General features: G+C 33.9%; 2 protein-coding genes, 1 non-coding gene and 1 pseudogene across 3 annotated transcripts; 3 read left to right on the top strand and 1 right to left on the bottom strand.

Annotated features, from left to right (window-relative positions):
- Window positions 1-18,001: 18,001 nt before the first annotated feature.
- LOC131143654 (small nucleolar RNA R71) lies at window positions 18,002-18,108 on the bottom strand. The gene has a single exon (XR_009133636.1). It is a non-coding gene; the product is annotated as a small nucleolar RNA R71 (small nucleolar RNA).
- Window positions 18,109-26,933: 8,825 nt separating this feature from the next.
- LOC131167510 (beta-glucosidase 13-like) lies at window positions 26,934-32,704 on the top strand. Its single transcript, XM_058126313.1, has 12 exons — window positions 26,934-27,272; window positions 28,458-28,568; window positions 29,407-29,482; window positions 29,639-29,716; window positions 30,099-30,186; window positions 30,358-30,580; window positions 30,873-30,988; window positions 31,260-31,480; window positions 31,624-31,655; window positions 31,835-31,940; window positions 32,191-32,299; window positions 32,508-32,704. The coding sequence occupies exons 1-12, from the start codon at window positions 26,934-26,936 to the stop codon at window positions 32,683-32,685; spliced, it is 1,677 nt and encodes a 558-aa protein (XP_057982296.1). The 3' UTR covers window positions 32,686-32,704.
- A 4,174-nt stretch (window positions 32,705-36,878) lies between these two features.
- On the top strand, window positions 36,879-41,323 carry LOC131167508 (furostanol glycoside 26-O-beta-glucosidase-like; annotated as a pseudogene).
- Window positions 41,324-57,898: 16,575 nt separating this feature from the next.
- Window positions 57,899-71,574, top strand: LOC131167507 (beta-glucosidase 10-like). The gene is made up of 14 exons (XM_058126312.1): window positions 57,899-57,982; window positions 59,843-60,333; window positions 65,781-66,048; window positions 67,228-67,338; window positions 68,339-68,414; window positions 68,589-68,674; window positions 69,061-69,140; window positions 69,297-69,435; window positions 69,766-69,809; window positions 70,151-70,368; window positions 70,513-70,544; window positions 70,724-70,829; window positions 71,080-71,188; window positions 71,397-71,574. Exons 1-14 carry the CDS (start codon window positions 57,899-57,901, stop codon window positions 71,572-71,574), a joined length of 2,022 nt encoding a protein of 673 aa, XP_057982295.1.
- Window positions 71,575-72,089: the final 515 nt, after the last annotated feature.

The following is a 72,089-nucleotide window of genomic DNA, read 5'->3' as shown; positions in this document are numbered from 1 at the left end:
TATAAATCTTTAGAGATTGAGGATTCTTTGGCAATTAAGGAGGTATCAGTTCAACTTCTAGACCAGAAAGTTCAGAAGCTGTGTGCTAAAGAGACACTATTAGTGAAAGTGCTGTGGCGGAATCACGCGGTTGAGGAGGCTTCTTGGGAATTGGAGACGAAAATACACCAAAAATATCAACATTTGTACTAAGGAGTAATGTTTACTTGTACGGTTTAGGTAAGTTTTTGATGTATCTGTTGTTTAGTGTGTTTGTGGTTAGCCTCTCAGAGGGTTTTGTGATAAATGTGAACTCCCAAGACCCAATGTATGTAACTATGGTATTCCTCCACCATAAGTGAGGGTATGTTATATATTTGGGACGGGGCTACTATGTGGGTGGCCGCCTACTCTTTCTAGAGTCGGGTATATTTTTAGGTATTGGCGAGTTAACGAGCGAGAGAATGGAAATTTTAAGGACGAAATTTTTGTTAGGAGGGGAGGTTGTAAGAACCCGACTCGAGAATTTTGAATTAAATAAATAAGAAATGGGAAGAAAATTTTTAAAAAAGGAAAATCAGTAGGATTTGTCGACGAGGCTCCTTCTCTCGTCGATGAAGTCCCTTCTGCAACTCGGTGACGGGGTTCAACGGTTCGTCGATGAGTGAATTCCAAGATATTTTGGGAAATATGACATCTCAAGCTTGTCAACGAGGCAACTCTGTCGTCAATAAACTCCCTTCTTATGCTCATCGACGAGGACGCTGCCTCGTCGACGAGGCTGGCCAGGTTAACTAAGTTATAAATATCTATTTCATTGCTTAATGGAGGAGAAACCCAAATCCTCTCTCTCTCTCTCTCTCTCTCTCTCTCTCTCTCTCTCTCTCTCTCTCTCTCTCTCTCTCTCTATTATTAGGGTTATCTGTTACTCGAATTGACGACCTGACATTACTAAGAGGATCAGGGGAGGAATCTCTACGATTATAGCGGCTCGGATCTTCGTTTTGAGGATTCTCAGGTTTTGTCCTGAAATCAAGGTAAGGGTCCATTTTTGTTTTTGGTTTGGTAGATATGTAGTATATAGGATTATATTGAAGGTGTGTTCTTCGATTCTTAGGTTTTGGGAACTCGGTTCGCTGTTTTGGAGTCGTTTAGTTTGTGTTTTGGTTTTTGGGGAAAAGAAAGGGGTTTCTGTTTATATTAGTTATTTTATAAATTGAATCGATAAAACTGTGGGTTACGATTATATGAATGTTTTGGCTACTTATTCGAGAAAATCTATCGGGTGAAATTACGGGATTTTTGGGTTTACAGTTTTTGGAAAAATTGGGGGTTCGAGTATCATCTCCGTTTCTGTTGGAAAACTATATATTTGGTTAAACTGTACTATAGAGATGACCGTACCTTTGATTATTTTAAATTATATTTTCAAAACATCTTATATGAGATTGTTTGTCTACCCAAATAAGTGTGGAATGAGCTGATATATATTGAATGATGTGTTTTGTGAAAAAGCGTGTCGGTTAACTACCATAGGCTGTGAATGATGTATTTTTTGAAAAAGCATGTCGGTTAACTACCGTAGGCTGTGTGTAATTGAAATGAGATATAGGAACATGAGTTCCAAATTGTTCCAGGTTTTTTGAAAATGCCAAGTGGGGATAAAATCGAAGTGCTAGGACAATCGAAGCGTGTTGGTTAACAATCGAAGGCTGAGATATGAGGCGTGCCAGAATAATACCGTAAGCAGCTGAGTCGGTTAACTACTGTAGGCTCAGATATCGAGCTTGAGGCCGAGGGTGTGAAATACCACCTATGATTCTGTTTGGTCACCGAAGTGTATGAGTTTGTACCATGTTTGCATCGGTTGAACGTTGTGGGGCTTAGGCTACACCAGGTTACTGGGGGCGCCGTGTCGTGTGGCCGGCTTAGGCCGAAGAGTGTGACAACACTAGACCGAGGTGTTTTGGTGAGATGTATATTGGAACCGTATTTTGAAAATACTGGAATTGTGAAATGTTTATGTTTTACTGTTGAAATAACACTCATGTATCCACGCACTGATATAACCTGTTTCTCCCTAACTGAGAGGTGTCTCACCCCTATCATACAAATGTTTTTCAGGTCCTTCGAGTAGCCAACCCTAGTGTTCTAGAGTTTCAAGAGCGTGGGTGTTGGTTAGCACTGTCTAGGTACTTGTGTAAGTACTAAACCGTGGCCGGGGTGTCATTTTGAGTTATGTGGATACTCGAGGATTTTGTTTTGTATTATGGGACTAGATCCTAATGTTGTATAGACTCTGGTATGGTTTTTGAATGTATTAGGTTGAATTTTCCGCTGCGTATATATATATTGTGTATGTGATGATTGATAGGGTATACATGAACCCTACGGGGTCGGACCCTTATATTGTATAGTATCATGGATGTTTTATGATATAGGGACAGGTTAGGTTACTAAATCACACCCTGGGTCCAATTTCTGGGTTTGGGGTGTGACAAAAATCCTTTATATAGGCTGCTGGGCTAGAGGAAATTGTCGACGATTTTCCTGAAATCGTCGATGGTTTCCCCTTTAACCAAACCATTTTACTGCATTCTTACCCTTAACATCCCTTGGTAAAGACAGTTTTCCAAAGCTTACTAAAATCATTGATGGTTTGGCTTCTCCAAGCCATGCTCACACAAAATCGTTGAAGGTTTTCCTAAGATTTCTCAAACTGTCAACGGTTTGGTCCTGCACCAAACCAAAATTTTTTTTTATTACTATTTTTATTATTACTATTTTCAGAGTCTCTACACTGTGACTCCATTTTAATTTTGTGAACAGATCAATGGCTCTCATAAATGTTGCTCTAGTAAGTAGCAAAACCCCATCAATGGTTATTCATCACCATCACCATCATGTGGGTTCTTTTTTAGAGAGGAAGGGCCTTAGCTATTAATTAGTGTGGTGAGGAAGAGCTTTAACCATAGTAGTGTTTACTAGAAGAAGACTTACAACAATAACAATAATAATAGCATACGGTGTAATTTGAAAGGAGAAGTCATAGAGAAGGTTATCAATGGAGGATGTAGTCCTATTATTAATCAACCTGCTTTAGTTGTCATCACCCAACCCAAGTCTCTAGTAACTAGAGTGGACTTCCAGAAAGCATAATTTCATAAACTACAAACAAACAATTGTTTACAAGCAGAAGAGAACAATGAGCTGACCTCTAGCCATAACTTGTGACAACCCAAATAAAAATGGTATTTAAATAATAAAGAGGAAGGGAAATGAAAACAGTAATAGAAGGAGGAAGTCAACTTCATTGACTACATTGCACTTTGGAAAGAATAACCGATGGGGGGGATCATCAGGGCTTCGTCGACGAATACAAGGGATTCGTCGACGAGGGCTTAAGAGAATTCGTTGACGAAGACTGAATTTCATCGACGAAGAAATACAGAGAGAGGTTTTGAGCCAACTAAATTAGTTGACGAGGACTGAATTTCATCGACGAAATTATTAAAGGATTCGTCGACGAATGACGTGGCTCGTCGACGAACCCTGTTCTATAAATATCAAAAATCCGATTTTTAACTTCATTATTAAGCAACCTCTCTCCTCCCTTCGGCCCTCTCTCTCTCTCTCTCTCTCTCTCTCTCTCTCTCTCTCTCTCTCTCTCATTGATTTTGGGTCATATTTACGTCGGATTGACAATTTGAAGTCACCACGACACTCCTGGGGAAGTTCTCTCCAAATCTGCCAGAGCGGATCGTTGGTGAAAATAAGTTGAAAATCATCCCTAAGTTGAGGTAAGGCTTTTTGAACCAAATTTGGTCTTACGGCAGTTATAAGAAATGATACACACATGGAAATACTGAAGTTTAATACTAGAAGTTTTCAATTTCAAAGTATTGATCAGGAAATCCTACGGGGGTTAGATTAGGATATTTTAGGGGCTTTCTCAGTATCCAGGTAAGGGAATAAACTAAAGCAGTTACTTTCTTACAAATTATTGTTAATTATGAGAAAAGTTATTTTCAGGAAAAACATATATTATATCTGTATATTACGAAGGAAATGTATGTTTGAGAAAATACTGGTATATGTTGGAATGCGCATATATATGTATGAGATGATAGACAGTATGATTTTAAAATGCAATGTATGGTTTTATACACCAAATGTGTGGCATAATATTATTTTACGTGGAAAAATATTATGATATGATGATGATATGAACGCAGTATGATTTGAGAAGTTATGAAAGTATACAGTACATTATGATTATGACAAATATATGATTAAATGATTATTTTCAGAATGACGTACGTAATTATGATATGTGTCGCGACGTCCCGGAAGCGCGTGTGCCCCGGGCGGCGAAATTAAAATTAATTTTAATTTTCAGGGAAAAATATTGGAATGTCGGAGTCGCCACTAACCTTTAGTATGGTTAGAACACGTGATGACTACCCCGTTAGGGGTAAAATAGGTCTACATTACCAGAGTTAGGCTCGGGAGTTCGGTTACACGAGGGGAAGGTACAAGCACCCCCTAAGCGTCCGTTCTTACGAACGGTACCTAATTAATTTGAAATTATCCCTAAGTAAATCTAATAAGTCTTTAAATTATTCCTTTTTATGAATTTATAAATACATATGAAAAATAAATAAATGAATAAATAAATACAGAATCTACATATATATTCCCTCAGAGCTTAGGGTACGTGATGCCCAAAGGCTCATACCCTCGCATTAAAATCATAGGGATTGAAAATCAAGAAAATATATTTATAAATACACTCTTAGGATTTTTTTTTTGAAATTTATAAGATTTTTCTAAGTATGAACAATAATACTCCAGGAGGTTTTGGATAATAAACATAATAATTTAAACATATAATAAAGATAAAAAAAAACAATAAACTAAAATATTAGAATACCACAATTCATACTAGTCAATGTACATAACACAAACTAAAATGTTAATATTAAAATACTACATGCGCGTTATGAACTAAAATGCTCAAACATACCTTTATACATATAATAATAATAATAATAATAATAATAATAATAATAATAATAATAATAATAACAACAACAATAATAATAATAATTAATATCTACAAATACTATAATAAATAACAAATTACCATAATACTATATATACTAAATATATTATATAGTAGCATGATACCAAAACACCAAATATACATTATTAACTAAAATGCCAAACTTACCATAATAAATAATACCTTGTATATTAACATACTAAAAATATAATAATAATATATAATATTACCTAAAATGCTATATTACTAAATGTACACGGTCACCTAAAATACTAAATTAAATTTATAATGTTACTTAAAATACTAAGTTGCTAAATATAAATATCACTTATTCAAATAAATATTATAGCATTAAAAATTCCACAACAATATTATGAACACGACAAAATAACAATACAATTGTATACAAGAAATAAATAAATAATAAACAATAATGAACATAAATATATACGCAATAACGATATAAAGTAAATTAAATAAAACACTACTCAAAACCCTAATAACATGAAATAGCCAAAACCCTAAAATAAAACAATAACCCAAAACCCTAAATGGTCGTATTATGAAAATAATGTAAATAATCAAGAATCCTGGATGTGCATAAATATTACAATCCTAAATAATAAACAAAATCCCTAAATATCGTATGAAAAATAAACATGATAAATATCCTAAATACACCAAAAACCTAAATAATATCTACACGACAACATGATATACGAACCCCTTAGATATATATAACAATAATAAAAAATCCTATGATAATATACCCACCATAATATATAATATACCACAAATATGTAACAATGACAAAACTATATATCATAAATACATAATAACAATAAGTAACTAAAATGATAAACTATATACATGATAGGACAACAATAATGAGAGCAAACCGGGTAATATTTATAATAATTATCAAAAAAAAATTTAAACAAACATCACCGCGATTAAATAAGATCGTGAACACAATATTTAAAAATTTATCATATATATAATAGAAAGCCTAAATGCGAATATTTACATACTACGATAAATAACATATTAATATAAACACCTATACAATGAAGTCTTAAGTTTTAAGTATTAAAACAAGTCAAAATAAGAAAAGAAACGGAGAAATAAATAAATTCATTAATTAATAAATAAACAAATGAATATTAAATATATATAAAACCTGCATAAATATTATTACATAAGATGAAAAATAAAATAAAAAAAAATCCTGCGAAAAATAAATTAAAGTTAGTATATATATATATATATATATAACATGAATTAAATGTATAAAAAAAATAAATAAAAAAATAAAAAAAAAACTTCACATATATACATGCGCGAGTGTGGCTTGCATGAAAACACTCACCGAGGTGGGCTGGGAGGCTTACCGGAGGAATGGGTGCTCGGGTCTTTTGCGAAGAGCCAAGAGGAGCAGCAGGTGGTGCCTTGGCTTGCTGAATGAGGGTGGCTGAGGCTGTGGTTTGCTGTGCTGGAGACTGGCGGAGAGGCCTGCTGTGCTGGGCTGGAGTCCTGGAACAGAGCCGATGCTTGGATGCCGTGGAGCAGCTGAAACAGGGGAACAACCGGCTGGTCTGATGTTGGTGGTGCTGTCTGCCAGTGATGATGACTGGAGAGGTTTGCAACAGGGGGCTTGTGGGAACACGGCTGTGGTGGTCGTGACAGGCAGAGAAGGAGTAGGGGAGCTTTGGGTGGAGGTTATGGGAGAAGAAGAGATGGAAAAAGTTGGAATCTTTCTGCTGCCGGGGGTTTGATGATGCGCAGAGTTGCAGAGGTTGAGAGCTGAGGGACTCCGGGAGAGAAAAGAAAAGAGAAATTAGAGAGGGAGCAAAAAGATTAGTTAGGTTTTTTCTTTTTGTGTCTTTCTGGCCGTCTATGCGCTGCCCCTATGCTGTGCGCCCCCTCCTTTTATAAAAAAAAAAAAAATTTGTGAAAACCCTACAAAAACTTCCTTTTTGATTTTATTTTTCTTTTTTCTTTTTTTTTATACTTTTATTCTTATGGTAATAATGAAAATAGAAATAATAATAATAATAATTATCATATAAGTATCAACAAGGTAATAATAATAATAATACTACTACTAATAGTAAATAATAATAAATAATTATAGCAAAAATAAAAATTAAGATACTTATTGGTAAAATAATAATAATAATAATAATAATATTCAAAAATAAAGTAATAATACTAATATTAAAAGTAATAAATAATAATAATAATAATGATAACATTACTAAAAATAATAATAGCCAAAATAAGATACTAATGCTAATAATAATAATAATAATAATAATAATAATAATATATCAAAAACAATAAAATAAATGAAAAATAAAAATAATTATAGTAAAGTAAAAATAAAATAAAGAAAATAATAATAATAAAAATGAAAAATAATAATAATAATGATAATAAAAATACTAGCAAAATAATAGTAAAGTGCTAATAATGTAGGAAAATAGCACTAATAAAATAATAATAATAATAATAATAATAATAATTAATAAAAATAAGAAAATAATAAGAGTGGAGCTCTTGTTCTATTTGGCTAGGGCAAAAATAGGGTGTCTACAATATGTTCAGCACGAGGCTGTAATTATGATATGTTCGACACGTGGCCGTAATTATGAAATATTCGACGTAAGGCCGTAATTATGAAATATTCGGCACAAGGCCGTAATCATGAAATTATGAAAGATGTTATAATATTATGTATTATATGTTATCAGAACCCGGATGTTAGTTTGGTTCAGTTTCAGGAGCTCGATATCGTAGTTATATAGATAAGATATCTATGTTTAGACTTGTGTTAACCACCCCACGAGGGGGTGGGAGATGGATAGTCGATGTGCTTTCAGTGTAGAGTTGTAGATGTCCATATGACAGTTAGGACCAGGGTGTGACGGGCCCATCGTACTTACAGACATATTTGATTCGGCAGTGGTCGGCCAGCCATTGTCGGATCCCGCCTTTGGGTTGCACAACCCGTCATGGGGAGTAATACATGACATTAGCTAGCTATTCATCCTGGGTATGTTTTAAGTATAATCAGTTATAAAAAATGCTTTATGTACGTTATGGTTTATTAATAAATATGAAAGTATATGAGAATTTAGTTTATTATGATGAATATTTACCGATATATGAAATGTATTGTATATATGTATATTTGCATTAAATGTTAATGTTGTCATACAACTGTATTTAGTTTATTTTCCTTTACTAAGAAGTGTCTCACCCCCGAATATTAAATGATTTTTAGGAAACCCAAAGGGTCCGGCGAGTCAAGGCCGTTGTTGAGTGGGTTTAGCTTCTCTACTAGAAGGATAAGCGTTGAACTAGGATTAAGAGATTTTCATTATATGATCCGAGTGTTATTTGACTTTTTGGAGATGTAAATATGTACAGTATTTTGATGATGTAGTAAACTCTGGTATTATGTTCTATGGTTGAATGATTGAGATTTTATTTTCACTACTGCTTAGGTTTTCGTTGTTTATTTGAGGCTATCCCCGCTACCCATGGGTTTGGGTTGAGATTGTTATTATTTATGTTTCATTTATGTTAAATTAAGCAGGTCGTTACATAACTGCTCAAGTCTTCAAGAAAGGGATCTAAAATAAGAAAGAGAACTATGAGAAATAGATAAAAAGATTTGGGAATTCTCTTTACTTTCACTGTGTTTCAGAAGAGTGGAAGGAATAGGGTTTTTGGCCAGTTCTATATCACCGAAAGTCAATGTGTGACTTAATAGTTAATCATAGATCCTGTTTATAGACTGGTCAAGACCCCATCCATTGAGAAATTTCCTCTCACATTTCCTACCATCAAGGGATTGTGAGTTTTCAAAATCTCTAATTTTAATTTCAAATCAGATTCAAAATCTTCCATCTGAATTTCAATCCAACGACTTAGTCTTAGGAGACTTAGTCTTAGTATATTAAGTAGTTATTGTAAAATCTCATCACCCACATTTGATTTTTGAATAAAATAATAATTATAATAATTTAGATAATAATGTTTTCAAATAAAACAAGATGTGTTATGTGTGGCACTTAAAAAGGAGACATGTAACGTCCCCCTTTCAGGCGTTGTCACTTTCCTTATGGGCCTTGCGCCCGTGGCAACAACGGGTACCTATCAGAACACTTACTGAGATTGAGGCAATACGTATCGTCGTCCCTTAATTCAGTAAGCCCCCAGGTGGAGTGTCTTACTTCGCCACAATCATTCATAAGCTAGAGTTCCCAGGGATCGAGGTAACTAGCCATTTGCTCAAATATCAAATTGTAACGACCTCCTATTTAACTGGGTTTATATATACTATAAAAGTTATAATGCTCTGATACCTACTAAATTAAACCAAACCATCAACCTAAGCAGCGAGAAGCGGAATCCATATAAACACCATCAAGAAAATATACAATACTAGAGTGCTAAAATGTGTCCCCAAAATATACATATATGATTGTTTCTAAAAATACCCTCAACTAAGCTAGGACTATACATAAATATTCTAAAAAATACTCACTCTACTGATAGGGCAGTACTGAGGCCCCTTTATCTGCGAGCCTGATCTGCTCGCCAACCTAGATCACCTGAAAAATGTTAAAGTAATGGGATGAGCCAACGCTCAGTAAGACGAAATATGTTATTACTAGTGTGTGGCAAATGAGTTACAATACTGAAAAGATCTGTTTCTATATAATCACATTTAATTGAATCTGAAAATACAGTACTAATAATATAACAACCACCTTCCCATGTTGCTTAACATATCTGTATTTTAGGTTTCTATACATAATACTTTTAATATATATAAACATATATTCCCTATTTCAGTGAAACTGTACATACATAATAATAACTAAAAACTTCTTGGATGGTTGTATGTCATGATTTAACCCCTCATGACAGGGTTGTGCGGCCCGAAGGTGGGATCTACCCTAGCTAGCCAACTAGGAATAAACCATTATACTTCATCAGTCTGATCAGCCCTCCTCAACCCATATCTGATGGGAAGCATATCCGCTCCTGGGCATTTGATCGACCTACTTACCACATATTATCTGAATAGGTGGTTGCACTCTATACTGAATATCTGTATATAGTAACGGTATCGTGCTCTGCTAAATCTGATCCATCAGGGTCTGATACTAAATAATACATTAATAAATACAATCTATCTGTTTTACAATTATTCTGTAATATTTGTATTAACCATGACGCTGTGATAAACTATATCTGTATCAATTGTATTTCTGAAATAAACTGTAAAAATGTATGTCATTGTACTGAAAACTGTATAATCTTGGTATTCTGAAAATACTATAAAACATATCTACTGTCTGTATATTCCGTAAAACAAAATCCTGAAAATACTGTAAAAACATGTTTCTGTACTATATTCATATTCTCATGTCACACAGTAATTTAAAACATTTTAAACATATTTGATACATTGTATAAATTCCTACTGTGAAATAATTATCTGATAAAAACATATAATTCATATTGAAATCATACTAGTATTACCTAGCATAGCATGTTTCTCTTACCTGATTTCTGCTAAAATCCCCCTACTATAGCGGGTCCTAAACCTATAGGGTTCTCCACTTAATACCCTGAAAACCATAAATCCTATAACAAAAAATCATTATTTTTACGTCTTTTACACTTCCTACAATTGCCAAAAAGCCTAATTTCGAATAAAAGACCTTACCGTAAATCTGGGATGAAATCCAACCTCGTCCACCGACGATCCGCTCTGGCAAACTTAGGGAGAAATTTCCCAGGAGCATCGTGGTGGCCTCAGATCATTGATCCGGGCAACAATGGGGCCAAAATCGAAGAGAGATGGAGGTGGAGCCGTAGGAGAGAGAGAGAGAGAGAGGGAGTGAATTTCTGTAAATTTTTACGTAAAAAATCCAACTTTCGGATATTTATAGAATTAGATTCGTCGACGAGACATGTCACCTCGTCGACTAGACCTGTAGAAAGTTCGTCAACGAACCTGCACCCTCGTCGACGAAATTCAGACTTCCAAAAATCTTCTGTCGGTATCTTCTCGTCGACGAAACTTGCCTTTGTCGACGAGGCCCTCTTGTACGCTCATCGACGAATCCCCCTGTGTTCGTCGACCAGGCCATTAGAAAATCCCTTGGGTTATTATATCCAAAAATGCAATATCGTCGACGAACGCGAGTCTGCTGCCTCTGTTTCTGTTCCGATTTCTATCCCTCTTTATTATTTAAATACCCTTATTCTTCGGGTCCTTACAAAATATGTGCGCTAACATTCACCCACTTGGCTCACATGATACATCTTGAAGACTTTATGGGATGAGAAGTTCAAAACTGAATATGGCCACAAAACTACTTTAACTTTTATAGAAAGATAATACATGAATCATGGCGGTTTTGTTTTTAATGTAGTAAACAATTCCTTCCATGTATCATAATGTACAACCTTTCTTAATAAAACTTTATGTAGTAACTCTTTATGCATAACTTCCTATAAGTCATTGTGGGTCCAATGTCCTAATGGACAATTTTAGGAACATATACTATATGTGCACAAATTGATGTTATAGACAATTAAATAAGAGATCAAGAACAAAGTTTACTAACCAATCTCATGCTTTCCATATGTTTTGTAAACACTTTAATTGAGAGCCCTTTCGTCAAAGGGTCTACCACCATTAAATTAGTACTCATATGTTCAATGGTCACTTCTTGTTCTTTAATTCTTTCTCTGACAGCAAGGTACTTTATGTCGATGTGTTTACTTGTGCTCCCACTCTTGTTGTTCTTTGAAAAGAACAATGCTTTCAAGTTATTATAGTAAATCCTTAATGGCTTTGATATTGAATCCACAATTTGAAACTTTGTGATAAAATTATTTAACCATTTGGCCTATGAAGTTGCTTCAAAGCATGCTATAAACTCTACCTCCATAGTAGACAATGCAACTATTGTCTTTTTGGTGCACTTCCAAGATATAGCACCACCTACTAGCATAAAGACATATCTAGAAGTGGATTTCTTTGAATCTTGACGTCTGGAAAAAGTCTGAATCTGCATATCCAACCACTTCTAGATTGTCTACATGCTTATAAGTAAGCATGTAATCCTTGATTGTAACGACCCGAATTTTTAAATGAAATTTAAATAATAAAGAAAGGAAAATTTGAAAAAGGGAAAAGAGGGCAGCTGCCAAGGTTCGTCGACGAACACAGGGTTTCATTGATGAAGGCTTTAAAGATTTCATCAACGAACACAGTGCTTCGTCTACGAGAAAATACCGAGAGGGGTTCTGAGGCAGCCTGAATTTCGTCGACGAATACGGGGTCTCGTCGACGAAATTTGTGAAGGACTCGTTGACGAAGGTCGGGCTCGTCGACAAATCTCGCTGCTTTATAAATATGGAAACTCGGGAAATATCTCATTTTTTAAGAAGCCTCTCTCTCTCCTCTTTCTCCTCTTCGGCTCTCTCACTCTCTCTCTTTGATTTTGGGTTGGTTTTACGCCGAATCGAAGATCTGAGGCTACCACGACGCCCTGGCGAAGTTCTCTACAAGTTTGCCGGTGCGAATTGTCGAGAAAACGAAGTTAGAAATCATCCCAAAGTTGAGGTAAGACTTTTTAAGTCAAATAAGACTTTATGGTAGTTATAGAAATTGACGTATGCATGAAAATACTGATGATTAATACTGGGAGTTTTGAGTTTCAGGATATTGAGTAGGAAATCCTACTGGGTCAGGCTAAGATTTTAGGGGGCTTTCTCAGTAGCCAAGTAGGGGAGTAAATTAAAGCAATTATTTTCCATGCAAATTATTATTGATTATGAGTAAATTTATTTTCAAAAAAGCATATGATATACCTGTATATTATAGATGAAATGTACGTTTGGGAAATACTGCTATTATGATGAAACGTATATGTATATATGAGACAATAGAAAAGCATGATTTTAAAATATGAAGTATGACTTTTAACAGAGCATGTGTGGCATGAATATTATTTTACGTGAAATGAGATATGATATGTATGCTTTTACGTGTAAAATACATTTTCAGGTATTTTGGAAAGACGAGTTATGCTATATTGAGTTTGACGAATATATGATAAAAGAGTTATTTTTTTTAGAATGTAAATATCTGAAACGATTCGGCACGAGGCCGTATTGATGTTATCGGCGCGAGGCCGTATTTACTATGCTATCGGCACGAGGCCGTATTTATTATGTTATCGGCACGAGGCCGTATTTATGCTATTGGCGTGAAGCCATATATATATATATATATATATATATATATATATATATATATATATATTTACTATGATTTTGGCATGAGGTCATACGTATGATTTCGACGTGAGGTCGTATCTATGTTTTCGGCATGAGGCTGTGTTGATGTTACGTATGTTCATGTATTATATGTTATTGCAACCAGGATGTTAGTTTAGTTCAGACCAGTAGCTCGGTATCGTAGCTATGAGTAGATCAGATTTGGCACGAGGCCGTATTAGTGCTAACCATTCCACAAGGGGATGGGAGATGGATAGTCGATGTGGTTTTCAGTAGAGTGTGGACGTCCACCTGGTAGTCCGGACCAGGGTGTTGCGGGCCCATCGTACTTACAGACATATTTGATTCGGCAGTGGTCGGCCAGCCATTGTCGGGTCCCGCCTTCGGGCTGCACAACCCATCATGGGGGGTAATACATGACATTAGCTAACTATTCATCCTGGGTATCTTTTCAATATTACGAGTTATAACAGATGTTTATGTATGTTATGATTTATTAACGAATATGAAAATATATGATTATCTAGCATGATATTATGATTATTTCCAGAGTTATGAAATGTACTGTATATGTATAAGCACTTTAAATATTCATGTTACCACACAACTGTATTTAGTTTACTTTCCCTTACTGAGAAGTGTCTCACCCCCAACATTAATATATTTTTCAGGAAACCCAGAGAGACTGGTGGGTCAGGGCCGCCGTTGAGTGATTGGTGCTTCCCTACTAGAAGGGTAAGCCCTGAGATAGGATTAGGAAATTTTTGTTGCATAGTCCTAGTGTTATTTTGACTTTTTGGAGATTGTACATATGAATAGTATATTGATGTTATAAAAGCTCTGGTATTATGTTTTATAGATGGATGTATGAATTTTTTTATGTTTACTGCTGCTAGGTTTTCCGCTGTATATGACAGGTGTCCCCGTTACCCACGGGTTCGGGTTGACCATTTATTTATTATGTTGCATTTTATTGAGAGACATTACATTTGGTATCAGAGTCTAGGATACTAGGTTCTATAGACTCTAGAGTGCAGCAGTAATAATACTAGAGTATAGGATAAGAGGATTTGATGTCTGGTTTTGTAGTCTAGATGCAGGGCTTCCGTGGTGGTTTGTATGATTTTCCTAGGGTGACGATTTCAGGAAATTTATTGTAAACTATCGTCGGGCTGGGTATCTAGGTTGCAAGATTGAACGTTGAATTGAGATTAAGAGAGATAAGTTAATTTGGAGAATCTACTATATGAGTTGGGAGATACACGTAGGAAAAGAGGTTTTGAGATTAAGTTATTTCTTCTTTCAAGATGGACCTCGGTGGAAATAGTGCCCACACCAGTGCGAGTGAGGGTGTTGGACCCTCAAGCGTTACGGGTAGTGATTCAGATGCAGTCTTACGCAGTGTAGCACAGCAGGTTATGGCAGAAATTGCCAGGAGTTCGAGAGAACAGGGTGGTCCATCTGTAGGCCACGGTAGCACGATTGAGAAATTTATTTGGATGAGTCCTCCAACTTTCTCAGGAGGAAAAGATCCTGCAATTGCTGAGAACTGGGTGCAGGAGATGGAGAAGATATACGTGGTACTGCAGTGTTCAAAGGAGCAGAAGGTGTTGTTTGCCACCTATAGACTGATTGGGGAGGCCGAGAGATGGTGGTCGGCAGTAAGACTTTTAGAGCAGTAGAGGACTATATCTGTAGAAATGACGTGGGAGCGGTTCAAGCATATTTTCTTTTATAGATATTTTCCAGCCTCTTCTAGGGAGGCTAAGATTTCAGAGTTCCTAAATCTGAAGCAGGGACAACTGTCAGTACAGTAGTACGCGGCGAGGTTCATCGAGCTATCTCGCTTCGCCCCGTACATTATTCCAGATGAGGCGAAGAAGGTACGATAGTTTGAAAGAGGCCTGAGGAGAGAAATATACAAACAGGTATCGATTCTAAAGTTGCAAGTTGCTGAGCTAGTGGATCGAGCCACTATAGCAGAGATTGGTGATCGGTTGGAGGCTGAGGAGTAGAGACAGAAAAAGAGGTCCACACCTTCTGGCTCTCAGCAGGGGGTTGGATGTGGTACATGGAAAAGAGGTGGCTATTATAGAGACAGGAGACCGGGCATCGCGGTTTTTAGGGTGCACAGCCATCTCCAGCTTGCCCATCTTGTGGGAAGAGACACCTGGGGGAGTGTCGTGCTGGGCAAGGTGTCTGCTATAGGTGTGGGGAGCCAGGACATATGATGAGAGAGTGTCCGACACAGACTGGTACTGTTCCTGCTCCTGGACTTACACGAGGAGGTCACCAGGCACAATGAGGAGGCCAGCAAAGGAATACGGCCCCAGCCAGAGTTTTCGCTTTGACACCGGGTGATGCAGAGGCGGCTGGCAACGTGGTGACAGGTACTGTTAGTATGTTTTCATTTAAAATTATTGCACTTTTTGATTCTGGTGCCACACATTCTTTTGTGTCCTGGGAGTGTGTTAAGTTATGTGGGGCGGAAACGTAATCATTAGATGTCGAGCTGTTAGTGGCTACACCAACCGAGTCAGCAGTGAAACAATTTATAGTTTATGTTTGTTTTTTATTTTTATTTTGCACAAACTATTTACATTGGTCTGTAATATAATATTATGAACTTTGTACTCTTGAACTCAAATCCAAGTAGACACTATAGACCTTTAAATTTCATGTTTGATCTGTGATTATATTTTTTTAGGAAGATTTTCTAGATCGTTTTGGTATGCAGATGATTTTATTTTTACATTTATTAGATTTTATGTAAACAGGGTTCTATACTTCTATTTTTACATTGATTATATTTTATCTAAACAAGGATAAGACACCTAACTAACTAGTTGTGAGCCTCTGATGGTGTCATTATAGATTTTTTTTTTCTTCAAAATTAAGAGTTTCTTAATTCAGCTGACGGTGGGTAACCCTACCCCCAATTCACTCCACCCCACTTTTTTTTTTTTCTATTGAATTCTGGGATTGTCTTGCTTAATTTGCCTTTAGTAGAAACTAAACTTGTGCAAAATACAAATTATTTGTTTCCATTATTCATATCACTATTTCACCAGTTCCGTGAAGAGCGTATTTTTACTTTCCCAGGTCCTTTGAAGCTTCATCTAGCCATACCTGGTTATCACCTTTGGTCATTTAAAAGAGGTAGAGATGCAGGAGCTGCAAAAGAAGAGATTTTACCAGTAAACCAAACAACCATTATGGTACAAAGAGGAATTTGCACAAATGGTGAAAAATCCAAGTTTCAATACATGGGCAGATGATAAAAGCCAGTATCAATAATAATAGTAGCAGTAGAAGTAGTAGTAGTAGTAGTAAGTGCCAGAGATGTCTTGAAGGAGTGAAGAGGTTATGTGCCAGGGCTTCCATTGGGAGCGTGAAATTTGGCATCATACCCCACTAGTCAAACAGTTAATAATTTTTATTAAAAGAAAAGTGCATAAGATTGCCTTGATCTGGTCAAATGGACAATCCTAGGAGCAGTCCACAATAAAGCTCTGCAAACATGCAAGTTTTACAGACTAGGAATTAGATCATCTTCCAAAGAGTGACATTATATTCTATACCCTTTTCTCTCTTCAATCAATTGGTGGATATAGTTTTCAGTGTATCTTTTGAACTCTATATAATCCAGCCAAAAAATTGCCAGCCTCTTGAAAGAAATTTCTAAGGCTTCATTTGCAATTGTCAGCCTCTTGAAATATATATATATATATATATATATATATATATATATATATATATATATATATATATATAAATCCTTTTCCGCAAATTTTTGCGATCATGGACCATTTCTTTTGATAGATTCAAGGATATTAAATCCTTAATCACTATCTCCTCCCAGATTATACTCGTCATTATTATTATTATTATTATTATTATTATTATTATTATTATTATTATATTTTATCGCCGTTTTTCTTGTTTTGGGTTCTTTGCTCTATGGTAAAATATCATTTTTATTAATAAAATTAATAAATAATGTATTTAATTAAGCTGGATTTGGTTTTTTAATTTTTTTGTATAATTATCAATTTTAAATAAAATCGGTTAAAATCGGTTAACCGAATTACCCATTCGAGTAATTCAGTCAGTTCCGGTTCGGTTTCCACGACCAATTCGGTCAGTTCGGTTAATGCTTTTATTTAACTGTATTTTTCGGTTAATTCGGTTAATTACCCGAATTTGACCGAACCAACCGTTTGCTCACCCCCTATTCACTACCATGAATCAACTTGAGCCTAATCCTGCACGGTCCTTGAAGGACTACTTGCATCCAACCCGTACAATCACTCCATCATGTATTATGTTTCCCACAAACACTCCACAACTTGATTTCAAACTGGGCATGATCCAACTCCTACCCACCTTTCATGGATTAGAAAGTGAAAATCCATATGTACATGTTAGGGAATTGAGGAGGTAGTGGCCACTTTTTATAGTCAACCCAATGCCATAGATTCTATTAGACTAAAATTTTTCTCATTCTCTCTAAAAGATAGAGCAAAGAGTTGGTTATACTCTCTGAGACTGAGATCCATAGGTACATGGGCGGAAATGACTGAAGCTTTCTTTAATAAATATTTCCCGCACCATAAGACCAATAATTTGAAAAGACAGATCTCAACCTTTGCCCAAAAAGATAGTGAAACCCTATACCAAGCATGGGAAAGGTTTAAAGAATTGTTAAATTTGTGCCCACACCATGGGTATGAGAATTGGCGCCTAGTTAGCTATTTTTATGAAGGACTCACAATTAGGGAGCGCCAATTCGTGGAGATGATGTGCAATTGAGAGTTTCTCCAAAAAGATCCTGATGAAGCAATTCAATTCTTGAATGACCTAGCCGAGAAAGCTCACACCTAGACTGGACCCAGTGCTACTGATAACACCAATAGGTCAAAACCTAGTGGTGTCTACCATCTACGAGAAGAAGATCACCTCAAGGCCCAATTGAATCTTGTCACAAAGAAACTTGAAGCCTTGGAAAGTAGAGATAGTCGGCCCATCCAAACAGTCGCTAGAGTGGAATCTCAAGTCACTTGCTTTGTCTGTGGAGAAGTGGACCACCCAGCTCAGGAATGTCCCACCTATGGAGAGATGCGAGGTATGTATGAAGAACAATGTAATGCACTTGGAATGTTTCAAAAGTCATACTCTCCATATTCCAACACTTACAACCCTGGCTGGAGAAACCATCCCAATTTTAGTTGGAAGTATGAATCCAATCAGTCTGTACCATCCAACCACAACAATTGGAAACCTAAGGCACCATCACAATGATCTTATCCTCCACCTTAATATAATGCTCCACCTACACGAAATTCTGACCATTATTCTCCCAAAAATTGTTGAAGAACTTCTCTCTCAAGTTTGTGAGATGAATTGTAAGTTAGGCTAGAGTTCTTAACAAGGCTAGAGATGAACTTCTATGTGTAGTATTTCTACTTCTCTGTTTTGATTCAAATTGAAGTTTAATAAATGTAATCTTTTTTTTTTTTATGCATGAAGCTCTTTATCATTTTTAGTTTCAATTAAACCAAAGACTATGATTTTCAAGTTCGTATAAATTTAGTCATGCTTTCTTTATGCGATTTCTTTTTAATCATAGTTTTATTTTATGGGTTGATCTTTTACTGCAATATTCTCAGTAGATATATTGTCGATTTTGGATAACCTCTAAGATAACATCTTTTTGTTCTCAAGGAAAAAAAGAGTTTTATGCATATTAAATACATTTTCTGATCATTTGTTCTTCAAAGAAATACTTTTCGATTAAAGGTTTGGGACGTGAAACTTTCAGTTGAGTTATAAAATTGAATCAAAATAGGAAATAGATTTACGAAGCATAGAAGGGATTCTCAACGCCTTGTTATCATTAATACTTGATTCTCTTCAACTTATTTTGTTGTAAACACTTCCTTGTGGGATCGACACCTCAATCTATACTTCAAGCTAGTATATTTTGAGCGTAATCAATTAGCGCTAACCATTCCACGAGGGGATGGGAGATGGATAGTCGATGTGGCTTTCAGTAGAGTGTGGACGTTCACCTGGCAGTCCGGACCAGGGTGTGGCGAGCCCATCGTACTTAGACATATTTGATTCGGTAATGGTCGGCCAGCCATTGTCGGGTCCCACCTTCGGGCTGCACAACCCGTCATGGGGGGTAATACATGACATTAGCTAGCTATTCATCTTGGGTATCTTTTTAGTATTACGAGTTATAACAGATGTTTATGTATGTTATGATTTATTAACGAATATGAAAATACATGATTATCCAGTATGATATTATGATTATTTCCAGAGTTATGAAATGTACTGTATATGTATAAGCACTTTAAATATTCATGTTGCCATACAACTGTATTTAGTTTACTTTCCCTTATTGAGAAGTGTCTCACCAGCGGGTCAGGGCCGCCATTGAGTGATTGGTGCTTCCCTACTACAAGGGTAAGCCTTGAGCTAGGACTAGGAGATTTTTGTTGCAAAGTCCTAGTGTTATTTTGAATTTTTGGAAATTGTACATATGAACAGTATATTGATGTTATAAAAGCTCTGGTATTATGTTTTATGGATGGATGTATGAATTTTTTTATGTTTACTGCTGCTAAGTTTTCCGCTGTGTATGACAGGTGTCCCTGTTACCCACAGGTTTGTGTTGACCATTTATTTATTATGTTGCATTTTATTGAGGGACGTTACATTGATTCCTTGTAAATATCTCGTAATCTTTTTGGCAGCTTTCCAATGATCCATTCCAAGATTTCTTTGTTATATTCCAAGCATTCCTACTGCAAATGCTATGTCTGGTCTTATACAGAATTGTGCATACATCAAACTGTAAACTGCAAACACATAAGGAATGTTTTCCATTTCTTCCTTTTCCAAAATATTTTTTGGACACTGACTTAAGCTAAATGTGTCACCCTTCAAAATGGGTGCTACATTCAACTTACATTCATTCATCCTAAATTTCTCAAGAACCTTTTCAATGTAGGTCTTATGAGATGGTCCTAATGTCCTTTGAGACCTATCTCTGTGAATTTCTATGCCAATGACATAAGAGGCTTCACCCAAATCCTTCATTTCAAAATTCTTAGAGAGAAATTGTTTCGTGTCATATAGCAATATCAAATCATTGGTTGCAAGTAGGATGTCATCCACATATAGGACTAAGAAAATAATTTTACTCCCACTAATCTTGAGGTATATGCAATTATCCACAATGTTCTCCGTAAAACCAAATGAAGTAATAACATCATGAAACTTTAGATGCCATTGTCGAGAGGCTTGCTTTAGTCCATATATTGACTTCTTTCATTTGTAAACCAAATTATTGTCTTGATCAAAACAAAATCCTTCAAGTTCTTTCATGTATACATCTTCTTCAAGATCCCCATTTAAAAATGTTGTTTTCACATCCATCTGAGATAGCTCTAAATCAAAATGAGCTACAAAAGTCATGATTATTCTAAATGAGTCTTCCTTAGAAAATGGAGAAAAAGTGTTATGGTAATCAATGCTTTCTACTTGAGTGAATCCCTTAACTACCAATCTGGCCTTATATCTCTCAATGTTACCATTTGAGTCTTTTTTAGTCTAGTAGACCCATTTGCAGCTTACAACTTTGACTCCCTTAGGTAACTCAATGATATTCCAGACTTGGTTTTTAGCCATAGAATCCATTTCTTCCTTCATGGCATCATACCAAACACTTGAATTTACCCATTCGTGGCTTGTGAAAACGAGATGGAATCATCTTTAAGTCCAACATCAAAGTCAGACTCTATCAAGTATACATGATAGTTGTTAGGAATAGCAGATCTTCTTACCCTTGAAGACCTCCTTAAAACTTGAGTTTGAGTGTCACCCATATCAAGTGGGTGTTGTACTTTAGCCTCTATGTTGACTTGTTTCTCTTGAGGTGGAGGTGGTATTTCTTGATTTGATTGTTATTCCAAGACATCATATTGATTTTCTTGAAAGATAATCATTTTGCCCTTATTCACAGATTCATTTTCTTTATTCTTTGTTTCTTTCTACTCTATCTTTCAAGAAACAATGCTCCCACTAATGTCAATATCCTCAAGAAATTTTGTATTCCTAGCTTCAACAATTCTAGGTGCGCGTAAGTGGCAGTAAAATTTCTAACTCGTAGAATTTTCTACATAACCAATGAAGTATCCACTGATTGTTCTAGGGTCTAATTTCTTTAATTGTAGATCATAGATTCTAACCTCAACTGAACAACCCCATATGTGTAAGTGTCTTACACTTGGTTTCCATCCTTTCCATAACTCAAATGGCGTTTTGGGAACCACCTTAGATGGAACTCTGTTTAAGATATACATTGCAATTTTTAAAACCTCACTCCACAAATATAAGGGAAGATCATTGTTGCTTAACATACTCCAAACCATATCCATAAGGGCACGATTCTGCCTTTCTGTAACACCATTTTGGTAAGGTGATCCCGGCATAGTATATTGTGCAACAATACCCTCATCCTTAAGAAATTCTGCAAATGGACCCTGTCTTTGTCCTGATTCTATGTATCTTCCATAATATTCACCACCCCTATCTGATCTTACGATCTTAATACTTTTGTCTAATTGTTTCTCTACTTCTTTCATAAATGTCCTGAATGCATCTAGTGCTTCAGCTTTTTTAAATAGAAGGTAGAGATACATATACCGAGTATAGTCATCAATAAATGAGATAAAGTTTCTTTGACAATTTAGACAAGGGGTACTGAATGGACCACAGATATCAGTGTGTATCATCCCAAGTATTTCATTACTCCATTTGGTACCTTTACTTGTCTTATTGGTTTGCTTACCCTTTATGCAACCCACACAAGTGTTGAAATTAGAAAAATCTAGAGTTTTGAGGACTCCATCATTAACTAATCTCTTCATTCTTTCAATGGAGATATGACCTTATCTTTGATGCCATAATGTAGAGGAGGATTCATCAATAATGGTACGTTTAGTACCAACATTATCATGCATTGTTAGGAGACTTTGCTCATAGACTGGATCTAGATTTAATTTGTACAAACCATTTATTAAACTTACAGTGCCTATGGCAACTGAATTTTTAGATAAATAAATTGTAAAGTTTACAAAATGAAATTGAAACTTCAAATGTGCTAGTCTAGAAATTGAAATTAAATTTCTCAAAAAAGAAGGTACATAAAAAGTGTTTTCAAGATCTAGTTGAAATTTATTTTCTAAAACAAGCCTAAAAGTCCCCACTGCCTCAACGTGCAAACGCAACCCATTTCCAGAATAGATACCTTGTTCACTTCCCGTTGGTTTCCTTAGGCTGAGAAAGCCCTGCATGACATTAACAACGTGAATTGTAGTACCCGAGTCAATCCACCATGTATTAGGATGAGTGTTAGATCGAGTGGTTAAAGGTCTTTCATTCCTACTATGTTTTGAAGACAACAACCCATTAGCAGTTCTTCAAGGCTACTAACCTTTGTCTCTAAGTCATGTTCAGCTATACAGAATGGCACCAAAAACAACAAGTCTCAAATCAGTCGAAGCAACTCGTGCCAAGACCAAAAGCATAGTCTCTCAAAGCATTCATGGACGCTAAACAAAGTGATCTAAAGGATGAGTGTGAGAATGAGAGAGAGACTATTTTGAAAATCTCTTGCATATAGAGTAAACTCAAAACTAAGAGCAAGAAATGGGCATATCACACACACACAACAAAAACAAGTAAAGTTATTTAAAAGTGTGTAAAGAAACCCCCAAATGGACAAGGACCTTCTTAGAACTTAAAAGAAAAATTTTAAAGAAGAAGGGACTCGTCGATGAACATAGTGCTTCGTCGACAAGTGTAACACATACCTTCGTCGACGAACACAGGGTTCTCGTCGACCAAAAGAAACCAAGAGGCATCGAAATTCAGAACCATAACTCGTCGACGAACACAGGGCATTGTCGACGAATGTTATGAAGAACTCATCAACGAACACAGGGTTGTCGTCGACGAAAAGAATTTATTTATTTAGGAATTTGAAGGTTATTTCGAAAACCAACCGTTCAAAATAAATTTTACAGACTTAGGATATATGGTATGATATTTTGAATAGAAACAAACGGTGGAAAGCTTGGTTGTTTATATGGTTATGTTTAAATGTTAAAATCATGTGACCGATGATTATTTGGCATGATTTATTGTTTAACTGGATTTGAGATTGTTTGCGAAATATTGGAACTGTTTGTGAAATACTAGAATTGTTGCGAAAAATGCTGGAACTGCTTGTGAATAATGAAGGAATTTGGTATGACGACCAAGGACTGAGTTTTAATTAACGGCTATACACTGGGTTGTATTTTGTGGCCGGGGGCCAGGTTTTTGGAATAACAGGAAATATATGTGAATTGATGTTTTAAATGGTATTTTCTATTATCTAAATTACATGATATGCTTTAAGAACCCTAGGGACCAGTGTTGTGAGCACGGTACTATTGCTAATAATTTGTTATGTCGTTGTGTGCTCCCACACCTATGCTGAGAGGTATAAGGTGGCCTTATCCGATTTGCCTACATGAGGTGAATGCACCCCCCTTAGGTGAGGGCAATCGGACCAACAGTTGGAGCTGCATAGACCCACGGAATATGTTAGCTTAGAGTACAGATGACTATTGTCTGCGTGGATCCCCCAGGATAATAGTCCAACCTTCCGGCCACACAACCCATGTCATGGGGGAAGTAAATGGCGTCTTTGTCACAAGGAGTGTCTTATATGCATATATGTTAATTTATGTGAATACGAATAATTAATAAGATAATTTTCAGGACTTGCTGAGAAAGGCGAGTGTCCTAGTAGCAGTAATGGTATTAGAGCAGAGGAAAGCTACTTGTATGGGCAGGTAATCTTTCCTATCCTCAACTAATTATGTGTGTGAGTGTAAAATAAGAATGTTTTCATAAATGTGTTCATCTACTTAGTGAACTAGTTATTTTCTGTACACTAAATGCATGCTGGCCACACACTGACATTAACTTAGTCTCTCCCTTACTGAGTTGTGCCTTATCCCTACTTTACAAACTGTCTTTTTAGGAAATCCTAGAGATCGGGTCTAACAAGCTAGAGGAGCCGGGCTAGTGGTGTAAATTTTATGTAGGTAGTGTGTCAATAGAGATTTTATTTTTGTTTAGTTTTATGGAATGTAATTATGTGAAAATGGATATATATTTGTGTATAAAGATAGTTAAAACTCTGATAATGTAATTTTAGGATTTTGTATTTTATTTCTGCTGCATATATGTGTTTTATATATGATGAACAAGGTATTAGGTACACAGAAGACACTAAAGTAGCACTCCGACCCACGTGGCGGGTCGGGGTCATTACAGGTAGTCAGAGCCTAGGTTTGCCAGGTTCTGCATACTTTAAGGATTGATAATTACCAGAGTATAGGTTGAGATAAGATAGGGATATGAGTGCGTAGGTTAAGATGAGTTTTGGTCTGGAAGCTTGGCGGCAGAAATATATTGACGGACTTTTGTGATTTTCTAAATCAGTCACGAGTTTCAAAAAACCATGGTAAATCCATTAACGGTTTATCGACCCAATTAGCTAGATCCATATTAATATAAAAATAGTCGAAGTTAGGTTTCCTTAGATCCAATGTCAAAACTCTAGCAACTGTATTGAATGTTAGTTGGGACCGAAATTTAATATTTATCTTGTTTTTACTTTTTACAGTAAAAAAATTATCTTCTCTTTTCTCCAAGGCAAAATAAGTTAGAATAATTTATAGGATATAAGAAAAAGAAATTGTTTTTACTTCATTTTATTTAATATCGTGTAAAATGAACAAAATTAAGTAGAGGCCTACTTCTAAAAGGGAGAAGGGGGCAACAATTGTCTCTTTATTTTCTTGAAAAAAAAAATATTATTAAAATATTTAAAAAGTTAATAGTCTCAAGTTAAATTTGATTAAGTATTAAAACATAGTCCACACCTACATATTAAGATCTCCACAATATATACTCAGAATGAACTGTCTTTTCCATTTGATCTGTAATTTTCCCTTCAGGTTTTCTCTATGTAAAATTTATCCACATAAGATTGCTTAATTTTAAATATAAACAATGACCTTGACCCAAAAATATTACTTATTTCAAACTTTTGGACTACAAACCTTTTGTTGAGTCTAACATGCACTTCAAATTACCTAATACAATTATATAATAACATTAAAACAAGGTTTGGCCTCTCAAAATCTTTCATGCCAATATAAATGTGTTATAGATCAAACACTTCACACCTTGTGAAGGTACGTACGATGCTAGTTAAAACACTCTTGACTAGTCCACCAAAAATATGTAAAGCTTTGCTTTTGATTGACTAGTTAGGGGTACTTTAACTAGTGTCGCATGGCCCTTCACATTATGTGAAGTGTTTGACTCGTGATCATTGATATACATCGAAGTTGAGTCTAGATAATTGATTCATGAATTCAATTGATTTTATGTTGTGGGATTGTGTGAAGCGACAGTAAGAAACCATCAACCAGTACTAAGAAAATTTAAGTCTGGGTTCACCTGTTTATAAATGGGTCAACTTACATTGATCCAAACCCGGTTTAAACGGGCAGGTCATGGGTCACCTGTCGGGTTTCGACTTGTTTTGCCACTCCTAAATCCGAAGAGTCGAAATGAAGAATGTTTCCCGAAAGTTAGACCAAATACGTGACAAGTGAGATGAGGAATTTTTTATAAGCAAAAGGAAGAAAAATTATTAGATAGACTAGATCTATTGCATCATCTATAAATTAATTCAATAAAATAATGACTAATGAATCCTTTTGATTAGTTTTAAAATGAAAGTTAATTATAATTTATTTAACATTATCAATAAAAATATTATAATCTTATCAATATTTTTTTTTGGATAGGTATCAAAAATTCTTGAGTGGCACTTTCATATTTTAAAATTTCAAGAATTTAGAATTTATCCCATAATTAAATATAAATAAATATGCATCGACGCTGGTTTGTAACTTGCACGTAGTTGAAGAATGAAATTGACTTAATTAATTATATGGTACTTAAATTTAATTATAATTTCTTGATGACCTAGATGAACGACTCTCTTGCATATACTCACATATATTCAATTAACCACATGTCAAATTAAATATATAATAATTAAAAAAAATGGTCAACAAACTGTTCACATGCAGCTTCTCGTGGGGAAGGTTAGAAATCGAAATGCTCCTTCATTCCCCAACTATTTTATGATAAAATCAAACTTCAAACATGCCCTTGGAGAGAGAGAGAGAGAGAGAGGTAGAAGAAGAAGAAGAAGAAGAAGAAGAAGACAAAGGAGTCCCATCACTAGAACATCTCTATAAATACTTGTTCTTCCCAACGCCCAGACATATCCTAGCAACCTTCTTCTTCTTCTTCTTCTTCTTCTTCTGCTGCTGCTGCTGCTTTTGTTGCACGTACGTGAACATAAATATAAATGGCTGTGATGTTAAGTAGCAAAAGCGCATCGATGGTGATGGGTTCGTCGTCGGAGAGAGGAGAAAGTAGAACTCTGTCATCGTCATCTCTTATTGGCCGCAGCAGGAACATCATTAACGTTAATTATAATTATATAAGTGGAGGGAGGAGGAATGTTAACGTTAAGGATTATAGTAATAAGGGGTATAGTAGTATCCGGTGTTTGAAAGGACATATGGTTCCACCGCCGGCGGTGCTGGAGAGGCTGCTCAACGGCGGTGTACCTACAGGCGATCAACCCTCCTTCACCCCCATCCCCAAATCCAAAACCGTCACCAGAAAAGACTTCCCCCCTGATTTCAAATTTGGCTGCTCCACCTCTGCCCTCCAGGTAATTATTGTCCATCTCTCTCTCTCTCTCTCATTTGGATAATATTGTATGACTAGTGGGTTTTATGATTTGTTAGGCAGTACTTGGAATTCAATTCAAAAAGCAATTTCATTGTACTTCATTTTTGAATTTAGGGTTAAGAGACGCCATGTGTAGGAAAGGTGACGGAGATCCCAGTACTAATATATAAGTCAACTTTTAACTCTTCATCGACTTAGAATTCAGAGATCAATTTTTCATAATTCCCTTCCCTAATTTATTATGAACCATTTGCAAGAAAATATTAGAAAAAGGAAAGAAAAAATATCAAGGAATCATTATTTTCATGTTTAGTTATGAAGAAAAATAAGAAAGACAATGAAAAATATGTCAAATTTATAAATAAAAATTTGATTTTACACATCATTAATATTTATTTTTTCTTAATTTTTAATTATATAAAAACAAATTTTCATTTTTATTAATATCTAACAGAGAAGGAAAATATAAGAGAACATGAGTTTTTTTTTTTTTTTTCATTTTTTTTCTTTTCCCTCGTAACATCTTTGATCCATACAGATCCTATGTATCTCTATATTCTTTGCTAGAAGACGTAATATTGGAGTGGACCATATATCCAAACATTGATTCTCATATTCCGATATCGTGTTTTTGGTCTACTCTCAAAATATCAAGACATATGACTCCAAATTTTGAGATCCATCTTTCATAATTCACTTCCCAAATTATACATGTATCCTTATATTCATGATAAGAAGACATAATAATGGAATGATCCTTTTATCAGTCCAAAAATTGATTATAATTAATATTCTGATGTTGTGTTTTTGGACTATTTTCAAAATATCCCTACCTATATATGAAAAGTGACTAAGATCCGACCTGATAATAACTCAAAATTTTCTTCAAGTCTCGATCGACTTTGAATCTTGAGACCCACTTTTCATAATTCTCTTTTCAAATCAATTATATACCTCTATATTCTTGACCGAAAGACATAATGTTCGAGTATTTTTAAACATCATAAAATATACATTAATTCTAGTTCAATATTATCTTTCAAAATACGAAATTTGGGAAGTGTAGCTAGTTGAATCCATATAGAAAAAACATTTAGTTTGGTATGTATTAATTTGTGTATATATATATATATATATATATATATATACATGTGAATTGGTGCAGACAGAGGGAGCAGGAGATGAAGGAGGGAGAGGAGCTAGCACCTGGGATAGCTTTGTCCAGGATGGGACGGGAGATAGAGATATTGCTGTTGATTCCTACCATCGCTACAAAGTACGTAGCTCCTTCCTTGATTGATTGATTGATTAATTAATTAATTGTCCCAAGATTTTGGATAATCATGCATGCATAAATATTATGCTTTATGCGTACTCAAATTATTCTTCACTTTGACATGCACGTGATCCTTCTAATTCAATAATGCACTTCTCAAGAATAATTGATTCCTTTTTTTTTTGGGAAAAAGTTTTTTGCCAACATTATTAATTATGATATATAATCATGAAAATTGAATTCTTTTTTGGTATTTTAGTGTGCAGAACTTAGGTACGATTAATTATTTTTGTTGGTGATTAATTTCATGCATTAAGGTTATGTTTGAAGTTATAAATTACAAGTTTTACTTTTAAATCTAAGTTAATTTGATTGAATAAAACTTAAGCTTTTAATATTGCATTAATGTGGGAGCAATAGAATGGGGATCGGGAATTTGAATTTGTATGAATTTGAATTAAATATAGTACAAAATTTTCCCATTCCTGATGGTATCAAGATGCCACTATACTGTTGGGATATCTTATCTATTTCTCCAGGAAAATAGTTATCACCATAAAAGATTTTAAGTTCAATCTTTTTTTTTTCTCCTCTCAACTCGGACCAATCCGTCTGTCGGGCTTCTTATATTTAAAGCGATTCGTGTATCTACTCTGATGATACTATTGTTTTGCACCATTATGGAAAAAAATTGATTATCTTCTAAATCCATACAAATTCAAATTCAAGCCTTGAAATTTATGCTTGCAAACACTTTCAAATCCATTGGAATATCTCATAGAAGACATTATTTTGTTTTCTCCCTTATGCTAATTGTTATTTAATCGTTATATTAAAGGATGATGTACAAATTTTGAAGAAGATGGGGGTTGACACTTATAGGCTCTCCATCGCTTGGCCAAGGATTCTCCCTGGTAGTGAATTCAAATCTACCCTTTGTCAATTATTGTTGTTGTTGTTGTTGTTGTCATCGGTGTTCTTATTATTATCTATCTATACTATATATAAATCTTCAATCCTTGGTAGGTATTGTTATGATTATTAAATATTACATATTTGAATCGTTGCAGATGGAACTGTGAGTGGCGGAGTAAACCAACAAGGCATTGATTTTTACAACAATTTTATTGATGAACTACTGAAAAATGGTAAGAAACTAGTTACCATTTTTGCTCTGTTTAAAACTTGAAGAATATGAATGAAAGGTAATTAAAGAAAATATGAAAGTATTAGCCTTTTCTCATTTGGTTATCGAGAAAAATGAGAAATGACATAAAATGTTTAGCAAATTATAAACGACTTTTTTATTTACATGTTAGTAACCTCTTTTTCCTTAATTATCAATTATATTTGAATAGCATTTTCAAATACACATAAATACAATAAAAATCTCCGATTCTTATTTATTTATTTATTTTTTACAAGTTCGTATCTAAACAGAGCCTTAATGTTAAAAAGTTCCATTCTCCGATCTTTTCTCTTTTATCTTCTTTGTCAATTTTTCATTCTCTTTAGCCTAATTGAATACAGGTATAACCCCATTTGTGACACTCTTCCACTTTGACTTACCGCAAGCATTGCAAAACAAGTACCGAGGCTTCTTGAGTAGTGAGATTGTGTAATGCATCTATCTTGTTCATTCTCATATATATATATATATATATATATATATATATATATATATATATATATATATATATTATAAAAATATAATTGCCCATTAAATTTCCTTGTTCCTTGTTTGGGTTTTAAATTACCTAATTAAATTTTATTTTGATTTAACTGTCAGGGATGACTTCAAGGCCTATGCAGACCTCTGTTTCAAAACCTTTGGGGACCGAGTGAAGGACTGGACAACCATCAATGAGCCTCAAGTGTTTGGGCAGTATGGCTATAAAGTTGGAATGCCCTCTAACCCTAATGCAAATCCTGCAACTGACCCTTTCCTTGCTACCCACCACATCCTATTGGCACATGCTGCTGCTGCTAAGCTCTACAAACAAACTTATCAGGTAACATAAATATGCAACTCACAAATTCAATTAATCGCTAGGGTTTTTGGGTTCGATTAATGTTTACGGATTCGGTTTCTACTCCATTTTTTATAAGGGTGTAAGTATTTTTCATAAAAGTAATACACGATAAGTGAAAGATAACTATAGAAGGAATTGGAAATCAACTTTATCAAAATTACAATTTATTTAAATTGCTTTTCTATACCATAGTATATAATTTTTATATATTTATTTATTTATTGAAAAACATTAGTTTAATTTACTATTTTCCTTATATGTGTTTTTATAGGCCAATCAACGTGGAGAGATTGGGATATCGTTGGTGACTCAATGGTTTGAGCCACATGTACACAACCGACTTGACAGAGAGGCATCTGAAAGAGCTTTTGATTTCTTGGTTGGATGGTTAGTAAATTTAATTAATGAATTAAAATTTTCCTGTAATACTAATATAACTTACTCATCAAAGGTAACCTTAGTTTCTTTTAATATTATGTTGATCTGGGTCATGTTTGATTTACGAATGAAACGGGAATAAGAAAGAAATAAAATGAAAGTTTGAAAAGAAAACATGAAAAAATCAAATGATAAATTTAAGTTCATTCCATTTCAAGAGACAAAATATGCAGTAAATTAAGATTAATTATTGTTTATTTTTTTTCTTTTCAAAATATAGGTTTATGGAGCCCATGGTGTTTGGAGACTACCCATTTATAATGAAAGCTCTGGTGAGAGATGGGCTGCCAACTTTTATAGAGGAGGAGAAGAATTTGGTAAAAGGGTCTTTTGATTTCATAGGGATCAATTACTACACTTCTAGATATGCAGTCTCCCTCCCATTAAACCCAGATGATGAATACAACAGCCAAGACCAATTCCAACGTGTTGAGTTCAAAGGTACTATACATTTTTGTTTATCACTTTTTCATTCCATTTTGCTTCCACTTTGTCCAATCTATCACCAAACCAAACACAACCTTAGTGTTCAAGGTTTTATGGATTGCTAATCCACTTCTTACTGTGTCTATTGTGTCTGGCAGTGGACAGAAATGGAAAGCCCATTGGTCAACTGGTAAGATCATGTTTAACTTGGAGAGATTAACACTCCTAAATTTGTTCTTAATAAGCACCTGTGATCGGATTATCATGCTCAAGATTTTCAAGGAAGTTGATCAATTCATAGTTGAATCGTTTGTATAATGTGTGTGTAATTTAATGATCATTTGCATTTTGTTATTCGATCTCTTTCAGGCACCTGGGAGCGATGCCATTTATGTGTACCCACAAGGGCTAAGGGATGCTCTAATATATATAAACAAAGAGTACAACAATCCCAAAATGTACGTCACTGAAAATGGTGAGTGTTACTTCTTTAATTTTGTCTATCTCTTAATATCTTCTAGGGATAAAACTATGTAGCTAGGTTTGGTTCAAAACTTTGCCACATGTCAAGGAAGAATCCTTCAACGATCATATTGCTTCTTCATTCTGAAATCCATTTCGATAATTTAGAGAAAAGCAATAAAACGATTTCTTAATATCTTTCTTTCATTTGTATTTTTCAAGTTGATGATTAAATTCTCTATTCTAAAACCCATTTCCAATAGGCTATCCGGAGAAAAGAGATGACGCGATCCCGGTTGAGACAGCCCTGCAGGACAATGCCAAAATTCAGCACATTCTCAGCCATCTATATGCAGTTTCAGAAGCCAGAAAGTAGGTGTTGCTCTTATAATTTGGTTTGGAAAATGAAAATTTGAATAAAGATTATAACAAAAATTAAATGATAAATTTAATCTCATTCCTTCAATTTGCACTTCATTTTATGTACCAAACGAGTCTCAAGTAGACATTTTGAATTTACTTATGGGCATGGATGAGATGGGCTGAAGGCATTATTTGGGGTAATTTTTTTTTGGTGCAGGAAAGGCGCAGACGTTGAAGGGTACTTCATGTGGGCTCTAATGGACTGCATGGAAATGGGTTCGGGTTACACGGTCCGGTTCGGGCTTAACTATACGGATTATCTCAACAATTTGAACCGGATCCCTAAGAAGTCTGCGAAGTGGCTCAACTCATTCTTGGGCGGTTCACCCAAGTGACGTCGCATGAGGAGCACTAATTTAGTTGATGTTGTGCTACAAAATTTTATGAATAAGAAAATGGTCACCTTACCCTATTCAATCCTATGCATTATTTAGGGAAAAAAAAGATTAATAAGTGATTAGTGAGTAGCATTTTCTGTCTCTTTTGTTCTTGGCAAATAAAGTGATCCTCAAAGCACATTTTATGCTATAGAATTTGTTGAATTCACATAAATCTAGTACCATTTTATGAATAGTCAAGTGGGTTTTTTTGTTATAATTTTTTGAAGAGAATTGTGTTCATGTGGTTCTTATAATTATTGTGTTGGAAAAGATTGTCATTTAAACTAGTTGGACATGGAGAGTTGTTGGAGAGCCTCAAACCTTTTCAATCTTTTCTAGTCTCTTTTCTAGTCCTTAATCAACATGTTGCTCCAACTCTCTCTCTCTCTCTCTCAAAAGATGGGCTACAATCTTAGCTGCGACCAAATATTTCACATCTTGTCAAGGGTTATTATGGAATTAATTAAAATACTTAACTAGCTAACCAATCGAAAGCATATGACTATTTACATTATAAAAAAACTACTTTTTAGTAACGAAATTATTAGTGAAGGATTCAAATTTGACACTAATAGTAGGATATTAGTGACGGTTTAAGTAACCGTAACTAATACGGCACTATTAGTGACGAAATTTAATAAGTCACTAATAGTTTCGTCACTGAAAACCGAAAAATATTGCGTGAAAAAAATTTTTCATGTAGAAATTATCCCAGTAAAATATTAGCGACGATTTCTGTGGTATTAGTGACGAATTAAATCTGTAATTAAAAGATTAACATTAGTGACGATTAAATAACCGTCATTACTATTATTTAAAAAAAAATTACTTCAAAGTATTAATGACGAATATGTAAATTCGTCACTATTGACCCATTATTAGTGACGGATTTGGGAACCATCACTAATACTTTCTTTTTTAAAATAAAAAATAAAAAATTTTAGTTCAGAATATTAGTGACGAATTTCTAAATTCGTCACTATTAACCTATTATTAGTGACGGATTTGAGAGCCGTCACTAATGTTTTGCCACTCCTAAATCCGAAGAGTCAAAATGAAGAATGTTTCACAAAAGTTAGACCAAATATGTGACAAGTGAGATGAGGAATTTTTTATAAGCAAAAGGAAGAAAAATTATTAGATAGACTAGATCTACTGCATCATCTATAAATTAATTCAATAAAATAATAATGACTAATGAATCCTTTTGATTTGTATTAAAATGAAAGCTAATTATAATTTATTTATTGATATAATATATGAATTAACATCGTCTATTGAAATAAAATAAGTATGATGTGTTAAATTTAGATTACTTAATAATTTTTCCTGGAAGGGGAGGACTAAATTTTGTTGTCCTGGCCTTGCCTTTTCTTTTCAGGCAGCTAACAACCCATATATAAAAATCCAAATGGATTTTCACACATGTTTGACATTTAGCTTAAGAACAAATTAAGGGAATATGTGAAAAAGAATGTCACAATGACAAGACAATTATATTTAAATAATTTGACAGCTAAGTTGAAAAGGAAAAGTAAGGTCCCAAAGTGCACTAAAGTGTATAGTACTTAGGTATTTAATATTTGAGCTCAAAATAAATTTTAAAAACAAACATATTTAAAATGACGCACATCATTAATTTCATTCATTAGTGTTAGATATAATACGTGTCAAAATTTTAATCATATAAAGTGTATGTCTTATGTATTAAGTAGTATGTAAAGGAGGACACAAAGTCTCTTGCTAGTATTTTGTGATTCTTTCTAAGTATAAATTAGTAATAGTATTTTTTCCGGGCTAAGCATGACTCTAATATATTAATAATGGTCTTTCGGTGAATAGTAATAAAACAAATTTGCCATTATTAACATTTTAGTAACAAATCAGTGCTCGTTAAAATTAACATTTTAGTAATTGTTTTCCTTCGTGACAAATAATTTTAGGTAATTTTATGTTAATAAAAAGTAAGCGAATTTATTCATGAACAATTGGATCATAAACTTCAAACAAACAGAATAAGAAAGGGTACTAGCTTTTTCCCTCCTCTTGTTTCTGAATCTTTAAATCTGCAAACCTAGCCCTTTAATCTCTTTGTTGTCTCTACCTAATATTCTTCCTTCGCCCTTCTCTTATGAAATCAGAGCTCAGTAAGCTTCCATTAATATGCCACCTTGTTAGCCCTAAAGTCGAGTCTAGAGGGGGGTGAATAGATTCTTTTGTGTATTTTTATTTTTCTCTACAAAATATAAAATTTTGGTAAGATGCAAACGATTATATCACAATAAATACAAAGTAAATCATGCACAAGATATAAAATAAAGAGAAGGGAGGAAAAGCTTAATACCGATGTTAACGTGGTTCAGCCCCTTGCCTATGTCCACACCTTGAGTCACACTCAAGGTTTCCACAATCCACTAAACAAACTCTTTCATCGTATCCCCCTACTCCAGCCCTTGTCTATATCTCACTATCACGTCAATGATCCATGCCCTTTAATCAAAGCCTGTGGCTTTCTCCCACATGACAGTGTAACGTCAGCAATAAAAGGATTGGTTATGAGTCAGTTTAGGAGTGAATAAAAAAATTTAAACCATAATTAACTCATATATTATAAGAATTAGTTATTAGTCATTTTAAGTGAGTCAGATTTGATTCAGATTAATAAATATTTATCCATTTTATCAGGTTTACCTTTGCTAATAACTTCCTAAATTTATTTCCTTTTAAATTATTTAAAAAAAATAATCATTTATCTTCCAAATAAATCAAATCTAATTAATTAATTAATGAACGACTCCAAACATAATATGCAAGGGGGACAATCCTTACTAAGCTTTCTACTTAAAAATTCTCCACCTTTGTGCAAAGCTATGGACTGACCTACAATGGCCTGAATATTAAATGCTAGCGATCAGGGATGATTTCATCAGTGGGCCCTCTCTACTGACTCTCATCATGAACAAAATTTAATATTATAAAATGGGGATGGGAAGGATAATAATAATAATAATTAATTATAAGATAAGGTGTGTTTGGTGTGGTGAAATTGGCCCCTTTAATTAATTTTTTTTAGTGGGCAAAAGTCAGGCCGCCGGCCCCGTCCTTCCCTAATTATAAAAACTCTAATTTATTTTTTAATTTATTGATACTTATATTAAATAAAGAAAAAATAAATAATTTGTTTAATTATATAAAATATTTTTTTGTTTTTTATTTTAGATTTTAATATAATCACAAAATATAATTTATTTTTTAATTTTTTAAAATCTATATAAGATAATATTTAGAATTACGAATTTTAGGATTTGAATTTAGATTCCTACAAACAGAAAATGAAAAATTAAAAATTTACAACGTATTAAAAAGATATTTTCTAATTTTTTTTATATAAATTTAAAAAATTAAAAAATAAGATGGTATTTTTTTAATGAGTTGAAAAACTAAAAATTAAAAATTAAATTATTTCCACAAATAAATCAAATTAAAACTATTCATTATTATTCATTTATTTTATACAAATATTGTAAAAAAAAATTGGATAAATTTTTTATATAATTTTAAAAAACTAAAATAAAAAATAAAACTTATTTCCACAATTAGGCCCTATACATTTTCTTTATTGAGTTTATATATATAATTATATAATTTACGATTGAATTAATTATTAAATATTTTCTTTATGATTTGCTTGAAATTATTAAATAAAAAAATATCAATAAATTTTTAACAAATTAATTAATTATATGTTCATTATAAGATTTCATGTAAAATCTTCTTGTAATAATTTTCTTGCATGCACCGACTGCAGACACGATTTATGTTTGTGCGTTTACGCCGGCCAACGAGCTGCAAGAGACAGTGTCGCTGTTTAAAGAATGACTTCATTCAATCGATTGACCTCCCTCAGCAATCAGTCATCGCGATATAAAATTTTAATTATAATTAATTTACATGCATACTTTTATTAATTATATATGAGAAGTCAAGAAGAACATGATACAGCAGAGTCCTACTAGCTTAGATTAATTAATGAATAGTGGAAATTAAGATCTTCTATAAATAGCTCTGCTCTCTCGCTCACTCCCCACATCCAATTTCTTCTTCTTCTTCTTCTTCTTCTTCTTCTTCTTCTTCTGCTTCTTTGTGAAATGGCTGTGGTTAATGCAGTTGCATGTTTGAGCACAAAAAGCCCATCAATGGCGATTCATCATCATCATCATCAAGTGGGTTCATTGGAGAGAGGAGGAAATACTCTCTCTTCGTTCAAAATGGGTGTGATGATTGATCGCTGCAGGAATATGAATAATGTTAAGTATTATAAGAACATCATTCGCCCAAAGTATGATAATAATAGTAATAAGTATTGCATAAGGTGTTTGAAAGGGCACGTCCAGATTGCGCCGCCGGCGGTGCTGGAGAAGCTGCTCAACGGAGGGGCAGTTCCCGCCGCTCCGGCGCTTCAGCCCGCCGTCATCCCCCAACCCAAAACCCTAGTCACCAGAAAAGACTTCCCCCCCGATTTCAAGTTTGGCTGCTCCACTTCCGCCCTCCAGGTTCACTCTCTCTCTCTCTCTCTCTCTCTCGCCTTGTTTGACTTGTGGTCTGCGTTTAAATATACTGAAATGAAATGGACTGAGAGCGCATATCCTAAATATTGGTACAGACAAAAGGAGCTGGAGATGAAGGAGGGAGAGGAGCCAGCACTTGGGACAGCTTTATCCAAGATGGAAAGGGTGACACGGATGTTGCTGTTGATTCTTACAATCGCTACAAAGTATGTATATGATTACTCTTAATATATATATATATATTGCTATTCATAAATCTTATTTAAAATAATTTTTTGTTAAATTATTTAAAATATATTAAGAGAGAAATACTCAATAATATTGAAAATGAGTTTGTTCTAAATTTTAGAAATGTGTTGTGAGTCACACACATGTTGAAATAAAAAGCATGAATTGATTAATTAAAGATACTAATTCCATTGTTTGGTTTTCTTTTTTTCTTTTTCCTTTTTAATGGATATATATATATATATATTAATTGTAGGATGATGTACAACTTTTGAAGAAGATGGGCGTCGACACCTATCGATATTCTCCATTGCTTGGCCAAGGATTCTTTCATGTAATAAACTCCGATCTATCCTTCATCCAAAAAAAAAAAATTAGATCATCTTAGGGATCGAGTATATATCGATTTCGAACTTTATTGAGTTTACATTTGTTTTGTTTGAATTTATATAAAATTTAATATAATTTTTCATTATATTTTTATTCAAGAATTACACAAATCCAATTAAAAATCAAAACTTAAAACTATGTCTTCAAGAGCATAGATTTTTTATGCTAAATTTGGATTTAGACAAATTTTAATATAGTTTTATATTACATATTATTCAAATCCAATAAAACTTTGAGGTTTGTTTAATTTTTATTTTTTTTCTAGATGACAATTTTTCCATTATTATCGCACACTAGTTATGCGCATAAATTGTATCTTGAATTGTTGCAGATGGAACAGTGAGTGGTGGAATAAACCAAGAAGGCATTGATTTCTGCAACAAGTTCATTGATGAACTAATAAAGAACGGTATCTTTTCAATGCTTGTGTTTCTTATATATAAATAATCTAACGTAAAAGACATTAATCTTCTCTAACATTAATCTTCTCTGAGAATATTTGACAAAAAGACAACGATCTGTTTTGAGATTTCAAAATTGTCAGAAACTTTTCCCGAGATTTTAAAATTTTCAAAAACCTCCCTTAAGTCTTTGCAAACGTCAAGGCAGGTCTACGATATTTTTGAAATTTCAAGAAAAGTTTATGACATTTTTGAAACCTCAGGGTAAGTTGAGTGTCTTTTGCTTGAAAATATATCTTTTCCCACTTAATTGTTAAAATCAAATGAGAAAGAACATGAAATATTAAATGAAACAACAAACAAAATTTTGATATCATATGCTTTATTAAGCTTTAATACATTTATTATTTTTTAACCAAACATAGATAATAGTACATCCTTAATAATATTTCAAATATATATAAAGAAAATACAATAGAAAATTCATCTTCTTATTTCTTTTTATCTTACATGAAGCCTTAATGTTAAAAAACTCCTAATTATTTCTTCTTCTCCCTATCTCTTATCAATATATATTTCCTTCGTCTTTTAAATAATAAATAGAATTTCTTTTTAATTTAATACAGGGATAACTCCATTTGTGACACTCTTCCATTTCGACTTACCACAAGTATTGCAGGACGAGTACAAAGGCTACTTGAGCAATCAGATTGTGTACTATTTCTAGTTTCTTTTTATGTTCACCTTATCGCATTTTTAGAAAATACCTTAAATTTGGATTTGTATGAATTTCAAAAGATGTAATACCAAATTGTATTAAGTTTTATATAAATTCACTCAAATCTAATTCAAAATCCAAAATTCATGCTCTCAAATGCAATCTTACTGTTTGTGAGCCTAGAGTTTGGACTTGTAGGGATTTGGACGGAAGCGAAACACAGAATTGGGTGGATAAGTTTCTTCTAAATCGACACAAATCTAAATCTACACAAGCTTTATGTTTTTTAATTGCAGTTTAATTTAGTCCCCATTAAATTTCCTTGTTCCTTGTTTGGTTTTTAAATTACCTAATTAAATTTTATTTTCATTTAACTATCAGGGATGACTTCAAAGCCTATGCGGACCTCTGTTTCAAAACTTTTGGGGACCGAGTGAAGCACTGGACAACCATCAATGAGCCTCAAGTGTTTGGGCAGTATGGATATAAAGTTGGAATGGCCTCTAACCCTAATGCAAATCCTGCAACTGACGCTTTCCTTGCTTCCCACCACATACTATTGGCACATGCTGCTGCTGCTAAGCTCTACAAACAAAATTATCAGGTGACACATGTACACAACTCACAAATTCAGTTAACCGCTAGGGTTTATGGGTTCGATTAGGGTTTATAAGTTCGATTAGGGTTTACGAGTTCAATTAGGGTTTTTGCCCAATTTTTTATTTTTCTTTATTTATAACTAAAATTTTATTTCTCACAGGCTAGTCAAGGTGGGGAGATTGGGATATCAATAGTGACTCAGTGGTTCGAGCCACATGGGCTCACACGGATCGATGGAGAAGCATCCGAGAGAGCTTTTGATTTCTTGGTTGGATGGTTAGTAAATTTAATTTTAATGGTTTGATTTTTAGAGTAATGTAGTAATTTATCCATAATTGAATCATTTAGTCGTGACAGCATAAAAAACACTAGAGAGGATAGAAAACTTAGGTCGTGTTTGGGAGTATGAATTTTGAATTTGAATTTTGATAAATTTTAATACAATTTTATACTACATTTTATTCAAAGGCAATACAATACCAAATTTAAGTACTTGGCAAACACAGGGTTGAGGTATTTCACTTTTTCATGTTTGATAATAAAACAGGTTTATGGAACCATTGATGTTTGGGGATTACCCATTTATAATGAAAGCTCTTGTGAGAGATGGGCTGCCAGCTGTAGTTTGCTTCTTTCATTTTCATTTTATAATATTTTTAGTAGCTATAGTTTTAATGGTTAATGGTTATGATGGCTAAGATGTTTTTGTCTCTGCCAGTCGACAGAAATGGAAAGCCCATTGGTGAGCTAGTAAGAACATTCATGCTCCAAGAGACCAAAGCCTAACACTTCATGTTAGTGCAATAATCTGATCCTCTATTTTTGCCACTCTGTTTTAGGCACCTGGGAGTGACGCCATTTATGTGTATCCACAAGGGCTAAGGGATGCTCTGGTCTACATAAAGAAACAGTACTGCAATCCCAAAATGTACATTACAGAAAATGGTAAGAACTGCTAATTTTCACCTCTGTTCTAACATTTTCAAACATTGTCACATGTCTACAGAGGAATCCTTCAATTGTCAATTTACTTTGCCTATGATTTCCTTTGTTCATTGATTTACCATACAATATTTATAAAGGAAATGTAAGACTCTTAATATTTTCATTTCCTTTCGTATCTTTCGAGTTTGAAACAGAGTCTTAATGATCAATTTATCGGTTCTAAAATTATAAAACCCATTTCAAACAGGTTACTCGGAGAAAAGAGATGACACGATGCTCACTGAGACTGCCCTGCAGGATGATGCCAGAATTCAACACATTCTCAGTCATCTATATGCAGTTTCAGAAGCCAGGAAGTAAATGTTGTTACATGTTTGGTGCATAGGAATCGAGAGGAATGGAATCCTATTTTTCACTTAATTTCATCATGAGATCCATTTAAAAAATTTTAATTTTATTCCTTTTTACTATATTTCATTTTGCAAACCAAACATGTCATTAGTGTAACTTCCATGGGTATGAATCAAATGGGATGAAGGGATTGTCTGGCTTAATATTTTGGGTACAGGCCAGGGGCAGATGTTGAGGGGTACTTCATGTGGGCTCTGATGGACTGCATGGAAATGGGTTCGAGTTACGAAGTCCGGTTCGGGCTTAACTACATGGATTACCTCAACAACTTGAACCGGGTCCCCAAGAAGTCTGCAAGGTGGCTCAACTCGTTCTTGGGTTCATCCAAGTGATCTTACGATCCCTCTTTGAATGCCAGAGAATTCAAGATGTTGACAAATAATTTACTACGGTTTTCACATTTAAAATAATTCGATCAAGTAATAAAGATATGAAGTTTGATGGGCAGTCCTTTTTTACTTTTTCATTTTGGGTTTTTTTTTTTTAATAACGAGGGGACTCCAACCACCAACGAACCCTTCGGGCCCCCTGGTGCGGCATCAATCCCCGGGACAACGACCCTCCCCCCTGGTTTATCGTCCGGGTATATCTAGATGCCTCCAAATAAAGTTGTGCTTTGCAAGTACATTTTCTAGTAGTGTAGATTATTAGCTTCCAAAAAAAAAAAATGTAATGGCCAATTGTGACCCTAAATTTAGTCCAATCAAGAGTTGAATATATTTGGTCTAAAGGTTATTTTGGAGTTTTCGCATATAACATATACACATACAAACAAAACATCAGCGGTCAAAAGCATAGTTACGAACTTGCAAATATCATACATTATTTAGGAGAGCGCACTTATGAATAAAAAATATGTTATTAAAATAAAAATCCTTAGGTCATGTTTGGAATATGAAAAATTAAGACAAAAGAGAGTAAAACACTAAGGAACCTATTTTTTTTATATTTGATTATGAAAGAAAGTGAGAAAGAAAATAAAAAATATATCAAATTATGAATAAAATTTAAATTTTACATATCATTAATGTTTGATAATCTTAATTTTTAATCATATTAGAATAAATATTCACTTGTAGTAGTATATGTCATAAAGAGAAAATGTAATAAAAAATAAATTTCTTTCTTATTTTTCTTTTTCTTTTCTCAATAAAAATCTTTGATCCAAACGACCTGTCTCTCTCTCATATATATATACACATACATACAATTTAATTATATTGTTTAATATATAATCATATATAAGATGATGATGATTGAGATTGAGTGTAATAATAAAGAAACTTGAAGAGAAAAGATGATATTAGATTAATAAAAACATTTAACAAACATATTATTAAAATAATAAACATCACACGCACATATTTATTGTTGTGAATTATGTCTCACATACTAAGGGAAAGTATGAAGGAAATCAGAGTGCAACAGTGCAGTCGGGGCAAGATTTCAATCCTATCTGAAACCGTCGATGGTTTGGCTCAGAACAACATGCGCATATTTTGAATTTTGAATAATTTGGACGTTATTTTTTTTTATCAATAAATATAAATTGTATAGACCAAGAAGGATATGTACAGTGCTATTGGGCATACCCGTGAGAAAGGAAGTCAAGGCTCCCAAGCGAAAAACATAAAAACATAAAAACAAAACATCAAACTTGGGCATACCTAGGGGCCAAAAAGGCTAAACAAAACTGTTCAAGACAAAACAACAGACTCAAAGCATGAAGGCCAACAGGGCTGAAGCAATCAACTACAAAGGAAAAGCAATGCTAAAACAAAATCAGCCATTTTAAGAATGCAAGCCAATTCCAGCATTCTTCCATGACTGAAAAATCTAGGTATTTTGCATAAAGAATTTTGCAAGTGTGCAATTGAATAACTCTAATCATAGAGGCCACTGAAGTATCATTTCCCTTAAATTTCTTTTTATTTCTAAAATGCCACAATATAGCGTTCCACCCCTAGACTGACAAACAGTCAGAGATGATGATACAGATCTTGGAGGATATGTTACAGGCTTGCGTATTAGATTTCGGTGGTAGTTCGATTCAGTTTTTACCGTTAGTGGAGTTTGCCTATAACAATAGTTTCCAAGCTAGTATCGGGATGGCACCGTTTGAAACATTGTATGGTCAGAGATTTCGGTCTCTTCTGTACTGGGATGAGGTCAGTGAGCGGCAAATATTGGGTCCTGAACTTGTATAGCAAGCTTCTAAGGAGATCAGATTGATCAGGGATAGAATTAAATCAGCTCTGAGTCGGCAAAAGAGTTACGTAAATATGCGTCGTCATGAATTGGAATTCAAGGTGGGGGGTAAGATATTCCTAAGAATCGCTCTGATGAAAGGGGTGATGAGATTCAGGAAGAAGGGCAAGCTGAGTCCGAGGTATATTGGACCATTCGAGATACTTGAACGAGTGGGTCCGGTAGCTTACAAGATTGTACTACCCCCAGCACTATCTCGGATCCACAATGTATTCCACATATCCATGTTGAGAAGGTATATGTCGGATCCATCACATGTGATTAGTTATGAATCTTTAGAGATTGAGGATTCTTTGGTGTATAAGGAGGTATCAGTTCAACTTCTAGACTAGAAAGTTCAGAAGCTGTGTGCTAAAGAGATACCGTTAGAAAAAGTGTTGTGGCGGAATCACGCGGTTGAGGAGGCTTCTTGGGAATTGGGGACGAAAATACCCCAAAAATATCAACATTTGTTCTAAGGAGTAATGTTTACATGTATGGTTTAGGTAAGTATGTGATGTATCTGTTGTTTAGTGTGTTTGTGGCTAGCCTCTGGGAGGGTTTTGTGTTAAATGTGAACTCCCAAGACCCTATGTATGTAACTATGGTATTCCTCCACCATAAGTGAGGGTATGTTATATATTTGGGACGGGGCTGCTATGTGGGTGGCCGCCTACTCTTCCTAGAGTCGGGTATGTTTTTAGGTATTGGCGAGTTAACGAGCGAGAGAATGGAAATTTTAAGGATGAAATTTTTGTAAGGAGGGGAGGTTGTAAGAACCCAACCCAAGAATTTTGAATTAAATAAATAAGAAATGGGAAGAAAATTTTTAAAAAAGGAAAATTAGCAGGATTTGGTGATGAGGCTCCTTCTCTCGTCAATGAAGTCCCTTCTGCAGCTCGGCAACGGGATTCAGCGGTTCGTCGACGAGTGAATGCCGAGATATTTTGGGAAATATGACATCTCAAGCTTGTCAACGAGGCAACTCTGTCGTCAATAACTCCCTTCTTATGCTTATCGACAAGGACGCTGCCTCGTCGACGAGGCTGGCCGGGTTAACTAAGTTATAAATATCTATTTCATTGTCCGATTTTGTTTTTGGTTCGGTAGATATGTAGTATATAGGATTATATTGAAGGTGTGTTCTTCGATTCCTAGGTTTTGGGAACTCGGTTCGCTGTTTTGGAGTCGTTTAGTTTGTGTTTTGGTTTTTGGGGAAAAGTAAGGGGTTTCTGTTTATATTAGTTATTTTATAAACTGAATCGATAAAACTGTGGGTTACGATTATACGAATGTTTTGGCTACTTATTAGGGAAAATCTATCGGGTGAAATTACGGGACTTTTGGGTTTACAGTTTTTGGGAAAATTGGGGGTTCGGGTATCATCTCCGTTCCTATTGAAAAACTATATATTTGGTTAAACTGTACTATAGAGATGACCGTACCTTTGCTTATTTTAAATTATACTTTCGGAATATCTTATATGAGATTGTTTGTCTACCGAAATAAGTGTGGAATGAGTTGATATATATTGAATGATGTGTTTGGTGAAAAAGCGTGTCAGTTAACTATCATAGGCTGTGAATGATGTATTTTGTGAAAAAGCGTGTCGGTTAACTGCCGTAGGCTGTGTGTAGTTGAAATGAGATATAGGAACATGAGTTCCAAATTGTTCCCGATTTTGTGAAAATGCCAAGTCGGGATAAAATCGAAGTCCTAGGACAATCGAAGCGTGTTGGTTAACAATCGAAGGCTGAGATATGAGGCGTGCCGGAATAATACCGTAGGCAGCTGAGTCGGTTAACTACTGTAGGCTCAGATATCGGGCTTGAGGCTGAGGGTGTGAAATACCACCTATGATTCTGGTTGGTCACCGAAGGGTATGAGTTTGTACCATGTTTGCATCGGTTGAACGTTGCGGGGCTTAGGCTACACCAGGTTACAGGGCGCGCCGTGTCGTGCGGTCAGCTTAGGCCGAAGAGTGTGACAACACTAGACCGAGGTGTTTTGGTGAGATGTATACTGGAACCGTATTTTGAAAATACTGGAATTGTGAAATGTTTATGTTTCACTGTTGAAATAACACTCATGTATCCACGCACTGATATAACCTGTTTCTCCCTAACTGAGAGGTGTCTCACCCCTATCATACAAATGTTTTTCAGGTCCTTCGAGTAGCCAACCCTAGCGTTCTAGAGTTCAAGAGCGTGGGTGTTGGTTAGCACTGTCTAGGTACTTGTGTAAGTACTAAACCATGGTCGGGGTGTCATTTTGAGTTGTGTGGATACCCGAGGATTTTGTTTTGTATTATGGGACTAGATCCTAATGTTGTATAGACTTTGGTATGGTTTTTGAATGTATTAGGTTGAATTTTCCGCTGCGTATAAATATATATATATATATATATTGTGTATGTGATGATTAATAGGGTATACATGAACCTTATGGGGTCGGACCCTTATATTGTGTAGTATCGTGGATGTTTTATGATATAGGGATAGGTTAGGTTACTAAATCACACCCTGGGTCCAATTTCTGGGTTCGGGGTGTGACAAAAATCCTTTATATAGGCTGCTGGCCCAGAGGAAATTGTCAACGGTTTTCCTAAAATCGTCGATGGTTTCCTCTTTAACCAAACCGTTTTACCGCATACTTACCCTTAACGTCCCCTGGTAAAGACGGTTTTCCTGAGCTTACTAAAATCGTTGGCGGTTTGGCCTCTCCAAGCCATGCTCACACAAAATCGTTGAAGGTTTTCCTGAGATTTCTCAAACTGTCAACGGTTTGGTCCTGCACCAAACCAAATTTTTTTTTATTACTATTTTCTGAGTCTCTACACTGTGACTCTATTTTAATTTTGTGAACAAATCAATGGCTCTCATAAATGTTGCTCTAGTAAGTAGCAAAACCCCATCAATGGTTATTCATCACCATCACCATCATGTGGGTTCTTTTTAAAGAGGAAGGGCTTTAGCTATTAATTAGTGTGGTGAGGAAGAGCTTTAACCATAGTAGTGTTTACTATAAGAAGACTTACAACAATAACAATAATAATAGCATAAGGTGTAATTTGAAAGGAGAAGTCATAGAGAAGGTAATCAATGGAGGACGTAGTCCTATTATTAATCAACCTGCTTTGGTTGTCATCACCCAACCCAAGTCTCTAGTAACTAGAGAGGACTTCCAGAAAGCATAATTTCATAAACTACAAACAAACAATTGTTTACAAGCGGAAGAGAACAATGAGCTGACCTCCAGCCATAACTTGTGACAACCCAAATAAAAATGGAATTTAAATAATAAAGAGGAAGGGAAATGAAAACAGTAATAGAAGGAGGAATTCAACTTCATCGACGACATTGCACTTTGGAAGGAATAACCGAGGGGGGGATCATCAGGGCTTCGTCGACGAATACAAGGGATTCGTCGATGAGGGCTTAAGAGAATTTGTCGACGAAGACTGAATTTCGTCGACGAAGAAATACCGAGAGAGGTTTTGAGCCAACTGAATTAGTTGACGAAACTGAATTTCGTCGATGAAATTATTAAAGGATTCGTCGACGAATGACGTGGCTCGTCGACGAACCATGTTCTATAAATATTAAAAATTTGATTTTTAACTTCATTATTAAGCAACCTCTCTCCTCTCTCTCCTCCCTTCGGCCCTCTCTCTCTCTCTCTCTCATCGATTTTGGGTCATATTTTCGCCGGATTGATAATCTAAAGTCACTATGATGCTCATGGGGAAGTTCTCTCCAAATCTGCCGGAGCGGATCGTTGGTGAAAGCAAGTTGGAAATCATCCCTAAATTGAGGTAAGGCTTTTTGAGTCAAATTTGGTCTTACGACAGTTATAAGAAATGATAAACACATGGAAATACCGAAGTTTAATACTAGGAGTTTTCAGTTTCAAGGTATTGATCGGGAAATCCTACGGGGGTTAGATTAGGATATTTTAGGGGCTTTCTTAGTATCCAGGTAAGGAAATAAACTAAAGCAGTTACTTTCTTACAAACTATTGTTAATTATGAGAAAAGTTATTTTCAGGAAAAGTATATATTATATCTATATATTACGAAGGAAATGTATGTTTGAGAAAATACTGCTATATGTTGGCATGCGTATATATATGTATGAGATGATAGACAGTATGATTTTAAAATGCAATGTATAGTTTTATACAGCAAATGTGTGGCATAATATTATTTTACATGGAAAAATATTATGATATGATGATGATATGAACGCAGTATGATTTGAGAAGTTATGAAAGTATATAGTACATTATGATTATGACAAATATATGATTAAATGATTATTTTCAGAATGACGTATGTAATTATGATATGTTCAGCACGAGGCTGTAATTATGATATATTTGGCATGAGACCATAATTATGAAATATTTGACGCAAGGTCGTAATTATGAAATATTCGGTGCAAGGCCGTAATCATGAAATTATGAAAGATGTTATAATATTATGTGTTATATGTTATCAGAACCCGGATGTTAGTTTAGTTCAGTATTAGGAGCTCGGTATCGTAGCTATATAGATAAGATATCTATGTTTAGACTTGTGCTAACCACCCCACGAGGGGGTGAGAGATGGATAGTCGATGTGACTTTCAGTGTAGAGTTGTAGATATCCGTCTGACAATTCGGACCAAGGTGTGACGGGCCCATTGTACTTACAGACATATTTGATTCGGCAGTGGTCGGCCAGCCATTGTCAGGTCCCACCTTCAGGTTGCACAACCCGACATGGGGGGTAATACATGACATCAGCTAGCTATTCATCCTGGGTATGTTTTCAATATAATCAGTTATAACAAATGCTTTATGTACGTTATGGTTTATTAATAAATATGAAAGTATATGAGAATTTAGTATGTTATGATGAATGTTTACCGATATATAAAATGTATTATATATATGTATATTTGCATTAAATGTTCATGTTGTCACACAGTTGTATTTAGTTTATTTCCCTTACTAAGAAATATCTCACCGTCGAATATTAAATCATTTTTAGGAAACCCAAAGGGACCGGCGGGTCAAGGCCGCCGTTGAGTGGGTTTAGCTTCCCTACTAGAAGGGTAAGCGTTGAACTAGGATTAGGAGATTTTCATTATATGATCCTAGTGTTATTTTGACTTTTTGGAGATGTAAATATGTATAGTATTTTGATGATGTAGTAAACTCTGGTATTATGTTCTATGGTTGAATGATTGAGATTTTATTCTTACTGCTGCTTAGGTTTTCGCTGTTTATATCAGGCTATCCCCGCTACCCACGGGTTTGGGTTGAGATTGTTATTATTTATGTTTCATTTATGTTAAATTAAGCAGGTCATTACATAACTGCTCAAATCTTCAAGAAAGGGATCTGAAATAAGAAAGAGAACTATGAGAAATAGATAAAAAGATTTGGGAATTCTCTTTACTCTCACAGTGTTTCAGAAGAGTGGAAGGAGTAGGGTTTTTGGCCAGTTCTATATCACCGAAAGTCAATATGTGACTTAATGGTTAATCATAGATCCTGTTTATAAACTAGTCAAGACCCCATCCACTAAGAAATTTCCTCTCACATTTCCTACCATCAAGGGATTGTGAGTTTTCAAAATCTCTCATTTGAGTTTTAAATCAGATTCAAAATCTTCTATATGAATTTCAATCCGACAACTTAGTCTTAGGAGACTTAGTCTTAGTATATTAAGTAGTTACTGTAAAATCTCATCACCCACATTTGATTTTTGAATAAAATAATAATTATAATAATTTAGATAATAGTGTTTTCAAATAAAACAAGATGTGTTATGTGTGCCACTTAAAAAGGAGACATGTAACGTCCCCCTTTCAGGCGTTGTCACTTTCCTTATGGGCCTTGCGCCCTTGGCAACAACGGGTACCTATCAGAGCACTCACTGAGATTGAGGCATTACGTATCGTCGTCCCTTAATTCAGTAAGCCCCCAGGCTGAGCGTCTTACTTTGCCACAATCATTCATAAGCTAGAGTTCCCGGGAATCAGGGTAACTAGCCCTTTGCTCAAATATTAAATTGTAACGACCTCCTATTTAACTGGGTTTATATATATATACTATAAAATTTATAATGCTCTGATACCTACTAAATTAAACCAAACCATCAACCTAAGCAACAGGAAGCGGAATCCATATAAACACCATCTAGAAAATATACAATACTAGAGTGCTAAAATGTGTCCCCAAAATATACATATATGACTGTTTCCAAAAATACCCTCAACTGAGCTAGGGCTATACATAAATATTCTAAAAAATACTCACTCTACTGACAGGACAGTACTAAGGCCCCTCTATCTGCGAGCCTGATATGCTCGCCAACCTGGATCACCTGAAAAATGTTAAAGTAATGGGATGAGCCAACGCTCAATAAGACAAAATATGTTATTGCTAGTGTGTGGCAAATGAGTTACAATACTGAGAAGATCTATTTCTATATAATCACATTTAACTGAATATGAAAATACAGTACTAATAATATAACAACCACCTTCCCATGTTGCTTAACATATCTGTATTTTAGGTTTCTATACATAATACTTTAAATATATATACATAAACATATATTCCCTGTTTCTGTGAAACTGTACATACAGAATAATAATTGAAAACTTCCTGGACGGTTGTATGTCATGATTTAACCCCTTATGATAGGGTTGTGTGGCCCAAAGGCGGGATCTACCCTGGCTGGCCAAACAGGAATAAACCATTATACTTCATCAGTCTGATCAGCCCTCCTCAACCCATATCTTATGGGAAGCATATCTGCTCCTGGGCATTTGATCGACCTACTTACCACATATTCTCTGAATAGGTGGTTGCACTCTATACTGAATATATGTATATAGTAACAGTATCGTGCTCTGCTGAATCTGATCCATTAGGGTCTGATACTAAATAATACATTAATAAATACAATCTATCCGTTTTACCATTATTCTGTAATATTTGTATTAACCAGGACGCTGTGATAAACTATATCTGTATCAACTGTATTTCTGAAATAATTTGTAAAAATGTATGTCATGGTACTGAAAACTGTATAATCTTGGTATTCTAAAAATATTATAAAACATATCTACTGTCTATATATTCTGTAAAACAAAATCCTAAAAATATTGTAAAAACATGTTTCTGTACTATATCCATATTCTCATGTCACACAGTAATTTAAAACATTTTAAACGTATTTGATACATTGTATAAATTCATACTGTGAAATAATAATCTGATAAAAATATATAATTCATATTGAAATCATACTAGTATTACCTAGCATAGCATATTTCTCTTACCTGATTTCTGCTAAAATCTCTCTACTATAGCGGATCCTAAACCCATAGGGTTCTCCACTCAACACCCTAAAAACCATAAATCCCATAACAAAACATCATTATTTTTACGTCTTTTACACTTCCTACAACTGCCAAAAAGCCTAATTTCGAATAAAAGACCTTACCCTAAATCTGGGTTGAAATCCAACCTTGTCCCACCGACGATCTGCTCCGACAAACTTAGGGAGAAATTTCCCAAGAGCGTCGTGGTGGCCTCAGATCATTGATCCGGGCAACGACGGGGCCAAAATTGAAGAGAGATGGAGGTGGAGCCATAGGAGAGAGAGAGAAAGAGAGGGAGTGAATTTCTGTAAATTTCTATGTAAATAATCCAACTTTCAGATATTTATAAAGTCGGATTCATCGACGAGACACGTCACCTCGTCGACTAGTCCTGTAGAAAGTTCGTCAACGAACCTACACCCTTGTCTACGAAATTCAGACTTCCAAAAATCTTCTCTCGGTATCTTGCCGTCAACGAAACTTGCCTTTGTCGACGAGGCCCTCTTGTACCCTCATCAATGAATCCCTTGTGTTCGTCGATGAGGCCATTAGAAAATCCTTTGTGTTATTATATCCAAAAATGCAATATCGTCGACGAACGCGAGTTTGCTGCCTTTGTTTCTATTCCCATTTCTATCCCTCTTTATTATTTAAATACCCTTATTCTTCGGGTCCTCACAAAATATGTGCGCTAACATTCTCCCACTTGGCTCACATGATACATCTTGAAGACTTTATGGGATGAGAAGTTCAAAACTGAATATGGCCACAAAACGACTTTAACTTTTATAGAAAGATAATACATGAATCATGGCGGTTTTGTTTTTAATGTAGTAAACAATTCCTTCCATGTATCACAATGTACGACCTTTCTTAATAAAACTTTATGTAGTAACTCTTTATGCATAACTTCCTATAAGTCATTGTGGGTCTAATGTCCCAATGGACAATTTTAGGAACATATACTATATGTGCACAAATTGATGTTATAGACAATTAAATAAGAGATCAAGAACAAAGTTTACTAATCAATCTCATGCTTTCCATATGTTTTGTAAACACTTTGATTGAGAGCCCTTTCGTCAAAGGATCTACCACCATTAAATCAGTACTTATATGTTCAATGGTCACTTCTTGTTCTTTAATTCTTTCTCTGACAGCAAGGTACTTTATGTCAATGTGCTTACTTATGCTCCCACTCTTGTTGTTCTTTGAAAAGAACAATGCTTCCGAGTTATTACAGTAAATCCTTAATGGCTTTGATATTGAATCCACAATTTGAAACCCTGTGATAAAATTATTTAACCATTTGGCCTGTGAAGTTGCTTCAAAGCATGCTATAAACTCTACCTCCATAGTAGACAATCCAACTATTGTCTTTTTGGTGCTCTTCCAAGATATAGCACCACCTACTAGCATAAGGACATATCCAAAAGTGGATTTCTTTGAATCTTGACATCTGGAAAAATCTGAATCTGCATATCCAACCACTTCTAGATTGTCTACATGCTTATAAGTAAGCATGTAATCCTTGATTCCTTGTAAATATCTCATAACCTTTTTGGCAGCTTTCCAATGATCCATTCCAAGATTACTTTGATATATTCCAAGCATTCCTACTGCAAATGCTATGTCTGGTCTTATACAGAACTGTGCATACATCAAACTGTAAACTGTAGACACATAAGGAATGTTTTCCATTTCTTCCTTTTCCAAAATATTTTTCGGACACTGACTTAAGCTAAATGTGTCACCCTTCAAAATGGGTGCCGCATTCAGCTTACATTCATTCATCCTAAATTTCTCAAGAACCTTTTCAATGTAGGTCTTATGAGATGGTCCTAATGTCCTTTGAGACCTATCTCTGTGAATTTCTATGCCAATGACATAAGAGGCTTCACCCAAATCCTTCATTTCAAAATTCTTAGAGAGAAATTGTTTGGTGTCATATAGCAATCTCAAATCATTGGTTGCAAGTAGGATGTCATCCACATATAGGACTAAGAAAATAATTTTACTCCCACTAATCTTGAGGTATATGCAATTATCCACAATGTTCTCCGTAAAACCAAATGAAGTAATAACATCATGAAACTTTAGATGCCATTGTCGGGAGGCTTGCTTTAGTCCATATATTGACTTCTTTCATTTGTAAACCAAATTATTGTCTTGATCAAAACAAAATCCTTCAGGTTCTTTCATGTATACATCTTCTTCAAGATCCCCATTTAAAAATGTTGTTTTCACATCCATCTGAGATAGCTCTAAATCAAAATGAGCTACAAAAGTCATGATTATTCTAAATGAGTCTTTCTTAGAAAATGGAGAAAAAGTATTATGGTAATCAATGCTTTCTACTTGAGTGAATCCCTTAACTACCAATCTGGCCTTATATCTCTCAATGTTATCATTTGAGTCTTTTTTAGTCTAGTAGACCCATTTGCAGCTTACAACTTTGACTCCCTTAGGTAACTCAATGATATTCCAGACTTGGTTTTTAGCCATAGAATCCATTTCTTCCTTCATGGCATCATACAAAACACTTGAATTTCCCCACTCATGGCTTGTGAAAACGAGATGGAATCATCTTTAAGTCCAACATCAACGTCAGACTCTATCAAGTATACATAATAGTCGTTAGGAATAGCAGATCTTCTTACCCTTGAAGACCTCCTTAAAACTTGAGTTTGAGTGTCACCCATATCAAGTGGGTGTTGTACTTTAGCCTCTATATTGACTTGTTTCTCTTGAGGTGGAGGTGGTATTTCTTGATTTGATTGTTATTCCAAGACATCATATTGATTTTCTTGAAAGATAATCATTTTGCCCTTATTCACAGATTCATTTTCTTTATTCTGTGTTTCCTTCTACTTCTTTCATAAATGTCCTGAATGCATCTAGTGCTTCAGCTTTTTTAAATAGAAGGTAGAGATACAAATACCGAGTATGGTCATCAATAAATGAGATGAAGTTTCTTTGACAATTTGGACAAGGGGTACTGAATGGACCATAGATATCAGTGTGTATGATCCCAAGTATTTCATTACTCCTTTTGGTACCTTTACTTGTCTTATTAGTTTGCTTACCCTTTATGCAACCCACACAAGTAATAACTTGGAGAAAAAATAATTAATTAATTAATTGGTTAAACACTATTAAATTAATTCATTAAATAAATAAATAAAAATAAATAATATAAAAAAAATAATTATTAATTAATTAATGAATTAATTAAATATTATTAAATAAATAAATAAATATATAAAATAGTAAAGAAAAAAAAAAGGAATAAAGATGTATATATATATATATATATATATATATATATATATATATATATATGATATAATATTATTATGTTAAGTTAAAGAAAAGATAAAAAAAAAAAAAGATAAAAAAAGAAAAAGACAAAAGGGAAAGGAAGCTTCAGATTTCAAATTGAAATCTGAAATTTGACTTGTAGAGAGCTGCGCCCCCCCCCCCACCCCTTCTCTCTGGAATTCCTTCACCGTCGCCGTCTCCATCTTTCTCTCTTCCCTTATTTCTCGACGAGTTTATGGCCAATCAGAAAACGGAAGGTGTCGTTGGATTCGTAACTCCGCTACCGACATTTCTACGGGAGCAGATTTGTTGTGGGAATAGCTTAAGTACTGCTCCTGGGGAAAGGTAATTTTTTTCCGTTTTCTCAATTTTGCTTTAAATCTACTATTGAATCGACGATCAAGTACCACCACGGGGTCCAAATCGTCGTTATTGTCATTTTGACGTAGGTAATTTTTCAATTGGGGTTTTCTAAACCCTACTCCAAAGCGAGAGTGAGATTTGGGAAATTTGGCAATTTGACTAAAATTAAGGGTATATTTATTTATTTAGGAATTATAGCCCTAGGAAATATTTAAATAATATTTTATTCATGAATAATTTATTGCAGTTAGGAATTTTTGATTTAGGGTCCGGGTGAGCGCCGCAGGTATTTTTCGGAGTTCCTGTTGGTGTAGTTCAAGAAACCAGGTAAGGGGAAAAATATATATTAAATCAGAATTTTTATGAATTTAATGGAAAAATAAATTATGTTATATGTACGTGTATATGTTTCAGTATGGGTAAAATGCCAACTATTTAAATTATATTTTTTTTTCCAAGTTTAGGGCTGTTTATTAGATATGTATATGCGAAAATGAACTGATGAAAGTGAGAAATATTTTCAGGATAATTAAATAAGAAATGAAAGGTATTTTCAGTATATAAATATTAAATGTTGGTTGACTTATTTTACAAGCAGTGTATGAATTTTATTGTTAAATTGTGTGGCATGATATTCTGTGCAAATATATGTTAAATGTATGAGATGCAGGCTAAGTAAGTAAAGCAATGAAAATAAAATATGATATGGACAATATTGCCTATGTATATTAAATGCAAGCATGTAAATGTAAGACAGCTGAAAGACAGCCATGTTAGTAGATCTAGCACACTTTTGTGTAAACTAACTGATGACAGCTAAAAGGAGCCGTGTTAGCAGATCTAGCACGTTTCTACGTAGACTAACTAATGATGGCTAAAGACCAGCTGTAGTACGAAGTAATGATATAAAATGAAATGTTATGTAATGAAATGATGACGAAATGACAATGAAATGAAATGACAAAGGTAAATGATGTAAATGGGAAAGAGTCACTTAAAGTGAAACGAAATACAAAGTTAAGTTATGAACAGGAACGAATATGCATGAATGTATAATGATAGAAAAGAATGATGTATTATGATATTAGAAGTACGTATGTACGTAAAACATGTTACGATTAGGCGAGGCGCACCTTTCGCCTGAGGGCTTGTTGAGTAAGGCGAGTGCACTGGTAGCTACAGATGTGGCAGTAGCCGTGTTGCGACGTCCCGAGGAGCGCGGGTGCCCCGGGCGGCGAAATTGAAATCAATTTTGATTTTTAGGGAAAAACATGGAATGTCGGAGTCGCCACTAACCTTTTAGTGTGGTTAGAACACGTGATTACTACCCCGTTAGGGGTAGAATGGGTCTATGTTACCAGAGTTAGGTTCGGGAGTTCGGTTACGCGAGGGGAAGGTACAAGCACCCCCTACGCGCCCGTTCTTACGAACGGTACCTAATTAATTTGAAATTATCCCTAAGTTAATCTAACAAGTCTTTACATTACTCCTTTTTATGCATTTATAAATACACATGAAAAATAAATAAATAAATAAATTAATAAATATAATATATATATATATATATATATATATATATATATATATATATATATATACATACATATATCCCCTCAGAGCTTAAAGGTACGTGAAGCCCGAAGGCTAATACCCCCCGCAATAAAATCATAGGGATTAAAAATCAAAAATACTTTATAAAATACGCTCTCAAATTTTAGAAATTTTATGGGTTTTCCTAAGTATGAAAATATTAGTTTGGGAGGTTTTGGATAATAGATATAATAATTTAAACATAATAAATAAATAAATAAAATAGTAATAAACTTGAATATTAGCATACCACAATACGTACTAATCAACATATATAATAGAAGCTAAAATATCTAACATACCAATAATAGTAGAATGTAAACATATAATATAGACTAAGATAATGAGCATATCATAATATTAAAATACTACATGTACGTTATAAACAAAAATACTTAAACATACCATAATACACATAATCACGATAATAATAATAAATATCCACGAATAATATAATACGTAATAAATTACTATGATACTATATATACTAAACATACCATATAATGGCATGATACCAAAACACCAAATATACATTATTAACTAAAATTCCAAACTTAGCATAATAAATAATACCTTGTATATTAACATACTAAAAATATAACAATAATATATAATATTACCTAAAATGCTATATTACTAAATGTACATGGTCACCTAAAATACTAAATTAAATGTATAATGTTACTTAAAATTCTAAGTTGCTAAATATAAATATCACTTATTCAAATAAATATTATAGCATTAAAAATTCCACAACAATGTTATGAACACGACAAAATAATAATACAATCGTATACAAGAAATAAATAAATAATTAACAATAATGAACATAAATATATACGCAATAAAGCAAATTAAATAAAACACTACTCAAAACCCTAATAACGTGAAATAGCCAAAATCTTAAAATAAAACAATAACCCAAAACCCTAAATGGTCGTATTATGAAAACAATGTAAATAATCAAGAATCCTAGATGTGCATAAATATTACAATCCTAAATAATAAACAAAATCCCTAAACATCGTATGAAAAATAAACATGATAAATATCCTAAATACACCGAAACCCTAAATAATATCTACACAACAACATGATATACAAACCCCTTAGATATATATAACAATGATAAAAAATCCTATGATAATATACCCACCATAATATATAATATACCACAAATATGTAACAATGACAAAACTATATATCATAAATACATAATAACAATAAGGAACTAAAATGATAAACTATATACATGATAGGACAACAATAATGAGAGCAAACCGGGTAATATTTATAATAATTATCACAAAAAAAAAATTAAACAAACATCACCGCGATTAAATAAGATCGTGAACACAATATTTAAAAAATTTATCATATATATAATAGAAAGCCTAAATGCGAATATTTACTTACTACGATAAATAACATATTAATATAAACACCTATACAATGAAGTCTTAAGCTTTAAGTATTAAAACAAGTCAAAATAAGAAAAGAAACAGAGAAATAAATAAATTCATTAATTAACAAATAAACAAATGGACATCAAATATATATAGAACCTGCATAAATATTATTACACAAGATGAAAAATAAATAAATAAATAAAATCCTGCAAAAAAATAAATTAAAGTTAGTATATATATATAACATCAATTAAATGTATGATAAAAAATAAATAAATAAAAAATTAAACTTCACATATACACGTGCGCGTGTGTGGCTTGAATGAAATACACTCACCGAGGGGGCTGCCGGGGGATTTGCAGAGGCTGTGCGTGGTCAGAGGTGGGGCTGGCCGGAGAAGGGGCTGTGCTCGGCCGTTGGTTTTGGTCGATGGTGTCTCAGGTCTACTGGAACTGAAGGGTGGCTGTGGCTGTGCTCGGTTGTGGTTGCAGTGGCTGTTGGATGTGGCCGAGGAGTTGGGACGGTGGCAGCAGGGGCTGTTCGCTGGTGTTGCCGGTATGGTGGCTGGCGTGAGGGAGAACTGCATGGGATGAGAGGATGGACGAGCAAGTGGCCGTGAGGGATGGTGGCTGGTTGGAGCAAGAAGAAGAAGAAGTTGAAGAAGAAGAAGACGATGAAGAAGTTGAAGAGCAGCGGTTGGAATTGCCGCTGCTGCCGTGAACCAGAGAGAGGCAAAACAGAATTTTCTTTTTTTTTTTCTTTGTGCCCTGCCCCCCGTGTGTTCCCCTTTGCTTTATAATAAAAAAAATGAAAACCCTAATACAACCTTCCTTCTTTGATTTTCTCTTCTTTTTTTTTTTTTATTCTTTTATTCTTATGGTAATAATGAAAAAGGAAATAATAATAATAATAATTATCATAATAATATAAGTATCCATAAGATAATAATAATAAAAATAATACTACTATTAATAGTAAATAATAATAAATAATTATGGTAAAAATAAAAATAAAAATAATAAAGATATTATCAGTAAAATAATAATAATAATAATAATAATAATAATAATAATACTAATAAAAATAGAGTAATAATACAAAAAGTAATAATAATAATAATAATAATAATAATAATAATAATAATAATAATACTAAAATAAATGGAAAACAAAAATAATTATAGTAAAGTAAAAATAAAATAAAGATAATAAAAGTACTAGTAATAATAATAATAATAATAATAATAATAATAATAATAAATAGTAATAAAAATAGTAGCAAAATAATAGTAGAGTACTAATAATATAGGAAAATAATAATAATAATAATAATAATAATAATAATAATAATAATAAAATAAGAGGGGACCCAGTGTTCTATTTGGTTAGGGCAAAAATAGGGTGTCTACAAGCCGCATAACGTATTAGGGCAAAGGGAACCTACTTGTATGGGTCGGTAGATTTCCCTATCCTTAGGGCCTTTGCCGATAAATTATTGTTGAATGCGTGAGTACGAGATCAATCTAACACTTGAGGGCTTACTGAGTAAGGTGAGTGCCCTAGTATGCTTAAATTGTGACCTTCGGGTTGCTAAATGTATCAGAGCATAAGGGTACTACTTGTATGGGCGGGTAATCACCCTTTTCCTCGGGTAATCTCGTGGGTTAAATATTTGCATGTGGTTTAGGATCAGAAAATGATTTTCAGTATTATGTTAATTGTAGACACCCTATTTTTGCCCTAACCAAATAGAACACGGGGATCCCTCTTATTATTATTATTATTATTATTATTATTATTATTATTTTCCTATATTATTAGTACTTTACTATTATTTTGCTAGTATTTTTATGATCATTATTATTATTATTATTCATTTTTATTATTATTACTAGTACTTTTATTATCTTTATTTTATTTTTTACTTTACTATAATTATTTTTATTTTTCATTTATTTTATTGTTTTTGATATATTATTATTATTATTATTTTATTATTATTATTATTAGCATTAGTATCTTATTTTGGCTATTATTATTTTTATTATTTTTGGTAATGTTATCATTATTATTATTATTATTTATTACTTTTAATATTAGTATTATTACTTTATTTTTATTAATATTATTATTTTATCGATAGTATCTTCATTTTTATTTTTTACTATAATTATTTATTATTATTTACTATTAGTAGTAGTATTATTATTATTATTACCTTATTGATCCTTATATTATTATGATAATTATTATTATTATTATTTCTATTTTTATTGTTACCATAAGAATAAAAGAAAAAAAAAAGAAAAAAGAAAATCAAAAAGGAAGCTTTTTTAGGGTTTTCTAGAAATTTTATATATATATAATGGGGGGGCGCACAGCAGTCCAGCAGGGGCAGAGGCCAAAAGGGAGCCAAGCACAAAAAAAACCCCTATTCTCACTAACAGCAGTGCCCCGCGCCCCCCCCTTTGCTCCCTGTCTTCTTTCCCGAAGCCTCACCTTCTCCATCTCCTTCTGTTTTCTTCCTCTCTCATTCTCTCAGTCCTCTGTTCTTTCCCTGTCTCTCCTCTGTTTCCATCTCAATCCCCTCTCCTTCTGCACTCCACGACTCCAGGCCAGCCCCAGCGGCTCTCCAGCAGTAGCAGTTGCAGCTCTGCTCTACGCTCAGCCTCGAAGAGTTCCCCTGCTCCACGAACCAGCCACCACCAACACCACTCCAAGCCCTCTCCAGCTGAGGCAGCCATCACTACAGGCGCGGTCCGCCACCATCTCCGCCGGCCGCACCCGCACAGCAACCCAGCCAGCCACCACTGTCGTCATCCCCCAGGGCCGTCGCTCCTCAGACTCCGTCGTGTTCGCCTCTCACCATTCACCGTCACTGCTGTTTCTCCGTTCATCACCAATCTTGCAGCAGCACTCCAGCAGGTTAGCATTCCGGCCACCATCCTCACAGAACCAATCCCGGCCACCACGGACTTCTGCAACCCCGACGACCTCCACCTCAGTCCCTGGCAATGTAAATCAGTACGAAAGGTGGTATCTTTAGGTATTTTATATATATGTATATGGTGTTCTTTTTTTTATGTATTAAGTTTATATTTTTATTATTACCTTCACTTTTATTATTTATTATGTTTAGTACGTTTGGTATATTAGTTAATTTACTAGTTATATTTATGTCCATTATTATTTCATGATTAATATTGCTTGGGTATTTTTAGTTTAGATTATTCACATTAATATTGTTTAAGTTTTGTTTAAGGTCTACATTGTTTCATGATTGTTTATATAGTTTTATTTAGGGTTGATTATCCCATATTTATACTTATTAGGGCTTCAGTTACTTCTTATTAATATTGTATATTTTGGATTATTATTATGATTTTGTTAATATGGTATATTTTGGATTATTAGTATTGTTGCATTAATACCGTATACCTTGGCTTTTTCTCTATTGCTATGATAATTATGTATATATCTTAGGGTTTTGATTAATTCATATTGTTTATGGTATTTTTAGAATTTTTAGGACCTTAGCATATATGGTGTTTTTAGTATTTTAATGTATATAGTGATAGTATTATAGTATTTCTATTATGTTTACATGTGGTGAGATTTATTATAGTATCCTTAGTATATTAATATATATAGTATTATGGTATGTTTGAGTATTTTTGTTTACAAAGTACATGTGGTATTTTAATATTATGGTATGTTCATTATTTTAGTCTATATTATATATTTTATATTCTACTATTATTGGAATGTTAGATATTTTAGCTCCTATTATATATTTAGTTTTATGGTATGGTGTTATATGTAGAATCTTAGCAAATATCATATATTTATATCTAGTGTTTTGTATTGTGCTAGTTTTAGTATTTTAACTTGTATTATATATGTTGATTAGTATGTATTGTGGTATCCTAATATTCTAGTATATTACTATTTTTTATCTTTATTATTATGTTTAAATTATTATATCTATTATCCAAAACCTTCCAAACTAGTATTTTCATACTTAGGAAAACCCATAAAATTTCTAAAATTTGGGAGTGTATTTTATAAAGTATTTTTTATTTTTAATCGCTATGATTTTAATGTTAGGGTATTAGCCTTCGGGCTTCACGTACCTTTAAGCTCTGAGGGAATATATATGTATATATTATATTTATTTAGTTATTTATTTATTTTCCATGTGTATTTATAAATTCATAAAAAGAGTAATTTAAAGACTTTTTAAATTAACTTAGGGATAATTCTAAATTAATTAGGTACCGTTCGTAAGAACGGGCGCGTAGGGGGTCCTTGTACCTTCCCCTCGCGTAACCAAACTCCTGAACCTAACTCTGGTAACGTAGACTCATTCTATCCCTAACGGGATAGTAATCATGTGTTCTAATCACACTAAAAGGTTAGTGGCGACTCCGACACTTTCATATTTTTAATTGAAAATTCAAATTGATTTTTAATTTCGCCCCCCCAGGGCACACACGCTCCCGGGACATCGCGACATTAATGATTTGCAAATATTATAAAATGATATGTATAATCTCATGATGGTCACACGCTGAGTTTAATATATTGTTTCTTCCCTTACTGAGATGTGTCTCACCCGAATATGAAATTATCTTTTTCAGGAGTTTCTCGAGATCGAGCTTTGAGAGCTCAAGATTTTATAACATTTTATTTGAAGATATAAGAAAAAGGGTATATTTTTATGTTAATTCTGATATGTATATTTTATGTTTTATGATTTATGTTTTAAGTTTTATAAGATATAGATGGTTGTGAAACTTACTGGTATTAGTGAATAATGTTTTGGAGATATGTATATATTTGAATACTGGTGGATGATTAATTTATTATGGTTGGTAGTTAGAATTAGTGAACTCGAGTATTATGTTATATGGAGATTATGGTTATGTTTCCCGCTGCGTATACGTAGATTATGGATCATCAGGGATTTTATCAGGTATAACGCGCTGGACCCGAAAAAAAGGGTCGAGGCGTTACAACACAAGTGTTGAAATTAGAAAAATCTGGAGTTTTGAGGACTCCATCATTAACTAAACTCTTCATTCTTTCAATGGAGATATGACCTAATCTTTGATGCCATAATGTAGAGGAGGATTCATCAATAATGGTACGTTTAGTACCAACATTATCATGCATTGTTAGGAGACTTTGCTCATAGACTGGATCTAGATTTAATTTGTACAAACCATTTATTAAACTTACAGTGCCTATGGCAACTGAATTTTTAGATAAACAAATTGTAAAGTTTACAAAATGAAATTGAAACTTCAAATGTGCTAGTCTAGAAATTGAAATTAAATTTCTCGAAAAAGAAGGTACATAAAAAGTGTTTTCAAGATCTAGTTGAAATTTATTTTCTAAAACAAGCCTAAAAGTCCCCACTGCCTCAACGTGCAAACGCATCCCATTTTTAGAATAGATGCCTTGTTCACTTCCTGTTGGTTTCCTTAGGCTGAGAAAGCCCTGCATGACATTTACAATGTGAATTGTAGTAGCCGAGTCAATCCACCATGTATTATGATGAGTGTTAGACCGAGTGGTTAAAGGTCTTTCATTCCTACTATGTTTTGATGACAACAACTCATTAGCAGTTCTTCAAGGTTACTAACCTTTCTCTCTAAGTCATGTTCAGCTATACAGAATAGCACTAGAACCAACAAGTCTCAAATTAGTCGAAGCAACTCGTGCCAAGACCAAAAGCACAGTCTCTCAAAGCATTCATGGACGCCACACAAAGTGATCTAAAGGATGAGTGTGAGAATGAGAGAGAGACTATTTTGTAAATCTCTTGCATACAGAGTAAACTCAAAACTAAGAGCAAGAAATGGGCATATCACACACACATAACAAAAACAAGTAAAGTTATTTAAAAGTGTGTAAAGAAACCCCCAAATGGACAAGGACCTTCTAAGAACTTAAAAGAAAAATTTTAAAGAAGAAAGGACTCGTCGACGAACACAGTGCTTCGTCGACGAGTGTAACACATACCTTCGTCGACGAACACAGGGTTCTTGCAGACCAAAAGAAACCGAGAGGCATCTGAATTCAGAACCATAACTCATCGACGAACACAGGGCGTCGTCGACGAATGTTATGAAGAACTCATCGACGAACACAAGGTTGTCGTCGACGAAAAGAATTTATTTATTTATTTATTTATTTAAGAATTTGAAGGTTATTTCGAAAACCAACCGTTCAAAATAAATTTTACAGACTTAGGATATATGGTATGATATTTTGAATAGAAACGAACAGTGGAAAGTTTGGTTGTTTATATGGTTATGTTTAAATGTTAAAATCGTGTGGCCGATGATTATTTGGCATGATTTATTGTTTAACTGGATTTGAGATTGTTTGCGAAATATTGGAACTATTTGTGAAATACTGGAATTGTTGCGAAAAATGCTAGAACTGCTTGTGAATAATGAAGGAATTTGGTATGACGAGCAAGGGCCGATTTTTAATTAACGGCTATACGCTGGGTTGTATTTTGTGGCCGGGGGCCAGGTTTTTGGAATAACAGGAAATATATGTGAATTGATGTTTTAAATGGTATTTTCTATTATCTAAATTGCATGATATGCTTTAGGAACCCTGGGGACCAATGTATTGTGAGTACGGTACCGTTGCTAGTGATTTGTTATGTGGTTGTGTGCACCCACACCTATGCTGAGAGGTATAAGGTGGCCTTATCCGATTTGCCTACGTGAGGTGAATGTACCCCCCTTGGGTGAGGGCAATCAGACCAACAGTTGGACCTGCATAGACCCGCGGAGTATGTTAGCGGAGAGTACAGATGACTATTGTCTGCGTGGATCGCCCAGGATAATAGTCCATTTTTTGGGCCGCACAACCCATCTCATGGGGGAAGTAAATGGCGTCTTTGTCAAAAGGAGTGTCTTATATGCATATATGTTAATTTATGTGAATACGAATAATTAATAAGATAATTTTCAGGGCTTGCTGAGAAAGGCGAGTGTCCTAGTAGTAGTAATGGTATTAAAGCAGAGGGAAGCTACTTGTATGGGCAGGTAATCTTCTCTATCCTCGACTAATTGTCTATGTGAGTGTAAAATAAAAATGTTTTCATAAATGTGTTCATCTACTTAGTGAACTAGTTATTTTCTGTACACTAAATGCATGTTGGCCACACTAACATTAACTTAGTCTCTCCCTTACTAAGTTGTGTCTCATCCCTACTTTACAAACTGTCTTTTTAGGAAATCCTAGAGATCGGGTCTAGCAAGTTAGAGGAGTCGGGCTAGTGGTGTAAATTTTATGTAGGTAGTGTGTCGATAGAGATTTTATTTTTGTTTAGTTTTATGGGATGTAATTATGTAAAAATGGATATATATTTGTGTATAAAGATAGTTAGAACTCTGGTAATGTAATTTTAGGATTTTGTATTTTATTTCCGCTGCATATATGTGTTTTATGTATGATGAACAAGGTATTAGGTACACAGAAGACACTAAAGTAGCACTCCGACCCACATGGCGGGTCGGGGTCATTACATGTGGTATCAGAGCCTAGGTTTGCTAGGTTCTGCAGATTTTGAGAATTGATAATTACCAGAGTATAGGTTGAGATAAAATAGGGATATAAGTGGGTAGGGTAAGATGAGTTTTGGTCTGGAAGCTTGGAGGCAGAAATCTATTGACGGACTTTTGTGATTTTCTGAATCAGTCACAAGTTTCAAAAAACCATGGTAAATCCATTGACGATTTATCGACCCAATTAGCTAGATCCATTTTAATATAAAAATAGTCGAAGTTAGGTTTCCTTAGATCCAATGTCAAAACTCTAGCAACTGTATTGAATGTTAGTTGGGACCGAAATTTAATATTTATCTTGTTTTTACTTTTTACAGTAAAAAAATTATCTTCACTTTTCTCCAAGGCAAAATAAGTTAGAATAATTTATAGGATATAAGAAAAAGAAATTGTTCTTACTTCATTTTATTTAATATCGTGTAAAATGAACAAAATTAAGTAGAGGCCTACTTCTAAAAGGGAGAAGGGGGCAACAATTGTCTCTTTATTTTCTGGAAAAAAAAATAACATTATTAAAATATTTAAAAAGTTAATAGTCTCAAGTTAAATTTGGTTAAGTATTAAAACATAGTCCACACCTACATATTAAGATCTCCACAATATATACTCAGAATGAACTGTCTTTTCCATTTGATTTATAATTTTCTCATCAGGTTTTCTCGATGCAAAATTTATCCACATAGTATTGCTTAATTTTAAATATAAACAATGACCTTGACCCAAAAATATTACTTATTTCAAACTTTTGGACTACAAACCTTTTGTTGAGTCTTACATGCACTCCAAATTACCTAATACAATAATATAATAACATTAAAATAAGGTTTGGCCTCTCAAAATCTTTCATGCCAATATAAATGTGTCATCGTCATCTCTTATTGGCCGCAGCAGGAATATCATTAATGTTAATTATAATTATATAAGTGGAGGGAGGAGGAATGTTAACGTTAAGGATTATAGTAATAAGGGGTATAGTAGCATCTGGTGTTTGAAAGGACATGTGGTTCCACCGCCGGCGGTGCTGGAGAGGATGCTCAACGGCGGTGTACCTACCGGCGATCAACCCTCCTTCACTCCCATCCCCAAATCCAAAACCGTCACCAGAAAAGACTTCCCCCCTGATTTCAAATTTGGCTGCTCCACCTCTGCCCTCCAGGTAATTATTATCCATCTCTCTCTCTCTCTCACACATTTGGATAATATTGTATGACTAGTGGGTTTCATGATTTGTTAGGTAGCACTTGGAATTCAATTCAAAAAGCAATTTCATGCTACTTCATTTTTTAATTTAGGGTTAAGAGACGTCATGTGTAGGAAAGGTGACGGAGATCCCAGTACTGATATATAAGTCAATTTTTAACTCTTCATCGACTTAGAATTCAGAGACCAATTTTTCATAATTCCCTTCCCTAATTTATTATGAACCATTTGCAAGAAAATATTTAAAAAAAAAAAAAAAAAGGAAAGAAAAAATATCAAGGAATCATTATTTCCATGTTTGGTTATGAAGAAAAATGAGAAAGACAATAAAAAATATATCAAATTTATAAACAAAAATTTGATTTTACAAATCATTAATATTTATTTTTTTTCTAATTTTTAATCGTATTAAAACAAATTTTCATTTTTGATAATATCTAATAGAGAAGGAAAATACAAGAGAAAAATGAGTTTCCTTTTTTAATTTTCCATCCTTTTTCTTTCCCCTCATAACATCTTTGATCTCGACAGCCCCTATGTATCTCCATATTCTTGGTCAGAAGACGTAATATTGGAGTGAACCATATATCTAAACATTGATTCTCATATTCCAATATCGTGTTTTTGGTCTACTCTCAAAATATCGAGACATATGACTCCAAATTTTGAGATCCATCTTTCATAATTCACTTCCCAAATTATACATGTATCCTTATATTCATGATCAGAAGACATAATAATGGAATGATCCTTATATCGGTCCAAAAATTGATTCTAATTAATATTCTGATATTGTGTTTTTGGATTATTTTCAAAATATCCCTACCTGTATATGAAAAGTGACTAAGATCCGACCTGATAACTCAAAATTTTCTTCAAGTCTCAATCGACTTTGAATCTTGAGACCCATTTTTCATAATTCTCTTTCCAAATCAATCATATGCCTCTATATTCCTGACCAAAAGACATAATGTTCGAGTAGTTTTAAACATTATTAAATATACATTAATTCTAGTTTGACATTATCTTTCAAAATACGAAATTTGGGAAGTGTAGCTAGTTGAAACCATATAGAAAAAACATTTAGTTTGGTATGTATTAATTTGTGTATATATGTATATGTGAATTGGTGCAGACAAAGGGAGCAGGAGATGAAGGAGGGAGAGGAGCTAGCACCTGGGATAGCTTTATCCAGGATGGGACGGGAGATAGAGATATTGCTGTTGATTCCTACCATTGCTACAAAGTACGTAACTCCCTGCTTGATTGATTCATTCATGCATAAATATTATGCCTTATGGGTACTCAAATTATTCTTCACGTGATCCTTCTAATTCAATAATGCACTCCTCAAGAATAATTGATTCTTTCTTCTTCTTTTTTTTTGGGAAAAAGTTTTATGCCAACATTATTAATTATGATATATAATCATGAAAATTGAATTCTTTTTTGGTATTTTAGTGTGCACTACTTAGGTATGATTAATTGTTTTTGTTGGTGATTAATTTCATGCATTAAGGTTATGTTTGAAAATATAAATTACAAGTTTTACTTTTCCAAGCGAATTTTTATTTTATTTTTTTAAAAAGGACGGCTCCTCCAATTATTTATTGATAACCCCTCATTTTTGGCGGAGGAATATCGTGGTTACAAGACAATCAATAGGAAATAACAAAAGACAACACATTAAAAACCTCCCAAAGAACAAACCCAACATCCAGCCAAATACCGGATTACAAGTCCAAATAAAACAAAACAAAACAAAAATCTAAGTGAATTTGATTGAATAAAATTTAAGCTTTTAATATCGTATTAATGTGGGAGCGATAGAATGGGGATCGAGAATTTGAATTTTATGAATTTGAATAAAATATAGTACAAAATTTTCCCATTCCTGATGGTATCAAGACGCCACTATATTGTTGGGATATCTTATCTATTTTTTCAGGAAAATGGATATCTCCAGAAAAGATTTTAAGTTCAATCTTTTTTTTTTCTCCCCTCAACTCGGACCAATCCGTCTGTCGGGCTTCTTATATTTAAAGCAATTCATGTATCTACTCCAATGATACTATTATTCCGCACCATTATGGAAAAAATTGATTATCTTCTAAATCCATACAAATTCAAATTCAAGCCTTGAAATTTATGCTTGTAAACACTTTCAAATCCATTGGAATATCTCATAGAAGACATTATTTTGTTTTCTCTCTTATGCTAATTGTTATTTAATCGTTATATTAAAGGATGATGTACAAATTTTGAAGAAGATGGGGGTTGACACTTATAGGCTCTCCATCGCTTGGCCAAGGATTCTCCCTGGTAGTGAATTCAAATCTACCCTTCGTCAATTATTGTTGTTGTTGTTGTTGTTGTTGTTGTGGTTATTGTTGTTATCGCTGTTCTTATTATTATCTATCTATACTATATATAAATCTTGAATCCTTGGTGGGTATTGTTACGATTATTAAATACTACGTATTTGAATCGTTGCAGATGGGACTGTGAGTGGCAGAATAAACCAACAAGGCATTGATTTTTACAACAATTTTATTGCTAAACTATTGAAAAATGGTAAGAAACTAGTTACCATTTTTGCTCTGTTTAAAACTTGAAAAATATGGATGAAAGGTAATAATTAAAGAAAATATGAAAATATTAGCCTTTTCTCATTTGGTTATCGAGAAAAATGAGAAATGACATAAAATGTTTAGCAAATTATAAACGACTTTTTTATTTACATGTCATTAACCTCTTTTTCCTTAATTATCAATTATATTTGAATAGCATTTTCAAATACACATAAATACAATAAAAATCTCCGATTCTTATTTATTTATTTATTTATTACAAGTTCGTATCTAAATAGTGCCTTAATGTTAAAAAGTTCCATTCTCCGATCTTTTCTCTTTTATCTTCTTTGTCAATTTTTCATTTCTTTAGCCTAATTGAATACAGGGATAACCCCCCATTTGTGACACTCTTCCACTTTGACTTACCGCAAGCATTGCAAAACAAGTACCGAGGCTTCTTGAGTAGTGAGATTGTGTAATGCATCAATCTTGTTCATTCTCATATATATATATATATATATATATATATATATATATATATATATATATATATAATTGCCCGTTAAATTTCCTGGTTCCTTGTTTGGGTTTTAAATTACCTAATTAAATTTTATTTTGATTTAACTATCAGGGATGACTTCAAAGCCTATGCAGACCTCTGTTTCAAAACCTTTGGGGAAGTGAAGTACTGGACAACCATCAATGAGCCTCGAGTGTTTGGGCAGTATGGCTACAAAGTTGGAATGCCCTCTAACCCTAATGCAAATCCTGCAACTGACCCTTTCCTTGCTACCTACCACATCCTATTGGGTGACACATATATACAACTCACAAACTCAATTAATCGCTAGGGTTTATGGGTTTGATTAGGGTTTACGGTTCGGTTTCTACTCCATTTTTTATAAGGGCGTAAACATTTTTCATAAAAGTAATACACAATAAGTGAAAGATACTATAGAAGGAATCGGAAAACAACTTTATCAAAATTACAATTTATTTTAATTGCTTTTCTATTCCATAATATATAATTTTTATATATTTATTTATTTTTTGAAATACATTTGTTTAATTTTTTATTTTCCTTATATGTGTTTTTATAGGCAAGTCAAGGTGGAGAGATTGAGATATCGCTGGTGACTCAATGGTTTGAGCCACATGCACACAACCGACTTGACTGAGAGGCATCTGAAAGAGCTTTTGATTTCTTGGTTGGATGGTTAGTAAATTTAATTAATAAATTAAAATTTTCCTGTAATACTAGTATAATTTACTCATCAAAGGTAACCTTAGTTTTTTATAATATTATGTTGATCTGGGTCATGTTTGATTTACGAATGAAATGAGAATAAGAAAGAAATAAAATGAAAGTTTGAACAGAAAACATGAAAAAATCAAATGATAAATTTAAGTTCATTCCATTTCAACAGACAAAATATGCAGTAAATTAAGATTAATTATTGTTTTTTTTTTCTTTTCAAAATATAGGTTTATGGAGCCCATGGTGTTTGGAGACTACCCATTTATAATGAAAGCTCTAGTGAGAGATGGGCTGCCAGTTTTTACAGAGGAGGAGAAGGATTTGGTAAAAGGGTCTTTTGATTTCATAGGGATCAATTACTACACTTCCAGATATTCAGTCTCCCTCCCATTAAACCCAGATGAACACAACAGCCAAGACCAATTCCAACGTGTTGAGTTCAAAGGTACCAAACATTTTTTTTTATTCACTTTTTCATTCCATTTTACTTCCACTTTGTCCAATCTATCACCAAACCAAACACAACCTTAGTGTTCAAGGTTTTATGGATTGCTGATCCACTTCTTACTGTGTCTATTGTGTCTGGCAGTGGACAGAAATGGAAAGCCCATTGGTCAACTGGTAAGATCATGTTTAACTTGGAGAGATTAACATTCCTAAATTTGTTCTTAATAAGCACCTGTAATCGGATTATTATGCTCAAGATTTTCAAGGAAGTTGATCAATTCACAGTTGAATCGTTTGTATAATGTGTGTGTAATTTAATGATCATTTGCTTTTTGTTATTTGATCTCTTTCAGGCACCTGGGAGCGATGCCATTTATGTGTACCCACAAGGGCTAAGAGATGCTCTGATATATATAAACAAAGAGTACAATAATCCCAAAATGTACGTCACTGAAAATGGTGAGTGTTACTTCTTTAATTTTGTCTATCTTTTAATATCTTCTAGGGTTAAAACTATGTAGTTAGGTTTGGTTCAAAACTTTGTCACATGTCAAGGAAGAATCCTTCAACGATCATATTGCTTCTTTATTCTGAAACCCATTTCGATAATTTAGAGAAAAGCAATAAAGCGATTTCTTAATATCTTTCTTTCATTTGTATTTTTCAAGTTGATGATTAAATTCTCTATTCTAAAACCCATTTCCAATAGGCTATCCGGAGAAAAGAGACGACGCAATCCCGATCGAGACAGCCCTGCAAGACAATGCCAAAATTCAGCACATTCTCAGCCATCTATATGCAGTTTCAGAAGCCAGAGAGTAGGTGTTGCTCTTATAATTTGGTTTGCAAAATGAAAATTTGAATAAAGAATATAACAAAAATTAAATGATAAATTTAATCTCATTCCTTTAATTTGCATTTCATTTTATGTACCAAACGAGTCTCAAATAGACATTTTGAATTTGCTTACGGGCGTGGATAAGATGGGCTAAAGGCATTGTTTGGGGTAATTTTTTTTTGGTGCAGGAAAGGTGCAGACGTTGAAGGGTACTTCATGTGGGCTCTAATGGACTGCATGGAAATGGGTTCGGGTTACACGGTCCGGTTCGGCCTTAACTATACGGATTACCTCAACAATTTGAACCGGATCCCTAAGAAGTTTGCAAAGTGGCTCAACTCATTCTTGGGCGGTTCACCCAAGTGATGTCGCATGAGGAGCACTGATTTAGTTGATGTTGTACTACAAAATTTTATGAATAAGAAAATGGGCACATTACCCTATTCAATCCTATGCATTATTTAGGGGAAAAAAAGATTAATAAGTGATTAGTGAGTAGCATTTTCTGTCTCTTTTGTTCTTGGCAAATAAAGTGTTCCTCAAAGCACATTTTATGCTGTAGAATTTGTTGAAGAGAATTGTGTTCATGTGGTTCTTATAATTATTGTGTTGGAAAAGATTCTCATTTAAACTAGTTGGACATGCAGAGTTGTTGGAGAACCTAAAACCTTTTCAATCTTTTCTAGTCCCTTTTCTAGTCCTTAATCAACATGTTGCTCCATCTCTCTCTCTCTCTCTCTCTCTCTCAAAAGATGGGCTACAATCTTAGCTGCGACCAAATACTTCACATCTTGTCAAGGGTTATTATGGAATTAATTAAAATACTTAGTACTAGCCAACTAGTCGAAAGCATATGACTATTTACACTACAAAAAAACTAC

This window comes from Malania oleifera, chromosome 11 (genome assembly GCF_029873635.1).
Source record: "Malania oleifera isolate guangnan ecotype guangnan chromosome 11, ASM2987363v1, whole genome shotgun sequence".
Classification (NCBI taxonomy): Eukaryota; Viridiplantae; Streptophyta; class Magnoliopsida; order Santalales; family Ximeniaceae; genus Malania; species Malania oleifera.
The sequence above is the reverse complement of the archived record's forward strand: the minus strand, read 5'-3'. Positions and strand labels throughout refer to the sequence as shown.

Excerpts from the sequence above, each read along its gene's own strand:
- LOC131167510 (XM_058126313.1), top strand. The coding sequence starts at position 26,934 with ATGGTGATGGGTTCGTCGTCGGAGAGAGGAGAAAGTAGAACTCTGTCA. Across the intron at positions 30,989-31,259 it reads TTTGATTTCTTGGTTGGATG|GTTTATGGAGCCCATGGTGT; the intron begins GTTAGTAAATTT and ends TTCAAAATATAG. Across the intron at positions 32,300-32,507 it reads GCAGTTTCAGAAGCCAGAAA|GAAAGGCGCAGACGTTGAAG; the intron begins GTAGGTGTTGCT and ends TTTTTGGTGCAG.
- LOC131167507 (XM_058126312.1), top strand. The coding sequence starts at position 57,899 with ATGGACGAGCAAGTGGCCGTGAGGGATGGTGGCTGGTTGGAGCAAGAA. Across the intron at positions 68,415-68,588 it reads TTGGCCAAGGATTCTCCCTG|ATGGGACTGTGAGTGGCAGA; the intron begins GTAGTGAATTCA and ends GAATCGTTGCAG. Across the intron at positions 70,369-70,512 it reads CCAACGTGTTGAGTTCAAAG|TGGACAGAAATGGAAAGCCC; the intron begins GTACCAAACATT and ends TGTGTCTGGCAG.